Source organism: Diabrotica undecimpunctata, chromosome 7 (assembly GCF_040954645.1).
Source record: "Diabrotica undecimpunctata isolate CICGRU chromosome 7, icDiaUnde3, whole genome shotgun sequence".
In the NCBI taxonomy this organism is placed as follows: domain Eukaryota; kingdom Metazoa; phylum Arthropoda; class Insecta; order Coleoptera; family Chrysomelidae; genus Diabrotica; species Diabrotica undecimpunctata.
The window spans coordinates 10769089-10841177 of record NC_092809.1 but is presented as its reverse complement, the minus strand read 5'-3'; positions in this window follow the sequence as shown (position 1 = coordinate 10841177).

The following is a 72089-nucleotide window of genomic DNA, read 5'->3' as shown; positions in this document are numbered from 1 at the left end:
GCGAAATATTTTTACTTCACGGTTATGATGAATATCGCATGTACTGCGTAATATTGTAACTGATAGAATATTGTTGTGGTACGGTAATAAAGCTATCTCCTTTGATACGATAAGGAATTGTTTTACAAAGCTATTATTAGTATTTTGTTATTAATCTTTATATGCACTTTAATTGCAAGGTAGTAGAATAGTTTTCTATTTTACAAAAAAAATTATTCCTATCCAAATAATTTGAATCGATAAACTTTTAAAAACAGCGTTTATTGCAATAAAATTTTTGTGAATATCTTATTTTCTTTTTACTCCAGTAAACGAAACATTTAAAAATCGACAAATTACTAAGTTTGGGGAGGGGATCTTGCGTCTCGGGACAACCAGTGTGAAGCCAAGACTACAAGCGTTTATAGCCAATGCCAACCGGAGGCATCTAAACATTCCGTATATGTATTTAGCACCTATAAAGGACTTTTCTGTTGGTCCTTTGCGGTACGCGGCCATTTTTCAACCAATAGGCGGCGAGGCAACCAATTTCGATTTCTATATAAACAAACCGTTTTCAAATATACAAATGAAAAATATATTTTTCTATAGATTTTTTCTTGTGGCATTCTGTATTTTTAAGGAGAATGTGGAAAATAAGCCGCATATCTTCGGCTCTATGCAATAGTGGCTTAACTCAAAAATTTACAAAATTTAGTTAACATCACCAGAGGTCTTGAAAAAGCCTTATTTAAGACCTGCAAACTGGCACAATCATAATAGCAACAATGTCCGCTAGACGTCACTAGTGTCCCTATGACATGTTGTCGGTTGAGATAAATTGTTTCTTGCAGTACTGGCCCTTTTTAGTAGTGCAGTGGAAGTCGAACCGTGTCGATATCAAGTTTCTATTTAATACCGGCACTTTTGAATTATGCCACTATAGCAGACAATTTTAGATATTTTCACAGCGAGAATTTTTGAGTTGTCACTCATGCATTCTTTTCTCCCAAAAAAGATCAATTTCAGTATTGTGAAAAACACAAAAATTCGCGCAGTGAAGAAAAAATAGCCCTAGAAGATGCTTATAACCATCATAAGGAGAAAAACTTAAGCGGGAAGCTAAAGAGAATGTAACTAACTTACAAAAACTTCCTTGTTTTGACCTCTAAGGTGCTCTACCTAAGGAGACGTTTCCGCTTTCTGTTATAAATTTAAGCTGTCTATATATCATTTCTCTATGTGAACTTCAGAAAAAGGGATTGGGAAATGTGCACAGCTATGTTTGTCATGAAGGAGAAGGCATTAAAGTTGCCATACAAATTGGTTCGTGCCTGCTGATGTATTTGGAACAAATATCTATAAAAACCGATTTTGACATTTGAAATTCATATTTTACTCAAACAATTGTGGTGGCCAAGGAAAAAACCTAGGCCTAATTTTAATGTATTAGTACGCTGTAACTCAATTTAAAATTTCTTCTGTAACTCATCGCTATTTAGTTGTCGGCCATATTCAAATGAGGGTGACAGCTGCCACTCTTTAATAGAAAGAAATATCACTAAAGCTTTAAAAGGAGGGCCTATTTATTTACCGACTCATTCTTCTTCTTCTTCTGGTTCCTATCCGTTTCGGATGTTGGAAATCATATTGGCAATCATGACCTTGCTCGCTGCGGCTCGAAACAGCTCCGTTGAGGTTTTCTTAAACCATGTTCTTAAATTCCGCAGCCATGATATTCTCCTTCTACCGGGTCCTCGCTTACCTTTGATTTTACCTTGCAATATAGACTGCAGCAGGGAGTAACGGTGCTGATTTCTCATAACGTGTCCCAGATATTGCAATTTTATGCGTTTGATCGTAAACACAATCTCTGGTTCCTTCTTCAATTTTTTCTAGAACTTCCTTGTTCGTGATCCTTGCTGTGCATGATATTCTCAGCATTCTTCTATAAAGCCACATCTCAAATGCTTCAAGTCTTTTAATAGTGGTGTCTGTAAGCGTCCATGCCTCCGCCCCGTACAACAACACAGAGAAAACATAGCATCTCAAATGTCTCATTTTTGTATCTAGGGATATGTTGTGACTTTTGAAGATGGCGCTCATTTTGATAAAGACCGTTCTTGCCTTTCCTATGCGGCACTTTATTTCCTGTACATTGCTCCACTGTTCGTTTATAATAGTTCCCAGGTAGCAATAATGTTTTACTCGCTCTATCTGCGTCCCATTAATGTATAGATGAGCCCCATTTATATTCTCCTTGCTGATAATCATTTGTTTCGTTTTGTGGGTATTAATGTTTAGTCCGTACTGTTGACTGTACTCGTTTATTCTGTCCATTAGCCTCTGAAGTCCCTCTAAACTATCTGCTATCACCATGGTGTCGTCGGCATATCTAACATTGTTTACTCTTTCACTATTTAGAAGGATGCCTTCGTCTATTCCGTAAAGGGCCTCGTTAAAAATTTTCTCTGAGTACATATTAAATATCAACGGCGATAGGATACATCCCTGTCTAACTCCACGTAGTATTTTTATGTGATCTGTTTCTTCTCCGTTAATTTTCATGTATGCGGTCTGATTCCAGTAGAGTTCTGAAATTATTCTGAGGTCTTTGTCATCTAGGTCTGCTTCTTTTAAAATGTTTATCATCTTTTGATGTTGAACTCTGTCAAATGCCGTTTCATAGTCAATCAAGCACGCGTATACGTCGCAGTTAACGTCCCTGCATCTTTGAATCAGTACCTGTACTCCGAAAAGTGCCTCTCTGGTACCCACTGCGTTAATGAAGCCGAACTGTCTGTCCGATATTTGTTCCTCGCACTTCTTATAAATTCTTCCATGGATGACTCTAAGAAACAGTTTCAACATGTGGCTCATTAGGCTGATTGTTCGATATTCTTCGCACTTTTTAGCCCCCTGTTTTTTAGGTATCGCTATGAATTCCGATTCTAGCCATTTATCAGGGATGATTCCTGTATTGTATATTTTATTAAAGACAGCCGTGATTCAATTTATTCCTTCTTCCTCCAAGAGTTTTAAGAATTCAGCTTCGATATTATCAGGCCCTACAGCTTTCCTGCTTTTCATCCGTTTTATTGCTTCTTCTACCTCGGATTTAAGTATGTCCGGACCCGTCATCCTCTCTGAAAATGGATGCCTATAATCCGTTCTTTGATCTTGAAAAAGTGTCTCCAAATATATTCTCCATTTGTCTTTCATCTCTTGGGTGTCAATGATTAATTTTCCATTGGTGTCTATGAGTTTCATTTGTGTTCGCTTTTTAAAAGTACCCGTTATTTCTTTTACCTTTTACCTTTTAAAATTGTCATGCTTGGCTTGTAGTCTTTCTATTTCTTTACATTTCTCTACAGCTTCTTTTTCTTTAGCTTCTCTTATTTTTCTTCTGATGTAACCCTGCATTTTTTTATATTCATCTTTATTTCCTTTACCGACTCATTACGTTATGCTAATCCGAACTGCTCGTTACAAACAACCATTCGAAGTACACGAATTATAATGATTTTTTTGACCTGAAAAAGTTAAATACTAAAACAGTGACAATTTTCAATAAATATATCCAAGGAAATACTTTTCATTTCAATGATATTTGTGAAATTCATGTAAAAAAAAGCTCTGGTACTCACTGCTATTTTAAAACTTCATTTGCATAAGACGAGTAGGGATTAGTTGACACCACCAAGAAAAAAACAAGAAGAGATTTAGAAAGTATGGATATTATAGAACTAGAAAAGGCTTACACTGGTAGCCTGCCAATAACTGAAAAGAAGAAAAAAGACCTTACTAGCCTTTGTGAAGACAATAGTGTTTCACCAATTCACGCTGATTTCTACCGACTTTGAAAGCATTGTTAATCATAACTTTTCCTATTATTATCAATATATACTTTTTTTATTTCATTCTTCTTATAGTTGTTAATAATCACATTTTCTCATTCAAGTAACTTAAAGTATTCTTTATTGAATCTTTAGTTCAGTTGATGGGAATAACAAAAAAGTGCCAGTTTTGTCTTTGCATTAATTAGTCTTGAAAGACAAAATTTTAATGTGCAGTAGTGGCACAACTCAAAATAACGATTGAATTTAAAACTCTGTGTTACAATTCATTAAAGGCTACCTAACGCTTTCCCAAATACATCAAAATTTATTTTTTTCAGAAATCCCAATGCATGTATAAACCACAATCCATTGTAGTAAAACAAACGAGACAAAAAATTATTGGCACACAAATTTTAAACCCCTGTTTTGAAAAATTAACAGTTACCATTACTAATAACCATCACTATCAAGTATATCTTTGAAAACGGTCTTTGGATATAGAGATCGAAATCGAAACGTCAGCAAAAACCTGTAAATAAATATATTGTGGCCTATTTCGAACAAATAATATAATTAACGTTAAAATACAAGTGAGTGTACGCCACTCTTTCCACATACGTCTTTCCACACTTCTCCGCCATCAAACGATGAAATCACTCTTCCAAATAGTGGAATTATAGTATACAGAATTCTAAGATCCTATTCTAATTTTTCTAACAAGTATTGGTGTTCTCTCTCAAATAGTCCTGACTCGAAAATCCGAACGAGAGCTCAGTCTTCTTCCGGAACATGATTTCTCAGGAGATGCCATCATTTTAGTATCTATAATTTCTATTACATTGGAGAAAGTCTTTTCGTTTATATCCCCTGAAAAAATTTCGGACGTTTGATGACTAAATGCTATTTCTATCAGCATAGACAATATTGCCGTTGGGATATTAAATTAACGATAACGATATTACCTTAAGTTCCTAAACAAATTCTGATATAAGTACCACCTAAACAATAACAACAATAATTTGTAAACCTGTTCATTGAAATTAAAAAAAAAAAACATATATCATTCCATAATTTATCGTAACATTCACCAATTTATACTCAACCTCGTAAGTTTTCCAAGGTATTCTTCTTATAGGAAGTATGATCAACAAAATAATTAAAGATAAGTGGCCTGCACTTCACTATATTTTTACTGATGGCTCTAAAATTCAAAATAAAACGGGTTGTGCAATATATCACTGGAATTCTGATTACAAAGAATCATGTCGATTGCCCAATGAAGCTTCAATATATACTGCCAAACTACCAGCTTTATTACTTGCGTTAAAATATATAGCCTCTATTGGTACGAATAATTATATCATTCTGACCGATTGTAGAAGCATTGTGACATAGAAATAAAGAGGTTACATTATGATATTATTTCCGCAGGTAGCTCGATTATAATTTGTTGGGTAAAAGGACACTCTGGAATATTAGGAAATGAAGAAGTCGACACATTAGCTAAATCTGCAGCTTTAACCAAACATAATATAAACAACATACTTCTACAAGTAACAGACAGAGATAATATCAGTAGAAACAATTGCAAACAAAGATGGCAACGTTTATACAACCAAAGTACAACTGTGGAATAAACTTGAGAACTTGCCAACCACCAATTCCCAATGAGAGATGGTTTAAATATGAGGCAAATAGGGTATTTATAAAAACAATAAACAGAATAAGATCAAACCACGCACTCACTCCTGCATACAAACAGCATAGGTATCACTGATAACCCATATTGCTCCTGTGGTAAAGTGGAAGATCTACAGCACCTTATATTGGAGTGTGGACAGTACAGACAAAGTATCAAAATGATGTATGAAAAACTAATTGAGCTAAATTGTCCATTGCCTGTCAATTTGAATACAATTATTTTTCAAATAATAAGCAGATATTAAAATGTATCTACAAATACATAACGTCCTGTAAATTTAAATTATGTGTAGTAGTTTTAGGTATTAAAATTAAAAATTGTAAATATGTAAAAAACTGAAAAAATGTGTATACGAACATATTACTCCCAGTAAATTTAGATTATTAATAGGGTTAGGTAATAAAATCAAAAATTGCAATTACCACAAATAGTCTGGCTAATTGGTTATGCCAAAGCCATTATACAATAAAATAAAAGTAAAAAAATCTTAACATTCTTACTCAAACCCATTTATCTAGAAATAACTGGTTTCTTTTTCATAAAACATAAAAACTAAGTCATTTGTATACGATTTTATTATCTTCCAATATGAAACCAGACCGACCCGTCAACAAATTAAAACAAGTTCTTTGGTAGTTGTTTGACCCACCTATTTACTTCAGCAGTTGTTATTGGTTTGTCGGTGTCAACTATCACACCCACTTATAGGTCCGTCTTATTACAATTATTCTTCTGATTAGTCAATTCTACCCAACACCTATATAACCAGATCCTGAATTTCCAGCCTATTTTAATATTTCGCTATGATTGGTATTTCAGATTTAAAGCAAACATAAACGGCGTCCTATTTGTGATTGAAAATATGGACTTTTAATGAACCTAACTGAATATTTAGAATGATGCGGTGTTGTCGGTTGTATTTTTAATACTATAGTTTGTAGAAAACCCGTAAAATAAATAGCGTGTTGTTTAAAACATGTCTATTATTTCAAAATGATAGTCTCTTCTTCTTGTTTTTTGTTAGACGGATTAGGAATTTGTTAAATGTTCCAGCAATTAACTCGCCACCAACTTTTTGAGAATTGTAATCGTAGTAATAATAATTTTTAGTCATAATAAAGTCGTACAAAAGATACCTAATTCATTCGAGCAGATAAGGAATAGTCTGTTGATGCAATGATACAATGCTATTTGTTATAACTAATACGTTATTCAAAATGCCAAAGAGAATATACCAGACTATATATACCTGGAAGTCACCAGCAGATCAAGAAGAGAGAATAGTAAGAAACCAAATAGACTATGTATTGGTTAGACAAAGATACAGGAACGCAATTATATCCGCAAATACCTATCCAAGTGCCGACATAGGATCAGATCACAACCCAGTAGTGACCAAAATTAGGCTAAAAATGAAAATAATAAAACGTTGAAGAATGTTGAAGAACAACAAATGCAAAAATCGATACAAGTAAATTAAGGAACCCACACATAAGGCAACGCCTGGCAGATGAAATCAACAACGGATTAATGAATGTTAAAGAACAAATTCTACAAAGTACTGAGACGGATAAAAAATAGTTATTAATAAAGACAGAAATAGATAAAAGTCAAAAAAAGATTCTAATACCATCAAGATATAAAAAGAAGCAATGGATGACGGAAGAAATTTTAGATTTAATGGAAGAAAGACGTCAATATAAAAACAAAGATAATCAGGTGTACAAAAAAGTGGATAAACAAATAAAATACAGAATTAAGAAAGCGAAAGAACAATGGTTAAAAGAACAATGCGCAGAAATAGAAGAATACCAGAAAAGACATGATAGTTTTAACACACATAAAAAAATTAAAGATATTAAAAGGGGAAATTAAAATGGCATTAAAAACAGCACAAATGGTAAAGCAGTAGGTCCAGACCAAATCCCTATAGAAACCTTAAAATGCATAAATGATGAAACCTTAGACAATATAGTAGACTTATTTAACTCAGTATACAAAACAGGACACATACCGAAACAATGGTTACTCTCCACCTTTTGTGCTATCCCTAGAAATACAAACGCTAAATATTGCAGTGAATACAGAACAATATTACTAATAAGTCACATTCTCAAATTATTCCTGAAAATAATACATGGTCGTATAAATAAAAAACTGGTTGAAGGAATAGATGATAGTCAGTTTGGGTTCAGAAACCGACTAGAAACCAGAGAAGCGTTATTTGCTTTTAATGTGTTAACTCAAAGATGCATGGATATGAATGTTGATGTGCATGTTTGTTACGTTGATTTTGAAAAAGCATTTGACAAAATAGGACATGAAAAATTAGTCCAAATTCTAAAGACAAAAAACATAGACCATAGGGACTTACGAATAATAACAAACCTCTACTGGAATCAAAGAGCACAAATCGTAATCGATAACGAACCCAGTTTAGAAATTGAAATCAGGAGAGGAGTAAGGCAGGGATGTATTATGTCCCTATTACTATTTAATGTATATAGTGAAGCCATTTTTGAAGACGCACTACTATCTCAAAGTGAAGGAATAATAATTAACGGAAGATCTATTAACAACATAAGATATGCAGATAACACCGTGATTATGGAAAGCTCTGCTGAACAACCCCAATTACTGCTAAACAAAACAAACAGTTTCTGTGAAAAATATGGACTAAAAATGAATATAAAAAATTTTTGAATAAAATCCTTTATAAAAAGGTATATAAAAAACCCAGTTGGGCTATGTTGCATTGACAAAACGTTTTCGGAATAAATATTCCATCATCAGTGTCAAGTTAATACATGGATGTAGCCACTAAATATGTGGGTAAAAACCCTTTAAAAATTATTAAATAAGATTTGATTTACATTATGTCTAATTTACAGTTAAGATGTTAAAGTTACCGTTGGATTGGTAACATGGCGACATATGACTCTACATTAGTTGCGAGTCCTGAGACGGTATGTCTACGAGGACTTTGTCAAAGCAACTCTCGTAGACCTTGTAGAGACGTTACAATAGTCATGGGAGATCTAAATGCAAAAATGGGTAGAGGAAGTCAAGGTGATTTTATTGGAAACTTTGGATTGGGCACCCGTAACGAGAGAGGAGACAGATTGGCTCAATTCTGCCAAGAGACCGATTTTATTGTTGCGAATACTTATTATGATCTGCCGCCCAGGAGAATCTATACATGGAAATCTCCAGCAGACAACCAACATAACGTCATCAGAAACCAAATTGACTACCTTCTCATCTGCAAACGATACCGAAATTCCATAAAATCATATATTCAATACAATATACAGTACAGGAATCTTTCCCAGAGATTGGCTGATGTCAACATTCATAACACTACCAAAAAAACCAAATGCAAAAGAATGCCAAGACCACCGGATAATAAGTTTAATGAGTCATACGCTCAAAATATTTTTAAAAATTATACACTGGAGAATACACAACAAACTTGAGCAGGACATAAATGACACACAATTTGGATTTAGAAATGCACTGAGAACGAGGGAAGCCCTGTTCGCTATGAATGTGCAAAGGTGCATGGATGTTAATCAGCCAGTATATATGTGTTTCTTGGATTACAACAAAGCCTTCGATAAGGTCAGACATCGAATTACTTGAAAAGAAAAACTTATATATGAGAGACATCGGGATCATTAGCGTTATCTATTATAATCAGATCGCTGTGGTAAAAGAGAACAACGTCTTTTCCAATAAAATACAGATTGAGGGGGTCGTCAGGCAGGGCTGTGTCCTGTCTCCTACTCTGTTCAATTTGTATTCAGAGGAAATAATCCAGGAAGCACTAGAAGAACTAACTATGGGAATAAAAGTAAATGGCCGACCAATCAATAATATACGGTTTGGCGACGACACTATTTTATTAGTGGAATGTCTTGAGGATTTACAACAAATGGTTGACAGTGGTAGAAGTCAGTGAAGAAAACGGACTGTCCCTTAACACAAAAAAGACACAATTTATGGTAATTACAAAAGCCCAACAGCGCCAAGAAAACATACACGGAGAACAAATTAAAAATATAAATATCTGGGTACAATAATTAACGACAATAATGAGTACACAGAAGATATTGAGGCAAGAATAGAACAGGCAAGAAATTCTTTCAACAAACTGAAAAAAGTACTCTGCAGCAGGGACATTTCAATTTCTTTAAAGATGAGACTTCTGAGATGCTACGTGTTCTCCGTATTATTTTATGGGTTGGAGGCTTGGACATTAAAGAAAGATGTTTCGGACAGATTAGAAGCCTTCGAGTTATGGGCCTACAGAAGGATATTAAAAATAAGTTGGGTGGATAGAGTCACGAATGTCAAGGTGTTGAGAATAATGGGAAAAGATAAAGAGGTTTTAAATACAATTAAAGTCAGAAAACTGCAATATCTGGGACATGTAATGAGGGGAGAGCGTTATAACTTGTTGCAATCAATAATGCAAGGAACAATACAGGATAGAAGGAGTCGCGGAAGAAGACGCATCTCCTGGTTAATTACTTTGAGAGCTTGGTTTAACTGTACTTCTGCTGACCTCTTTAGAGCAGCGGTATCGAAAGTGCGAATTGCCATGATGGTTGCCAACCTTCTTAGAGGAGATAGCACATGAAGAAGAAGAAGAGAATTTGAAAAGTTTCTTGGACGAAGAAGATTCGAAACTTCACAATACTAGAACTTCTCAGCAAGACTACTGAGATTATAAAAAACATCAAGAAGAGAAAGCTGGAGTACTTCGGACATGCAATGAGAGGTCCCAAATATAGGTTGCTATAAAAGATTATGCAAGAGAAAATAGCAGGCAAACGCAGTCCAGGACGAAACAAAAGCATGCTATTTAGGATGGCAGTGAATAAAATTTATTAAGATAGCTATGACGATAACCAATCTTCTGAAAGAACAAGGTACATGAAGAAGAACCCCTTTGAAATAAATCCACTTTAAAATAAAAAAAAACCCTATATTGGACAGCTTAAAGCTCCACAAAGCCATATACTACACAACCTCGTAAAAGGCAAACAATATACAAATATCTATATGAAAATTGCAGTCGTCAGCTCAATGCGAATCATATTCTCTTTTATTCTATACTTATGATTAAATTCCGCTCTTATGAATTTACAAACAATACAAAATATGCTTAGTTTTTCTATCGAGGTACAGAACTCTTAAAATGATACTAAGTATCCTCGTTTTTTTTTCGGCGTACCTGCGATGTTATAGTTCAATAACAGGTATCTTCTTTTAACCAAGAAATTATTCTACACCTCTGCTTCTTTTAAAATTATACATAACTGATATGATAGTTCTCTTTTTTGGCCTTTACGAATTGCCTTTCAATGTATAGTATAATATAAGGAATTCGAGCTTCATTTTAAATTCCTTAAACCATTTCTACGTTGCTTCTATAAAGAAACATGCTTCTCAAGAACATAAATTTAAATCCGTAAAATAGTTTCGAAACACAATTCAGATAACTGCCTTAATCTGGAGCCTTCTAAAAATTGCAAGACATAGCCAGACGTTGATAAAGATGTTAAAAGAGACATGGGGAATCTAAAATTTGCATTCCACGACATGTCTCCTTAACTAAGCAGAAATCGTTAGCGAATTGGTTTCTTGTACTCATACAGAGTAGATTCGAATAAAAATAAAATTAATTGTCTCTTTTAACATCTTTATCAACGTCTGGCTATGTCTTGCAATTTTTAGAAGGCTCCAGATTAAGGCAGTTATCTGAATTGTGTTTCGAAACTATTTTACGGATTTAATATCATATGTCGCTATTGCGTCCGTTTCGAAGCCATTTTATCGTTGCTTCCCAAAGACAGAAAAGATTAATTTTCACGTTGAGAACGGCTATGAATAACTGTTCTGATGAGCTTTATTAAAGCGAAATACGTATCAACAGATACATAGACGATTTGTACGTGAAATGAAATCGTCTTTTTAATTTTATTAACATTAATTTACTTTGTCTAAATTCTTTACAAAAAATGTTTAAAATATTAAGCAGAACGCACTTGCCTGTTTATATTGGCATTTACTTTCAAACGAGTGGATATTCAACATTAATTATAGGACTGAGATCATTACAGGTGTACATCTCATGTTTTATTGTTATTATTCACATTTTTTATGTATACAATTCTGTTGGTTGATTACCATAAACCAAATAAATACCTTTTATACAATAACAGATATTTCCATAACTCTGTAACTCGATTACCATTTTAATGAACCTAATTTGGACGATTGTAGTTGACTTAATTGACGACATAAATTTTATGCAGTTGATTTGTCATTTGACTGCCCGTTTAGAATTTCGAATGTGATCGTACAAATGGTAATCACACATTTAAATTTATTGTAGAATGTATGAAGATTTATTAACCTATTTTGAACTAATTGATTGAGGTATAATGTGAAAAATTTTTGAAAAAAATTAGGAAGAGTTGTCTCATTACTAGTAGATTGTGGTCAATATGTGGAAAATGATTTTATTACGTAAAAATTTAGATTTACACTTATTTCTTCCTAATTCTGCCAAATGACAGAAATATAATCCATAATAAAAGAATCCAATATAAACAAAAAGAATAACCTGATTTACTTTGCTGGGCAAGCGTGTTGTTCCAACCCACAAGTTGTGAGTGTTTACATCAGTTTATTGATTTTTATTATATAGTGTTAATTTTTTGGGAACATATTTTTGAAGCATTATATTATTCATGTATAAACAAATTTTTGGTGCACTGTAAATATTTTTTCATCGAGTCGAATCAAAACTTTTTGCATTGTATAGTACACCGCCCAATATGGCTTATTTGATATTAATTTTATTTTCAGACTTGATAAAATGATGGTTCTTTTGCGTCCAGTTGGTGCTGAAAGCGACCCAGAAAGTAGTAGTAATGACGAAAAAAAGGTATTATCTCGTAATTTTTTGAAAGAATTCACCGAAGACACAGATGATGTTGAAGAAAATACAACTTCTGAAGAAGATATAAAAGAAGCTGTAGAAATGTTTCTGTTTCAGTCAGTAAATGAAGACTAGCAGGAACTAATCCCTCAGTAGTGCCACAATTTTCTCCAGTAGTTCAAATCAAGCAAGTTCTTTAATAAAACGGAAGGGAAAAAAAGATGAGCCTTTATTTAACTGGACGACTGATGATTTTGAATGTGAGGTAACAACTAAACAAAGTAATGACTTTATAAAACCCCAAAATATAAAAACACCTTTGCAATATTTTAAAACCTTTTTTAGTCCAGATATTGTTGAATTAATCGTAGAACAAACTAACCTGTATTCGACACACAGATTTCACAAATGTGTAGACACAAGTGTAGATGAGATTCACGATTTCTTAGCTATCGAAATTTTAATGGGGATTGTTGACATGCCGGCATACACGGACTATTGGTCTCAAGAGACGCGATATGAACTTATTGCAAATGTAATGTCACTAAAGAGGTATCAAGCAATACGACGCAGCCTACATTTTATCAACAATGAGGGGTTGCATAATGACAGATATTTTAAAATAAGGCCTATTTTAGATCATCATCATCATAAGTGGTTCGACAATCCGTTGTGGATCTTGGCCCTCCTCACAAAGAATTCGCGACTCCTGTCGATTCCTGGCAACTTCCTTCATCTTCTAACCCTTAGAATCAGTAGGTCTTCTTCCACATCATCAATCCATCTCATTCGTGGTCGTCCTCTGCTTCTTGTGCCCTCTGGTTTTGAAAATGTTAATCTCTTCGTGTATTCATGATCTGATATCCGTGATTTTAGATCATGTACGAAGAAACTGTCTCATAATTGAATCAAGAGTCTAGATGTTCAGTGGATGAAATGATGGTCCCATATAAGGGGAAAAAGGCAGGCTCGAGAAGACAATATGTGAAGAACAATCCAAAAAAATAGGGTTTCAAAATGTTTGTTCGTTGTGACGTATCGGGGATAGTGTGTGATTTCTTTCTCTATGAAGGAAACGATACCTTTGGAAACCATCATTTTACAGGTGAAGAAAATAACATGGGATTTGGGGCAAAATTCGTTTTAGCAATATGTTCAACAATCCAAAATAAACCTTTATCGACGGTTTATTTCGATAATTATTATTTTACAAGTTTAGAACTTTTAGGACTTATTACGTATCTTCGAAGTGAATTTCGAATACTTTCTTTGGGAACTGTTGGGAAAGACAGACTACGGGGTTGTCCACTTGAATCTGATAAGAAAATGAAAAAAGATGGGAGAGGTTCTTTTGAACAAAGAGTAGACAATGATAGTCGCATTGTCGTTGTAAAGGGGTACGATGACAAGTCCGTAACCTTATGTAGTTCTTATGTAGCCTCCATTCCAATGGCAACCATACAAAGATTCTCCAAAATGGAAAACAAGAAAATCCACATTTCATGCCCACAATAAAACACTATAACAGTCATATGGGAGGTGTGCATTTGGAAGACATATTTATTGCTCTATATAGAATACGCTTCAAAACACATAGATGGTATATAGGCATTTTTTCTCAAATTATAGATATACCCATTAATAACGCTTGGCTACTATATAAACGTGATGCAAGCGTTCTACACGAAGATAAAAAAACAGTTATTTCCTTTGAAACAATTTAGAATTAAACTTGCCAAAAGTCTACTGCGGGCTGGCAAAGTAAAAAGAGAACGTCCCAGCAATGAGTAGCTACCACTAGGTACCTTCCAAAAAATTAAAAACCCCGTAAAGCCTAGACCCCAAGATGATATCATATTAGATCATCTGGATCATTTTCCAGTATACGATGTAATGGGCAGAATGAGAGAAATTGCAAGAAGGGACAAACTGCCATATTTTGTAACAAGTGTAATATTAAACTATGTTTAGTGCATAACAGGAATTGTTTTAAGCCGGATATACACATGCCTGTTACTAGCACAATGACATAGCAGTACCTAGCAAGCACCAGCTACTGTCCCCAAACTGGCAAGTGTGTACGTTAACTGGCATGCTAGTTCCTGGCATGATAGCTAATCGCAAAGAATTTGATTTTTCTTGCTAGTAGCATGCTGTGAAATGCAAGGCGCATGCGTGAGGAGTGTCACTGGCATGTGTGAATGCGCGATACCGCTAAGGGCATGCCAGTACTAGCAGAGAATTGTCAGATTTGTTGTGTTGGTAATAAAAATGAATCGTTTTATTTTTAAACTTGTTAATTTAAAAAATGTTTCGTTGGGGTGAAGAAAAACCATCAAATTTATTGCTACATATAGAGAATTGAAGTGTCTTTTAAATTCTAAATTATCTCTATATAAAAATAAAATAGTCCGTGACAATGCTTACATAAAAATTCAATCGGAAATAGGTATTAGTAATAGTAGTAGGAAATAGTAATAAGATATTACTATAAAGGAGATAAAGGCCAACATAAAAAATTGCTTCAATGTTTTCTCGCCTACCAATCCAATTTCTCACCCAAATTTTTCTCTTTTTTGAGTTCCGCTTCGGATTCATTATTAAATTTCTAACAAAATCTGTGGTCATCAGCAATATTTGCTTGTTAAATTCATTCCGAATGCCTTCCATGGTTCCCCTTTTATTTTGTTTTTTTTTGTTCTAAAAAATACATCTAAATTCAAATTCATGAAGGCGCTAGTGAAAAGCCCGAGAGAACCTTTTTTTGAGAAAACGACTTGAAAATTATAGAATTAGCTTAGATATAAGAAAATCGATAAGAAGATTACGAGCACTCTAAGGACCATTAAAATTTCCATCCGAAGAAAAATTAGAGATTCAAAAATATTGTTATTTATGTCCATCTAAACTTCATAGAAAAATATTTTACTTATGCTATGAATGTAAAAAGCCTATATGCTGATTATTCAGTCAGAAAACATGCACAAAATGTGCGTCAAAATAATCGTAACGAAATTTTTTTTTTGTATTAGAAAGAGATGTCGCATCCACCAAAAGGTTATTAACGACGGAACAAAATATAAATAACAAAGTTACACACCTACAGATTATACAAAATGTTTATGGATCTGATATAGTTCACTATATTCTCACAGGAACAGTTTTGACCTACAGTCGGTTCACAATTTGTTGATAGCTCACTACAAGTTTAACCCTAATTAGAAAACTGAAATACAGAGAGGATAGGTAATACGATATAATAGTAAAAACCAACCTAAAACTGACGGTTTAAGACGTTTTCGATTAACCCACCTTATATCTGAAGGAATACAATACCTTATAATCCTATTACGGGGGTATTTTGAATGGTTAGAGATGAACGACCAGTGTCGTAGAGTATATGATTGAAACATTTATTTGAACTAAATAAATATATTTTTTAAATTGTTCTTATGTAAATTGTATTTTTTAATAAAACTTATTTATTTTATTCAAAAATAAAAAGTTTCTTGCCATTTGTAAAAGATACATTTATTTAATTAAGGAAAAAGGCGCCAAATGTCGCCTGGAAAAATTTCCAATGTGTTTTAAATGTATCCATTATTTTCGAATCCGGAGAAAACTAATAAATATTTTTGAAAAATTTAAACGCAGAATGACAGATTACATTATTACTCAGGGCAGAAAGTCCCTGAAAACTTCCACAATGTTTATTTTAATATGTTATGTAACAGGGGTGAAAATAAAAGAGAAAATATAGTATAATTTTTAATTGAAAATATTGCATGCAAAAGAAACTTTTTATTTATTCTAAAACATATTTCATTCTGCCTTTAAATTTTTCAAAAATGCTTTTTAGTTTTCTCAGGATTTGAAAAAAAAAATGGATACATTTAAAACACATTGAACATTTTGACAGGCGACACTTTGCGCCTTTCCCCTTTAATACCTAACGATTACAACTACTATTACTTACCTTATATAATTACGATTAGAAAACTATTCAAATTCAAAATAAATAGGATCAACTTCGGAATCTGAGTCGTCTTGAGGGTTAATAATTAGGTTAATAATCTCTACGGTCGCATCAATTATGTTATCAAGATCCCACATTTTTTGTTCTTCTTCTATTACATGCCTTACTGCATCTTTCCAGTTTTGTTCTGTAATATGTTGTAAAGACTCGTATAACAATTCACGTACAGCTTGTATTTTATATAACATATTTTTTCTAGCCACATAACTTTTCATTTGTGCCCAAATTGGATTTATTTCGCAGTGGTAGGGTGGAAGTCTAAGGACTGTAATGTTTCGCCTTTCCGCCATTTTGTTAACTACGTATTCCTTGAACTTAGATTTGTGTTGCCGTGCAATTTTTAGAAGTTCTGCTTTTACCATTTCATCTTCGTAAGGCAGATACTTATTCCGCAGCCAGTCAAGAATATCCTGTTTCTTCCACGCAGTCGTTGGAAGTCTTTCTACTAGTCGTGAATGGGTGCATTATCTAATACTATAATTGAATTTGGTGGTATGTGTTCAATCATATGCTCAAAATACTCTTCGAAAACATCAGCTGTCATCTCCTCGTGATAGTCTTTTGTGCTTTTGGACTGAAATTCCAACAAACCATGCTTAACAAATCCTTTTTCACTGCCAATGTGAGAAATTATTAATCTACTGCCCTTACCAGAAGGTGGGGAGATACCAGTAGACCAACCTTCCATAAAGGCTTGCCTGGAGCTTAATATATTTTTATCTGACCAAATTTTTTTTAGAGTATGACCTGAGTTTACCCACGTTTCATCCTGGTAGAAGATGGGCCTTTCTTCAGCCCGGAATTTTCGTATGGATCTTAGATAATTTCTTCTCCAACATAATATTATCTCCTCCCGGTCAATTAAAAGTGATTTTCGGTCTGATTTCTCCCACCGGAAATTTAATTCTTTTAAAACTTGCCACAATTTAGTTCGTCCGATATGAGGCAAATCCGGGTCGTCTCTAACTTCTTGTAAAATTTTATTTAGGTTTGGTATTTCTTTTTTGAAAAAAAATCCATGAATTTTCCTTCGAATACCATTTTTGGCAAATTCATCAATTTTAATAGGCTTTTTCCCCCTCTTTAAGTGTTCGTTTGTGTTTGGGTTAGCTATACCGTGTTTTTTTCTTTCTGATAGGAACCTATATATAGTTGACTCTCCTACGCCAGTCATGTTGGCACAACTTTCAACTATGTTGCGAACAGTGTTTGTGGGATTCTGAGAAACCAGAGCATCGTGAATATTCAGGACAATAGTCTTCTCTCTTGGTGAATAGACAGACTTACTGACTGTACGCAACAGTACCGGTGTAAAACTTGATGATGTTGATGATGAAGCCATCACAAACAATCCAACAAAACGAGCACGAGCGAAAGGTACGTATATGTTCTAGGTATGTGGAATAAAAAATCACTCACGCACGGCATATAATTCGCAAAAGAAATATTCGAGACGCTAATTACTGCCGTAGACGCGGACACACCGACGAGCCGTAAATTACATGCGATCAAAAACGTACTAAACAAAAAAATTGTTTTCGTTCGTAATAACTTCGCCCTTTTAAGTTAAGTTTCGAATATAAACTGAACAAACGAGGCACGTGGCCAAAGCATACCCATTATATTATTAAAAATCTGGGGAATTCCATAATAATTATCTTGCAACGAATAATATCTTCGGATATGAATTCCAGGTTTTCTAGTAAAGTGATTAAACGCGAAGATTAGTATTGAAATATCCAAAGAGATAAGGTATTCCCATTTACAAAATTGTTAATGGTTAAATTCTTATTTTTATTAATATACGATAATTACATAACATTAGCCGTAAAAGTTTTAATTGTTTTTTTGCTAAATATATTAGTATTAAAATATTATTAATATTATATATATAAAAGTATTAAAAAATATTATATTATTATTTAATGAATAAACACCTCAGGAACGCCTATGGTTTACGACCGTTTTATGAGTTTGAGGCACATTTCGTGCTCTCAACAATTTATGAACGGAGAATAGAGCCTGTGGTAGAGCGTTTGGGATCTTGTAGCGCTGTCTTTCTTGGTCATATTTACTACAAATTGTTAAAAAGTGTTCGACTGTTAATCGGACGTTACACTGATCACAAATAGGTGGATTTTTCTTTGTGAAACGGTAGGAGTGCGTTAATCTGGTATGTCCTAGACGTAAACGCGCAACCGCAATTTGTTCTCGTCTATTGCGCGACGATGGAAACCACTGAGACACATTATTTTTGATTTTATTTAAATGGGAATTAGTTTGAGACCTCTCATTTCGCCACAAATACAACACTTTATTTTTAAAATGAGCTTTTAAGTCACTGGAAACACACTTGCCTATCTATAATAACGAAAATTAATGTTGTTTAAAATTAGTGTAGTTCACCTGTTGTCAGACTTTTGTTAATGAATAAATTTGTTTATTTTTTGCACAAAAATTAATGATTAGTATTCCCTTAAACTGTATATATATTCTAAACTTCGCAAAAAATACTTTTTTTTAAATGATAAAATTGTGAAGGCTTGTTATAATAAGGAGAAACTTTCATATAGTTGTAACTTATTTAAGGTAAATGTACTAGTAGTTGACATTATAAGAAGAAGAAAAAACCATTATTTAGCCTCAAACCGATGTTGTTGAACTTAACTAAAAAATATATGTATATTCAGGTAATCTAATCCTTCCTGAATATTTAACAAATAAATTTTTGGACAATTATGCTTTCTAAATAATTTTTATAAAAATTACAAAAATTGTTGCAAAAGTGCCAATTGTTTGCCATTCTTTTGACCTAACCACAGAAGGAACTTTTTTCACTCTTATAACTCACCTATTTCATACTGTTTTTCGGCTGGCTTATCAGGTTTCTTCTCTACGTAAATGTCTTCAACATTAGGGCTGTCTTCAACATTTGGTATGTCCTCAATATAAGTGGCATCTTCAATCTTCGTGGCATCGTCTTCTTCTAAAAGACTGTTTTTTATGCAAGTGTTTTTGTAAAAGTGAAAGAGAGATAAATCTTCATTGTCATTGTTCCATTCTAGGCTTGTTTTGAAAAGAGCTAGTTTTTCTTTATCAATATGTTTCTCTATAAAGTTATAGTTTTATTTCCTGTAATAATTGCTGCGTTTTCTTTGAAATTTCTATTTTCTCATTGTGAACCATAATCGCACCAAAACCCCAGAGAACTAAGCCACATTTTCAGAAACCCTTTTTTAATATTGATGGTACTAACCTTTCTTCTAGAACTTTTTTCAAAAGAGGACAGAAGTGAATTTTCCTTAAAACTGGGGAAGCCTGATTCTCAATCCGCCACTGGTGTACTGCATCTTTCCAACCCCCTTTCAATGAACGAAATACAGCAACATCTATTGGCTGAAGTAAATATGTTGCATTTGGATGAAGGGCTACCAATATAATGTTCAGCGCAAAATCTACTAGTGTGTAATGTTAAATGGGATGAATGCCCATCAAAGAATATAATTACAGGGCGAGAGATTTTGTTTAGTGTCAACCACTCACCAAAAATATTTGTAATAAACTCGTCAAAGGTAGCTCCTATCATCCATCCACTTTCTGATCTACCAATACCCCATTCTTTAGGAACACTACGTGCCAGTTCTTATGGTTCTCTCATATTTAAATATGACCATTGGTGGTGCTAGTTTACCAGCAGTATTACCTGTTATAAGTACTGTTAGGCATTCTTTCTCATCGGCATTAATTTGTTGGTAAACAGTTTTGTCACCCTTTCTTGCCAATACTTTGTTTCCTTTGGGGTCAAGGAAAAATGCAGTTTAATGTGCATTAAATACTAGATTTGGGTCATTAAGAACCTCCTCATAGTTGTTCTGTCTAAAATAATTATACACTTCACTGAACCATTTTTGAATGGCTTCTTTTGTTACCGCTGACCTTGTGGATGTTAGATTTTGAGCAACTCTGTTACTTATTTGGTGATTTTTTTTAAGAATCCAGTAAACCAGGTTCGTCCTGGCTTGTCATCTTTAAAGAGATTCTGTTTACTCAGTTCCTTCATAAGCACCTGAAACAAGAAGAAACCAAATAATTTTTTCTTTGAAATAATATTAAAACTTTTAGTTCCTGAACACTGATCATAAGCTCCTGTTGTTGTATAGAAAAACCGGCTCTGGATACATCAATAATCCACTTCACTAAAATCTTCTCCTGATCTTCCTTTAGATATGGTTCTGGGCCCATTTTTCTTTTGCGTGGAGTTTTGCCTTTTGACTTGTATAACAAAGTCACTCTGGGTATACGATACTTCTTTGCTGTTGCTGAAACTGGCTTTCCACGTAGTACATCCTCAATAGCTTTCTCCATAGCTTCTTCTGTATATCTGAACATTTGTCCTTTTATAGGAGGCATATTTTTAACTGAAAATTTAAATTTTGCTTTAGTAGTTGACATCCAAAGTGTTTCAATAGTTGACATAGTGTCAACTACTAGATAGAGTGGATACATTTACGTGATATTTAAAATATAAGTGTACACATTATATACAATGAAAATCACAATAAAATATTAAGTTTTTACAGTCTCAGTATAAATGGTTAGTAGTTGACACCTATGTCAACTACTAGTATTTTTGTGTATTTGTGTGTTAGTAATTGACACCTAGCCTAATTTTTGTTTTGAGAATAAAACAAACATAAAACATTAGCAAGGTGTTACCTTAATATTCATATAATATAGTGATATAGTTCGTCCCAAACCCTTCTTTCAGTGCGTCATAGTTGATCGAATTCTCTCTAACACATTAAGCTAGAAGTGACAGAAAAAAAACGTGAGTCTGTGATTATTATACATAGAACTTAGAAAATTATGTATCGTTCACGGGTATTTGCATATTAAAGCGAATTCTACTTACGGATGTATAATTGGTTGGAGTTTAGAATACGCTAAATAGATATTCAATCAATGATGCGCATAAATATAATTTGACGCAGATTAGTGACAGTACTTTGACAATGTCAACTGATAAAATGATAATTGTCATTCCAGGTTAGTAGTTTCAGACATTTTACAGTGAAAATTTAATTTTGTATTTATTGTCATAAAAATATTTTAAATATGCCGAGATATACCGAGAATGAACAATGACTAATATTAAAATTATTAAATTATTTTCAATTAGAAAAAGAGACTGGGACAACTTTATTACTCGTTTCTGCCGTTCGTGAAGTAAGTTTTATAATTATTAATTAATAAAAATTTTTATACAGGACGAGACCTTTAATATGTAAATTTAAAAAAAAATTTGAAATATTAAAGTTTTTACTCCACATTTAAAAAAAATAACCTTTTCACATTTAGCCGATTACGATCCTGCAACTGTCAGATTTAACTAAAATGTCATGCAAAAATTCTCGACTTTCTTAAAATGATATATGACGTCAAAATTAGTGACGCACTGAAAGAAGGGTTTGGGACGAACTGTATATCTAAAACTACAGTCATTCATAATTTAATCAATAAATATAATTTTTTTTTAACTTACCTTCTTAATACTTTTGTTTAGAAAACTTGTTGCCACTTGAAGTTCACACAACACTCTGACAAAAATTTGGTGGGAATTTTCTGTTTCAAGGTTAAATAATTCTACAGTTACAGAGAAGATGTATAGATAACACTAGTTAACTATGATGATAATAATTACATTAAAAATAATTAGAAAAGCTTATTAGGTATTTATGCTTAAAATGGAAAATGTCAACTACTGGTACAGTGTCAAGTACTGGTGCATTTACCTTAAGTGGAATTATTTTTTAAATACCTAAATCTTCTTTTTTTATTTTTTAAAAAGGAGTCCGTGGGACTCCACATCACGCTCAATGTAACTGAAATTGCACCTCATTGGTTACAGGTTAAAAAAAATTATCCAAAATAAAAATGATGTGTTCGAGTAAGTACAGCGCCTTTGAGAATTAGATCTGTAAATTAATTTAAACATTGTCAAAAAATAAAAATTAAGCACTCGCATTAACATTTAAAAAAATTCTGTCATAAATATATGCACAAAAAAATCAAATACATAAATATATGTATAAATATTCATAAGAATGTACATATAAAAAATATCCGATTAGTTAACACGCATAATTATTTATCAGGTATTTCCCGTTTCGCGACAGATTCATAGAAATAATCTTCGAATATTTACCTAAAACGATCATTGATGTTGTTATAATCAGTTAGATTATGTATGCTAAACAACACGCGCTGGGTAAGACTCTAATAATAACTTTAACGCGGCAATATTATGTGAAGTTAAAATTTAAACCATAAAATTTGAACAGCTGGTCTTTTCAAAATGTTTGATCTATTACATGGAAGGACATAAATTTTATGTCGTCTCTTTAAAATATAATTTTATGGCTTTGTACAAAAATATTGTTATTTTAGTCGCAACTTAAAAACAATATAGATGTTCCTCTCCTACCAAGTGATAGGTTTAGTGCCAATAAGCTCCCTTTTTAAAAATTTTATATCTGTTTTGTCCTTTTAATTGTGTTTTATTTGTCCCTAATGGTCCTTAATTGTTTTTAGTTTTATAATTTTAACATTTGACATCACAATTTTCTGCCAAAACAGAAATCAAATGCTTTTTATGAAAAATTTGATAATTGCAAGTCAAAGAAATTGCACACCCACAAAATAATACAGCTAATTTCATTCATTGTCATATAACTGTCCTCTTACTGTAAAAAATTTCAATGAATTAACACACATTTCTAAAATATATCTCTGGAATAAATATAAATAACTTTAATAATTTAAATAATATAAAACATCACTTTCATTTAACAAACACATATACCTTACTCGTATTTCATTTGTTAACATCACTTCATTATTAAGTTGTAATAAGTTTCGGTTATAAAGAACGTCAAAAATCATAAAAAAAGTCCATCTTTGTACTAGTTAGTGCACGTTTAAGCTTCTGTAAACCAGAAGAAGTAATAAACCGTTGAAATGTTTGGTTAGTGTCAACAACTTTGTGCTCAGAGTCAATAAATATAAATTGAGTTGGATGGTCAGAAAAACAAGGTTAACGTACACTCACTCCGTAGATGTTTTCAGAAAAATTTTTCATAATGTCGATGCAAATACTGGACTAAGATGTGATTCTAGTATAATCGGTTATAGTTACTTTTAGACCAAAAGATATTAATAGATTCTCAACATCAAAAGAAGAGTCAGATTCAATTTTAAAATTTATACTAAAATCCCCAAGTATGATCAGTTTATCTGCATCACTAAACATACATAAGGTACATACATAAGGTACAAAAGATACATAAATTGCACAAAACTCTGAACTTTGCTCTACATTATATTCATTTAGATTAAGAGAAGAATACATAAGATTTTCCTTTATATAAATTGCAACTCCACCTTGTTTCTTTTTTTAGTTAAAGTTTAAGTTAAATATCCTAACTGCAGCTTCTTTCGGGCAAATATTAGGTCTGTAGACTTCGTCAATTTTATCGAAAGGGAAAGCAACTACATTTCCATAGTATTAATTGAAGAATAATCACTTAAATTTATACTTTACCCTAATGTAGATCTTCTATAAAAGGTCTGGTGACACCAATATACCTAAAACAAACATAATATTTCGTTATTTATTTGAAGAAATTATTTAGTATTGTTATTGTTGAAGTAAATAAAAATTGTACTTTGGCCCATAAGGACCCAGACTAAAACTGTTGCGTCCCTACAAGATTTTCATGCCTGACCGAACAACCTGTAGCGGACAGGAAGGGGCGTCTGAACCGTGTCGTTAGCGATATCCATCGAATAGTCAGGGTGATTAACCTAAATGTTGAAAAAGACAAAAAGGATTGTTATGGTTTTTACAGGGTTAGTTTTATAGGTAAGGTATAAAGGTATAGATAGTGAGACTCGATTACAAACAATTCAACGGGAACACACTAAAATAAGGATTGAATTAATAGCAAAAACGAAGGTTTTTGCTATTAATTCAATATCATTCATATCTTCTGTGTGAAAATACCGAAGGAATTTCCATATTTTTATTTTGAACATTTTTAGACTTGTTAATTAAGCTTTATCTAAAAATTCGTAGATGATACCGTGATCCGGCTTTGGAAGGAAAGATAGTCGAAGTAAGTATGCAATTTTAAAGAAGTTAAAGAAAGTATAGAATAGACAAGAAGTAAAGAAGAATATAATAGAGCACTGACTAAGTTAGCTCGAGAGATAAACGACATAAGAAAAGTGGGATTCGAAAGCCAGAACAAAGGTATAAAATTACAGATTTCTTCCTGAAATAATTTAAGTGTGAAAGAATGAGAACTGATCAATAGAAAAGGTGAAATAAAACCAGATAGAGTCCTGAACAAACCAAAATGAGCTCTAGTTTAAGTTTTAGAAAATTTAATTAGCATTAATTTAATTTTTAGAAATTAACAAATCTGTGAGTTAACTTAATTAAATTTCCTATTAATCAATTAATGTTTTTTTTTTCTTAAAATAACTACCCTGTGAAGTTAAACTGATAATTTTTCGACTGTTCTAACAACCATTCAAATTTCGTCATTTTGTGTCATGTGGAACAATTTCACCCAATCATGTCAACATTAGACTGATAATTGCATTCAGTGCAATTTTCAATCCCTATGACAAAACGATCGAGTTTGACAACTTCATTCAAATAAATTTGAAAATGTCACGTTTCGGCAATGAGAATGTTCAAAGTATAAATGCGCTAATCAAAGAAAAAATTCCCAGAAATACGACCTACAGTCACAAATATATTTGGGGAATATTCATGGAATTTTCTTTCTAAACAGTAGAAAAATTATCCGCCGAATATCCCTCGGACATTGATGAATGCCTCATAATTTCATGACAAATTTCTCAAGCTCGTTGCTTGGTAACAGCACTCAGCCTTCGGCTTCGTGCTGTTACTAAGGAACGAGCTTTCGATTGTCATGAAATTATCTCGTCTGTTATCAATGTCCTAGGGATATTACTACTGAAAAGAGATATGTAAGGCAAAACAAATCTTAATAAACTATTTATTACAACTAGTTACATAAATGGGAATTTACAATGTTACAATGAGATACATCTTGTTAAATAAAAAAAATAAAGATCAATTTAGATTTTATACTTAAAACATAGAACAAAATAGCAAGTTTATTTTAGTACTAATTAGACAAAGGTTAATCAAATCCAAAGAAAAAATACCTATACACAAAAATCCTGCAGTTGACCGCGTTTCGACTAGCAGCGATAAAAATCCTGGATAAAATCTTCACACAAGACTTGTAAAGACATTAGTGTTTGGAATCACACACCCTGGTGAAAATTCATGCAGACAGATGGGACGTGGTACCAAAAACTCACGTTCACGTCAGTTGACTTTCATAACCATAAACCATTTATGGTGAGAAGAATGTGGAAGAAATTGGAAGTATCCAAAAAGTAAGCCATTTTACTTATATGAAGAAAAGACGAAAATTTACCATAACAAAAAACCCTTAACAGGTTCTGAAAAAATAGTTCCGTGGAAGAATCAAGTGATCTATAAATCAAAGAATGTATAGATTAAGATTCTTGTTATAAACCAATGAAAACTAGAAAAAAAGGATTCATTCAACATAAAGTCATAATTTGTTATAGGAGAGAAGTCATTATTTGCAGAAAGAATTAAGGTGCTACCATGAGCTGAACTTGGACGATCATCTTCTTCTTCTTTGTCAACCATTTTCCATCCACTCCTGAATGTAGGTCTCTCCCAATTGCTTCCATCTTTCTCTATCTTGCGCCAATCTAATCCACTGTTTGCCTGCCACTGTTCTTATGTCATCTACCCATATTTTTTGAGGTCTTCCCGTTGTCCTTGGTCTCCATTCTAGAATTCTCTGTGTCCACCTGTTGTCATTATATCGGGCTACGTGACCTGCCCAGCGCCATTTCATCTTTGCAATTTCTTCCACAATATCCCTAATCTTCGTTCTACGTCTTATCTCGGTGTTTCTAATCTTGTCTCTTAGTGATATTCCAAGCATGATTCGTTCCATTGCTCTTTTCGTTGTTTATAATTTTTTAGCAGATTTTTTGGTAAGGGCTACTGTCTCCAAGCCGTAAGTACAAACTGGTAGTATGCATGTGTTATACACCTTTTTCTTTAAGTTTACAGGAATGGAGGTGTTTTTCAATAATTTCAGCATCTTGATTTGGTTTTCCTAGTTTGGACGACCATACCTAGCAATTATTGTATATGTTTCTACAAAAAAGGCTCGTAGACTTCAAGCCAGTGCTCGGTAACCGCAACTATCGGGGGAAATCCTAATTTCTGTAGAAACAAAAATAATTGATCTGTTTTATATCTTATAGAACGAATATTAATTAGAACCATACTAAAGTTGTCATCACTAAAACAATTTGAGGTTTCTATTCCCACAGAATACGCCATATTATGTAAAAATTTCGTTTTGGAAAGGCAACGGAATAGTTTCTGTGACTTTCCCTCGATTTTTGCAGGTGAATAATTCTTTCCGAAGTGACTATTGTAAAGATCTCAGTGCGAGGGTAAAATACATGTTATTATGCCTTATTCCGTCACAATGAGAATTCGACAAAGAAAGTATTATTTTAAATTACACAAAATTTGCAACTCAATAACCATAAAAACTTCCCCAAATTACCCGGTAACTTGTACTCCCCGATCAACAGTTGTCCGCACTATGGCCGAGTTTACATAGTGCGACACGCGATATCTCATGACCCACGAAAATACCATAAAAATAAATTGTATATTCAACAAGCGACTCCCTTTTGTCGTACGTGTTTCGCTTTTTATAACTAAACATAATAAAAGGAATAGAGACCTTTTTTCTAGTATTTTATAGGAAACAATTCTTGTGAAAGAATGGACAATACGAAGAGAGTGGTAGAGTTCAAACGTTTATTGGTATTTCATTACGAGTGTATTATTATTTTTTTTGTATAGAAAATTAAAACCACATAATTATTATTAATACATGTATAAAAGTGCCACCACGTATAAAAAAAAATCAGTCCCCAGGGCCAACATTTTTTTTTCGTAAATATTGTTTTTTATAACGTCTATGAACATGTATAAGCAACCTTTGTTGGAAAAAATATGTCTCCTTGATAATATGAATTTTTTTGTTGGTGAATAACGGGTATCCACCACGGCCAAAACATAAATATTTATTGTGGACCATGGTGGACAAGCGGTGTCCACCAATGATTTCAGACTATTCGAGTGTGTGACAACACCGTTATCACGTGCCAAAGAGCTGTTTGGCCTAGGGAATGCATTTCATTAGTTTTCAGTTAAAAGTGAAGTGTGGCTTAAGTCACTAACTTCCTAATGTCCTAATCAGCTTAAGATGGAATACTGGTAGTTCTGTTATGACATTGTGAAGTCACACTCAACTTCTAATACGGTGATTGGCTTGGGTCACTAATTGCCTTATATGGTCACGAGTAGTTCGGTGATGACACATAAACACAGCGGAACGGGTGATAATAATTTGGTGTGATTGAATTATGACCATTGTGAACGAGTTTGATTTAATTTAATAAAATAGCTATAATATTTACGTAAATACGTGTTTTAACTATTTTAATAGACGATACTATTTTAATAGATGATATTACATGATAATACACCCTGATGAGACTGATGTATAACATCAAGCAATTTACTCTTCAATTCTTCAGGAGTAATTAACCTTTTTTATAAAATAATACATTCTTTAATAAATATATATCATGTCTATCAGACCAGAATTTTTTCACAGAAGGTACAGAGCTTTTATGCTCAGGCCACCTATTTAAAACATAATATTTAACTTTTTGTAAAGATGGCTCAGTATCAATTGCATTTTGTACTCTTTTTTCATTTTCTTTTAATGTTGCTACAATTTCAAATTATTTTCATCATCTATAAAATTAGTATTTCTGGTTTTATTCAAAGGATCTCTACTTAAATTGTCAGGAACTCTCAGATTCTTACCAGGAACATATTTGAGTGAAACTTTAAATCTCATTAATTGCATTGCCAGTCTTTGGATCCTAGATGACATTTCACTAAAGGTTTTTTTAACAAACCTTAAAGAGGTCTGTGATCTGTCTCTATTTCAAAATCTATACCATAAAGATAGAATGAAAATCTTTTACATCCATACACTATACCAAGAAGCTCCTTTTTAATGTGGTTATATCTCCTTTGGGTTGGAGTTCATGACACTGATGCAAATTCAATTGGAAACCCATTTTGCGAGACCATGGCCCCCAAACCATATGGGCTGGCATCAACAGAGAGCAGAGAGCAACAACAATTTATCAAAACATGCCTGTTCATTATGTTCCCAATGCCACTCATTTTTACTAGAAAGTAAACATCTTAGAGGACAAGTGTGTTCTGACAGGTTTGGTATAAATTTTGAAAGATATACATACTATGGTTCTCAAAAAACGTTGTAATTCTTTTCGATTACTTGGTGGTGTCATTTTTGTAATAGTTTCTGTTTTATCATGATCAGGTGAAGTGCCAATATTAGTAATCTGATGACCTAAAAATTTTAATTTTGTTTGACAAAATTTAAATTTCTTTTGCTTTTGCTTCCAAAATTTCCACGCGTGTGAAATATTATTTCCTTGGAAACTAAACGGTTCTAAGCCTTTACTAGTATCTGTCATCTTGATTTGAGCACAGTATAGTTCCTTTACTTACATATATTTTTTATAGGTTTTTTCACATGCACTGTGGTACATAATATAACATAAAGCTACTTACGATAGGTTTTATTAAGCTTTATAGCTTTGTCTAGATACATTTTTTAAATTAGAGTAATATACGAGTATTTTCACAAAACCAATTTTATAAATAGAACTCAGTATTTTCAACTGAACACAATATTCATTTATATCCATTCATTGAGACTTTTTTATTATGTTCATTCGTCACTCTCGAGTTGTACCGTTTTTATACACGTTAAATATTTTAGAGCGTTGCCAGCCACCAATAAATCAAGTTCTATTAGTAAAACAATTTATTCCAAAGCCTACTATCGTTAATTTAGAACGGCCGCAGAGGAAACGGGCACATTTTACTGTACGAGTATATTTATTGCGTGCATACATATAAAATACAAAAGCTACTTACTGTCAAAGCTCGTACCATGACATGATGTGTCACAAATTATATCAGTATAGGTTAACTGCAAACGCAGGGTTTCCTTTGTCTTTTTTGAGCGATTCATTAGGAGGCTTACGAGGGGTGAAACATGCATTATAAACCTTAAAAACACAAAATGAAAACCAGGAGTGTTAAACTTTTGGTAGGTATAATAGCCCGTCTATGACGATATCAGGAATAATATTAAAATATATTAAGATCAATTATTTAAACTCAGAACAACCATCAGTAAATCCAATAAAATTAATAACACCCAAAGAACTTAAAGAAGAAATCTTAAGACTAAATATCAAAAAGTCACCAGGAATTGACCTAATAACACCAAAAATGCTAAAAGAATTACCAAAAAAGGGTATAATAATCCATACATATATATTTAACGCAATATTAAGATGTAATTATTGGTCTAACAATCTAAAAATTGCAGAAATACTTTTATTTCCAAAATCAGGAAAGGATCCAAGTGAAGTCTCATCTTATCGACCTATCAGTTTGTTATCAACAATTTCCAAATTACTAGGAAAACTTTTAATAAAAAGAATAGATCCAGACTTTACAGGCGCAGATTGGATACCAAATTATCAGTTTGGATTTCGACGAGAACACTCAACTATCCAGCAATGCCACCGAAAACTTTTAATAAAAAGAATAGATCCAGACTTTACAGGCGCAGATTGGATACCAAATTATCAGTTTGGATTTCGACGAGAACACTCAACTATCCAGCAATGCCACCGAATAACCCATAAAATCAATTGCGCATTAGAAGAAAAGGAATATTGCCAAATGGTATCACTAGATGTACGTCAAGCTTTTGATAAGGTTTGGCATAAAGGACTTCTTTATAAAATTAAACAAATATTACCAACATTCTTTCGAATACTTACATCATACTTGGAAAACCGACAGTTTTGAACAAAATTAAATAGAGAAATGCATCCCATTAAGGCGGGAATTCCACAGGGCAGCGTCCTGGGACCTTTATTATATATATTATATACGTCTGATCTACCAACTTCACATAACGTAACAATTGGCACATTTGCAGATGACACAGTAGCACTTACAAGTCACAAACACATTAACATAGCTACACAACAACTCCAAGACTATTTGTATGAGCTTGAAAACTGGCTAAAACAATGGAAAATAAAAATAAATAAAAACAAGTCAACCCACGTAACTTTCACTTTACGACGAGAAACACCACCACCAATATATATCAACAATGAGGAAATACCAGGGACTATAACAACCAAATACCTAGGACTACACCTGGACCAAACCCTGTGTTGGAAAGAACACATCACCAAAAAAAGAAAACAAATGCAACTAAGCAACTAAAACTCAAGCTGTCAATAAATAATAAAATTCTAATTTATAAAACAGTTATCAAACCAATATGGACATATGGCATAGAGCTGTGGGGCTGTAGTAGTAAATCTAATATTGCTATTATAAAAAGATGCCATTCAAAAATCTTAAGAGCAATTGTTGATGCACCCTGGTACGTAACCAACCAAAGAATCTATGAGGATCTCAATATCTCAACAGTGAAAGAAGTATACCAGCAAAAGAAATTACAAGCAAAGAAAATACATTAAAAAAGTTAACACACACTCCAATCCATTAATTTCCGCAATACCTCAACATCGAGTTATCAGAAGACTAAAGCGACGTTGGCCAACAGACCAGTAACATGGATCTGTGATTATATCACTGGAGGGGACCACATTACGCCAGAACCAAGGGACAGGACCTAAACTCATCACATTAACTTATAGAATACATTGTTTTATTCTGATTGTTAATTTATTAGTTATAAAAAAAAATAAAAAAAAATAAAAAATATAAAAAAAAAGAAAAAAAAATTAAGATCAGTTGAGAAACTAAAACCCGTAGAATTAAATCTATAAAAACTAATTAAAACCATCACCGAATAACTTTTTAAAGCAAAAATTCCTAGATGTGTTATACATTATAGATTTCCAAGTAGTCGATTGGTCTAGTAGAACTTTTTACAATTAGAAATGTAAAACCTTCTGTATATACTCTTTATATGTATATTTATATATCATCATCATCATTCTCAAAAAACGGCTTCGGCCAATAAAAAAATTATAAAAATTACCAACAAAAAACCGGCGAAAGGCAACAAAAAAATTAACAAAACCATGTAAAACCCGGGCACGTTGGGCCAAACCTTTGAGCACAAAGTCTAGGCGTAGCCGAGAGTGGAGAATTGAAGCCTAAGCAACCAACCAATTTTAGTTTCGCGGACAAGTCACAAGAGGATAACAGAACTAAAGCGACTAATGCTAGCCTGAATTTTAATCGGATACGGTAATACGTTGGAGTTCTATTATCCAGGTCTCCCACATAAAGAGCATTCTGCTGATAGTTGTGCCCCTATCAGAGAGCTCGAGGGGAAGAGATAGTCTGGAGCATTGGAGCATCTGTTTAACTCGAGTAAATACACCTAGCTCAAGTGAATTGTTACACCCGAACGTAATTCTAAGGAAAGTAAGGATTGAACATGTCTCACACGCTGGGTTTAATTAAATTTATTACATCATTCTCAGCGTATTCTCAGCGATTTGCTCACATCATTCTCAGCCTATTCTACCGATCATCAACTGATCATCTACTTGCACCATCAATGGTGCAGCCTCCCTTACATAGTTGTTCTTCATTTCTGCCCACTATCGTCTAATATTCATTTTTCTGTGCCATGTTGTATCGGCTCTTTTCTTTATGTCGTAGTTCCATCTTAAATTTGGACGTACTGCAAATCTAAGATTAGTGAGGTATTCTCCATCAATTTCCTTTGTTCAGTTCATTCTGCTGAATATATACTCCAGAGTTGCAGTGAAGAGCTTTGATAATATTGCGTTTCCTTTGCGGACACCTCTGGTAGTGGGAAATTCTGAAGTGTTTTCATACATTTTTAACTAAGCTTTTGCTTGTCTTTATATATTTGCTAAAGTCTCTATATACTATTTATCGATACCTTAGTGGGTCAAAGCTTCTCTTACTACCTTGAAATATACATAATCAAAAGCCTTCTCGAAATCTATAAAAGCTGATGCTAGCGGTATTTCATATTCTTTAGCTCTACTCATTAGTTCCCGAATGGATATGAATCAGGATACTGAATCCACTTCTTAAGCCAGCTTGCTTTCTTGTCTGTGCAGCATCTAATGCTTTTGTTAATCTGTTGTTGATGATCTTTGTGAACATCTTGTATCTGATTGGTAGTAGTAGATTGGTGTCTTTCATGTTAGGGGTAGTAAGGCGTACCTTATCGCGCTGCCTTAGTGCGGGTTGGTAAGGGTTCGCTGGTGTATTTCGATTATAAGACGCCGAAACTCGCCTTTCATCCACCTCCTACTATGTCACGTACTCCCATAATACGACTTATATCTTCGTGAAGGTAGGAGGTAGAATTAGTTGGCAGAGCTGGCTGAGTCTTTAAATCGTCACTATCAGTTAGGCACTTACCGGACATTTTAATTTTAGGTGACATATTTCTTACCTGGAAGCTCTAATTTTGATGTAGTGATCGCAAACCTCCAATAATGGAGTGCACCAGAAAAAGAAGAAGGAAGCTCTTAAAAGATCTGCTGCAGGTAATTATTGCGTTAGGGTGCTATTGCTCTGAAGTAGCATATAATAGGTTCGTCCGTTTTCTCTGTATTTTTAAAGAATCTACGTGTTAATCTGTTCACTTTAGCACTTTTACAGGGACAATATTTGAGTGAGTAGTGTCCAGTGAAACCAACCATGATATTCGTTAGTTCGGTCACCTGAAACTGAAAGAGTATATTTATCGCGTAGCGGGTGGGGGGATGCAATAGCCTTTTTTCACAGTAGTTTAAGTTCCTTTACACATTACACGGGTTTTTGGTACAGCTCAGATTGGTTCTGATCCGATAAAAGCACGATTTGCTCTTCTTCCGTTAAATGTCCTACATATGGCGACCTCTATATCAATCCTTAAACTGCTGTAGAAATTATTATTGTCGCCAGTAAAATTAACCCTAGTTGTAAAATAGTAAAACAACGTTCATATTGTATAATGAATAGTTTGGATGCAGCTCAATTGAACTATTTAGGTGCGTAACCAACGAAATTATAATGTCAGAATGATCCAATCTCCGATAGAAGTGGAACTTGAAGATGAAGAAGAATTGTAATATAAATATTCTGCAAAATAATGCTACTCACTAGTAGAATCCTAACGTATTTTGTTAATCAACTCATGTAACAAAGTTTTTATTTATTTGATGTTCCAGTTAACTGTAACGACCATAAAAAGAGTCGTTTTAATAAAGCAATTTTATTTTCACGCTATAATTACCAATTTCTTGGTAGAAAAAGTCGTAAAATTCGTTGACTTAACCTTCATGTGTGTCTTTGAGACGAAACAATTCTTGTTTTAGAACTAATAATACGGTGTGACCACCGGGACCAATTACGGCAGGCTTTTAAACTGTTGCGTTATTAGACGCCTACTACAATTATAATTATACAAACTGACTGTTTCCGGCGTTCATGACAAGCTATATGAGCTCTCGTTGTATGATTTATATTTTTATTTAACGAAAAACATTTAAAAAGCAGTTTTTTAAACCAAAAATTTAATACGAAGTTACTAGATTGTCGACGAGTTAAGTTAGTAGAAAATACTAGTTGGTTAAAAGGAAACCAATATGATTATTACCTTCATTTCCAGTTAGCACACTTTTTTTTATTTATTGCTTTCTCCAAAAAGTCTTTGCCGCCAGCGATGTAATGCTTTGCAATCATGCATCAAGACATGGATGACTGTTTGAGACTCTCTGCTATAGAGCGTGCTGCTTAAGTCTTCTTATCCACCATTATAAGCAGATGTAAGGGAAGATGGGGGAATATCGAGCGCAGGGTAATATCAATCACTCTCAAAGTCTCAAATTTCATCTAAATCTAATTGACGTCGCAGAGCAAAAAAAATTAGACACCTAAGAGGAAACAGGGACCTGTCCCATTAAAGAAGCTGTATAATGGACCTCTGCCAATTAAGATTGCTAAGTCGCATGATTTATTGCACCTAACTCAATTCCTGACAAACCCTGAAGCGCATTCCTTTTATCAAGGACTAGTTTCTAGCAAGGACTAGCAAAATAGATCAGAGTCCAGATCGATAATTAAAAATTTGAAGATTTCAAGCACATATAATTAGCAAACTATTTTTTCTTTCATTTGATTAATAAAAATCTTATAGTAATAAACTGATAATTAAAAATGTTGTATTTAATTTTCCTGAACCGAAATAAACGACTTTCAAATTCAATTAGTACAAAATGAACAAAATTTGACTGATCCTTGTTTCTCGTGGCCCTTCAATTTTAAAAGCAAAACAGACTCAAATGGTTTTCTAACAAATTCTTCATTTAATAAACTATCAAACAGTCCATTTAATAAACTGTCAAGCGGTCGATATTATACTGTCAGTAATAATTAACTCGGTTTAATATAATAAATTAAACATTAGTTTATACTAATATAGTACGCTAAATAAATAAATTTGTCCATTTAGGAACTTATTTCGTTAAAATACTTCTGTACCTACCTCTTACTATTAAAATGAAATATTTCATTAAGTTATCTCTCTCAATTCTAAGAATTTGCTAGCTACTAACTAACGGTTCATTTTTAGCATGGTACGCCTATGTAAATTTCACCAATTTAACTAATAACGTATACAGTAACAAATGAGGATGACATTCAAACCTCGAAATTCATTTAATAAAGTGTGATTGTCAATGTCCTAATCCACTGACATTACACCATAAACTTTCTAATAGAAAACAATCCATCGCTTCATCGCAAATATCACCAGTAATTTTCGGTTCTGGTTCTATGTATTTGGCAACCATGCAACATCTTCGTGACTTACTAGCCTACGATAAATCTCATCAGTCATCACCTAAAGGCCAAAGACGAGATTCACTTTCGTTTTCTTCAGACGTTGGTTTTGATTTTAATAGGATTCGAGGGACTAGTGATGGGAGATATTGGTTATTTTCGAGAATCAGTAGTCCGGTTCCGAATCGCCGCAGAAACTTATTCACCAGATCATCCTATCGCGGAATTTTTAAATGAAATTGATCCGCTGAAGTCCGGCAACATTGCCTCAAATTAATATATAACTACAAATTAGTTTTACTTTTTTAAAAGTAAAACAATTTAAATTTACTTTCAAATCATATATTAATCTATTCGATCTTCGTTTATCGATCTCTATTATGTTTGAAAAAACGTTTTGATTTTTAGTTATATTTTTTATTTTGTTTTTTGCAAATCTTAAGTGACCGTCTTGTGTTTTTTGGAAGGAATCTCCCAGTCTCATGTTGCTTTATAGAAAGCCTGTGATAATTCAGAACTGATTCCTTTCGTGCCATGTGCTTAACCGGATAAACTATCCCATGATGTGTTAACTGGATCCACCATTTGATTACTGACACAAATTACCTACTGTTATATAATAAGTTATATTATTTTATTATATTATACTGCTATTATTTTAATGTCTCCCCCAAAAAACTGAGGTTAGTTCTTACATCGGTCAAACTGGTCGAACTTTTGACAAACGTATAGCAGAACATATAACGCAGTTCACCTTCTAGAACATAATCATTCTTTTAAGGACGAATTTCAAATTCTTCAGATCCAAAATAAAGGCCTTAAGATATCGTTATTAAAATCTATGGAAATTAAAAAATTAAAAAATACAGACATAATTCTGAATGACCAATTTGAGACAACAGTTCTTCCCTCCTCAACTTATTCAGTTTAAGACTATAAAATGTTTATAGAAAAAATAGATCAGACAGATAATTGAGAATAGATTAGATAGATAGCACAGTTTATAATAAATTTTCTTGGAAGTGTTGAAAACAAAAGTTTTCAGTGTTTTTGCATGCGCAAAGTCACAGCCACCTAAGTAAGCTTTAGGTGGCTATGGCAAAGTGAAACTAAACCAAGATTTTCGGGGGGATTCACATATCGGTCTTGATTTTTTAAGGTCCCATGTAGTCTTCCCATTTTTTGTAAATTCTGTTGTGAATTATTTTCAGAGATAACTTTAACATAAGGGACAAAAACCAATTCCGTAGTTTAATGTGGGTACTCAATTCTCAGGAAAAGAGATCCATAACTACGGTAAAATCAGAACTTTTAGTCTTCTTAAGATGTGGAACATTAATAGAAGACTCAAACCGATAAAATAATTTGAACTTGTTAAATCACCGAACAATAAGTAATCTAATATCTTAGTTTTATCTACATTTTAGTATATTAAGACAGATCAAAATTAATGGTTAGATCTGTAAAGCAGTTTTAATTAAATAGTAACATATCTGCCTTTTGTTACCAAACTTGAAAGACCGTATATTATCTTCTAAAGAAACGATGTAGCAAATTTCAATAATTATTATCGTACAGACATACATACTAAAAAATATTGTCGGGGAATATCAAACCGGTTTCCGACAAGGAAGATCTACCTACATCTGATCAGCTGTTTACAATGAAACAATTTCTAAACAAATTATGGGAATTTGGCGACATTGTTTTTCACAACATATTCATAGATTTCAAACAGCCCTACTACTCAATAGACAAATGCTACATCAAATATTGCATAGCTTCAACATCCCCCACAAATACATCCGACTAGTAAAAGCAACAATGGACTCGTCAACTGCCGGAGTTAAATTATTTTCTCTAATGTGATGTTGAATAGAATACAGGATAGGGAATCTCCCTGTCGTAGGCCCGTTCTCACATGAATTGTATCTGTTAGTTCGTTTTGAATTCGAATTTTGCTTTGCACTTTAAGTGTTTCTTTTATGATATCAATAAGTTGAGTTGGAATATTAAACTCTTTCAGTGCATGAATCAGAAATTCTCGATGGATGCTATCATAGGCACTCTCAAAGTCAATGAAAAGATGATGTGTGTCTATATTAAATTCACTAGTCTTTTCCAAGATTTGCCTCAAGACGAAGATCTGATCTATTGTGGACTTCTGCCTGCGGAAACCACATTGATATCCCCCCACTATTTGTTCCGCATATGGTCTCAATCTCATCTGAGCAAAATGAGCTCACTGCGAACTTTTCAATAGTAAAAGGATTAAAGCAAGGAGACGGGTTGGCACTGACACTATTCAACCTCTCGAACATGTAATAAGACAGCTGATTTTTTTTAAGCCCTTTTCTCTATTCGGTTTAGCCGAATATAGGCCTCTCCTAATTCTCGTCATTCATCTCTGACGTTTCCACATTGGTCCTGCAGTTCTTTTAATATCGTCGCTCCAGCGCTTTTGCGGTCTTCCTCGTGGTCTTTTGGCTCCATATAGTCGCCAATTTCCGATTTCTTTATTCCATCGGCCATCCTTAAGACGTTCATTATGTCCAGCCAATTTCCATTTCAGTTTAGATGCCTTTTCGACAGCATCTTTTACTTTTGTTCTATTACGAATGTCTTTATTGGTTTTCTGGTCTTTGAGTGAGATACCTGGCATCTGTCGTTCCATAGCTCTCTGAGATTTTCTGATCTTCTCCATGTTTATTTTAGTGAATGTCCATAAGCTCCATATGTAAGTACAGGTAGGATACAGGAATTAAACACTTTGATTCGCAGTCTTTAAGGTATAGTTTTATTTTTAAGTACGTATGAGAGTCTCCGAATGCTGCCCGTCCCATTTTTACACGTCTGCTTATTTCGATAGTCTGATTTTCTTTGTTTACCTTGACATTTTGACCCAGATATGTATATTCATCTACGTATTCTATCTCTGTCCCTTTGAAGTTTTTTAATAGGTTTGTCATCTTTGTTTGACATCATTTAGTTTTGCTGAAATTCATTTTCAGTCCTTTTTCTAGGGATTCTGTGTGTAGCTCCTCAATCATCGTATTCAGTGCATTCCACGTGTCGGCTTTTAGTACTAGATCATCTGCATATCTAAGATGGTTCAAGTATCTTCCGTTAATAGGGATTCCCTTATTTTCTCAGTCTATTGACGTAAAGATATCTTCTAGGGCAGCTGTAAATAATTTTGGAGATATTGTGTCCTTGTCTTACGCCTCGGTTGATTTTTATTGGCCTCGTTTCGATTCCATTACCCAACGTCACTACCAAGACAGCTGAATATAGGAAGAGGTAATCTCCTAACAAATAATTCAGTACAGATTACCGCCAATGCCGATGACATTAGCATTATGTTTCACAGAAAAGAAGAGGCAGCAGAAGTATATTCACATATTTACAATTAAAAACAGGAGCAGAAGAGACCAGGATAAAAATAAATATTTAAAAGACAAAAAAGCTAACATAGGAAAGAGCTAAGGGAAACAGTTGAATTAGAAGATTAGAAGATGATATTGAACGTGTAGAAAGTTTCACGTATCTGGTAGTTTCATTAAACACGGATGGAACAGAAGGACCAGAAATTCAAAGAAGAATAGTAAAGGGAAACAAAATTTACTTTTCACTCCTCCATGTGTTCCGCTCCAAAAACACACTGGAGATTGAAACTCAGGGACTAGAAAACTATTATCTAACCGATAGTATGTTATGGATGCGAGACATGGGTGACAACAGAAGACACAAAACGAAAGCTGGAAGTCTTCAAAAGAAAAGTCCTAAGGAAGATATTTGCACCTATTAACATAAAAGGAGTATGGAGATACAGGTACAACTATGAACTCTACCAACAGTTCAAAGAGGCACCAATCTCAGAATTCATTAAACTTCAGAGACTCCGATGGGCTGGCCATGTAGTGAGAATAGAGTCCGAAAGAAGATAGTAAAATGCAGTGCGCAAGATCAAAAGAAAGACCACGGAAAAGTGGGAGGATGAAGTGGCAGCGAACGCAGCAAAATTTGCTAGACGTGAGAACCTGGAGAAGATGGGTGCGGGACCGGCAAGGTTGGAGGCACAGTTTGGAGAAGACAAAGGCTCGATTTGGTCTGTAGAGCCATTGGAGAGAGAGAGAGAGAGAGAGAGAGAGAGAGAGAGACATACAGTCTAACATTAAGTCTAGTTAAAAATAACATTTTGTACAAACAGTTGTATAATCTTATTTTGATTTTAATGGAAAGTCAAAACGTAAAAAGAAATATAAAATATAATTTTAATTTAATTGTGGCTTAATTTTATATAAATATAATATTTAACTTAGATATGCCACAAGAACACAGTTTCAGAACCCCTGAGTGCTTTAATTACTACCTATATGAAATTTTTGTTATACGAAAAGATGATCAACTCCTGTGAAAACAACTCTACCCCCTTGGCAAAAGCGTTCTCCCCATTCTCAGTTTTTAGCTTCTAATAAGATTAAGATTCGTGACTGGTCTTAAATAATTTTGAGGTTCGGATCAGTCAATTCTTTAAAAATTACTTAGGCGATTCAAAACTGATTCTCCCATCACTATTCTCAACCGCCGTCTTGTTACAGTGGCTACTGTAGTCTATGTTCCATCATTTTATCGCAGCAACGAATCGAACTAAAGGAACAGGAAGTTGGTGATAACTGGCAATTTAAGATGTTAAGAAGGACACTTGATCGCCTTGATTCTCGAGTATAGTTCTTTAGTTAGAATGATTTTAAAGAATTTGGTTTTTTATTTATCGTATGGCATACAATAAGAACACATAATTAAAAATCAATATAAAACTTTACGTGGTGTATTACAAACGAACATCTAATGTATTATTAATATAATGTAAAACATTTTCGGACGCATTTAGGAACTCATCGAAAACTGCAGGGAATCGCCTTCGGGGGCATTTTTCAATAATGTGACGGACGGTCTGTCGTTGCGCAACACAGTCACACTCAAGAGTAAGGGCTTTTCCCCATCTGTATAAGCTGTCAGTACATCTACCGCTACTAGTTTTTATTCTGTTTAGCGTTGTCCATGTATTGCGGGTCAGTTCAAAGCCTGGCGGTTTCTGATCGATACAAGCCATTTGGTGTGCTTCCTGTGGTGAGTCGCTCTCTCATTGTCTTCTCCAGGCGCTGGTGAGGTTGAAATGTTCCTGATGTAAGGAGTTGGCTCTTAGCAATGGAGGATATCTGGAGCGCAGTCTGTTTATTTCAATATCAAGCTTATCATGGTGGATGGGTAGCTGATGGTTAGCCTCGATTTTTTTGATATTCTCTGAGAAGAGAATGACTTCAGAATGGGAAGCCAATAGTTCGGTGTGGGTCTAATTGTACCGGAGATCATTCGCATTGTCTGGTTTAATCGGGTGTCAATAATCTTCGTGTGTTTGCTATTGAGCCATACCGGGGGAACATATTGAGCCACCGAGTATACAACTTAGAGAGCAGATGATCTGAGTACGGAGGCTGAGGACCCCCATGTAATGCCACATAGCTTTTGGACGATATTATTTCTATGACACAGATAACTTTAGGTTCCTGCGTTGAGGCCGTCTAGGCCTGCATTTGGTCTTTTAAGGCCTGGTTTGTTTTTATTCTAGTGTAGTAGCCATAATATAGAATTTATTTTGTAATTTGTAGATTATTCCAAAAGGTATTTTAAAACAATTGAAACGTCGCAAAAAAAATTCAAAAACTATATAAATCATAATTTTTGCATTCAAAATCAATGTCAAAATATTATTGTTGCGAATTAAGTATACAATTCTATGAATTTTAAGTATATATACTTTCATGAGAGCATATTTCGTGGGACACATCTGGTAACTTAAATGCTACGCTTCTAAAACGATGCTAAATTAGATAGACAGCAGGAATTTGTGCGGTGTATCTCGTCATTAATTATTATTATGTCGAGGTTAGATAATATTCTTACGTTGTTATTAAGGTCATCTGAGAGTTTTTTAGTTTCGTCGATACAACTGGAAAAAATTAAGCGTGTGTTCGTGACTAACCAAAGTAGGTAATTTGCAAGTGAATATTGTTGTGATTATGTAACTTAAAATTCGACAACTTTTACAGTTATTAGCAATCATCAAAAATCTCTTTTATTACAAAAAAATCTGACGATGACTTGTTAAAATTTTGTGAGAATTATTTTGATTTAATAGTAACCATCTTTATTACCGTCTGCTTTTAAAAATTTATAAAAGTAGTTTAATCAAATAAAAGGCAGATATCGAGCACAGTTTATAATTAAATCTTGCCCAAGTACTTTCCCCTCCTAGAGCATCTTCAGGGGCATTTCGTCAATTTTTGCCTATCCAACAAACATTTTTGTCGAATTCTACAAAATTGAACGTAATTTGATCGTGTATTTGCATTATTTGACCAAATCGGTGCGATTTGACGGCAGGACAGATAAACAAGTCAGTCTGCAGCAGTACGACAGAGTTGATTGGGTCGTAAATTTGATCGTGTTTATTGTGATGACAAAATCGTACGACTGCAAGAAAATTATTTTATCGTTTTTAAGATATTTCTTTGACGTTTATAAAGAACAAGAGTGTCTTTGGAAAATAAAATCGACATCAAATCAAGATAAAACCGCTAAAAAAAAATCTGTGAATATGTTGATTGCTAAATTTCAAGAAGTGAAAGCGGATACTAATGAAGAGTTGGTAAAAAAAATAATAATTTTCGAAACATGTTACAAAAGAGTAGTGTTGCCCAAATGCAAGAACAAGACGAGACTTAGACAGTCTTGGTCTTGCGGCAATGCACCTGGTCTTGGTCTTGGTATTGCACTTCCGGTATTGGTCTTGGTCTTGCAGCAAGAGTCTTGCAAGTCTTGCAGTTACCCATTAGCTTATTGCTATTTATTAAATGTTACTTTAGATCTTAGAGCAACGTAACAGAGTAAGTACATTTTAAGCTTGAATTAACATAGCCATAATAAAGGTCGAAGAAGAACGTCATGGCTTATAAACCTGAGAGATTGGTTTAACATATCCTCTGCATCTCTTTTCCGAGCTGCCGTCAACAAAATTACTATAGCCAATTTGATAGCCAACGCTCGACAATCGAGCTCGGCACATGAAGAAGAAGAAGAAGAATAATAAAGACCAACCAAATTAATAAATGTCTAAACAACTGACATCGGGTGGGGTTTGAAGCCACGATCTAAGCGATCTGTGCCTATGCTCTAACTAACTCATCTATCTACCATACCCCACGGAAGTCAATCTGTTTCTTAATAAACGTTTGCATTTACTATGCTTACATGTGCTAAAACGTGGTTAAAACACAAAAAAAAACAAATTAATGACATCAGCATGCCTGTACTTTAAAGAATATTATCTGCCTAGAAAGGGATTGATGGACATGATGGGCAAAAAATCCACATACATGTATCAAGGGCACAGATTTTTTAGGTGATCAGATAACAAACTATAATCCACTTAGTAAAGCAAAATAAATGTTTTTAACAATCTTATTTCTACTTTTATATAAAAAACTAACTTATAGTTAAATAAAAAATAAAGAATAAAGAAAAAATAAAGAATAGGTAAAAAAGCAATGATAATCAAAAGAAGTTGTTTTAAATTAGGGAGATACCTACTTAATAAATACATTAATTTACCAAACTAAAGTAGTAGGTAAGATAATATATGTAATTGGTAATAAGGTAATAAGTATATTTTTTACATCTCCGCTTTTTCTAGCGGTTATTAAAAAGCTAAAAAATATCTCCACCGAATTTTGGTTTTTCAGGAAGAAATATTTGTAATTCCTTTTTGTGAAAAGATATTAGATGCTTCTTTAAACCTGACGTGTTTCTGTTGTTCATTCTCATTTCAACCTTTCTATGTAGGAACAATTTACACAAAGCAATTTGGGATGCATGAATTATTTCGAAAAACTCATCAAATTTGCTTTTAGGTCTTTTAGATCTATAACTCCAACGCTCATTACTCCGACTAGAACTATTTGAATCTTTGTCCCTCATGTCAGATTGTAAACTTGTCACTCCGGGAGCAACAAGGATTAGATGAAAAACAATTATTACATAATTAGACTCAAAGGAAAGCTCAATTGGGAATGAAGTTAAGTGATGTCGAAAAAGTAGCAACTACTATACTACTATAATTTATGTTTGTTACTATCCAATACCCTAAGTATCTAATAACAAACCGAGAATTAGATATCTTTACTTCGGTATTTTGTTTACATGGTAGGCGACATTATCTGTTATTAATTTGTCTCGTTACTTTTGACTGTTTCAGCAAATTTTCTTTAACCGAATGATCTCATCGCACATTCAGCAGAAACAATTTATAGCCTTAGGCCGATAAGATTTGTTTATTTAGATTACTCCTGACTAAATTATAATGGGAAAAAAATTGAATTATTAAGTGGGTGTCCGTAACAATTATATTTTTTATTAGCTAGGATGACATATTTAAAAAAATATCGATACGATATTACTGTCGGCGTCGCAATGCAAGAAGATTATTTTTATGGTTAGAGAGCGGCTATTCTCAAAATATGGACAATTAATTTCAGAGCAAAGAAGTCTGCTGGAAAATGTACAAAATATTTTATTTTTGCATTGTAATTATGGCCTCTGAGCACGTGTCAAATGTGTTTTTTTAATGAATATTTTAATTCGGTATGTATGTTTATGGTATTGTTTATAATTCCCATAAGTCCAGTTTTTAAAATTTTATTACATATTTTTTTGCATCTCATAGAGTCTTTAAGCATATACCCGAACTACTATACTCGCTAAAACCACACTCAGTCCTAACTGCAAGACGCAAGTGTCTCACAGGCTTAGTCTTGTTCTTGCTTAAATCTTGCACGGTCAGTCTTGGTTTTGCTAAAATTAGGCGGTCTTGGTCTTGGTCTTGCAAAAACGCAAGAACAATACCAAGACTGCAAGACCAAGACCGATTTTGGGCAACACTACAAAAGAGAATCCAAATTATCTGGATATAATCGCAACTGTTTTAATAAATGTAAGTGACAGTATGTATGTCTTTTCAGCAACCAATCTTTGCACCACAACCTACGTTTCTTGTATTTTTTTTTCGTTTTGACATGTTTCTGGTTTAAAAGTAAAATTTATACTGCATAATCAGTACGTGTGTGTTCCCATTCGATTTTCAACATTATTGTACTGCAATTGCATTCGACAAAATCGTACTGGGCCGTTGGAACTTGAGTGGCGGGCTTAAAGGTTTCTTCACAACAACAGAGCCCAGGAAAATAAGCGTTTTTTCTTATAGATCATAACATTAGTTCTTTAGTAATTCGATCTACTTGTTTCTTAATGTCCCATTAATTGCCACAGGCACGTTGAAATTCATGTCTGAAGAACTTAAGAATTGAATATTTTCACGATTTGCAGATTTGACTTAGTTATATTTAAAGGGAAATTATGCAACAAAGTAACTGATATCCTTAATCATAATTATCTTTATACAATTATGGGATTGGATTGCCTAATTATTATCTCTAAACTGTTACATTTAGTCATACCAATATTAATTTCTCATAACATTTTTTAGTTTTTCTTACGTATCTTTTTAGACCTATCTTACAGTCTCTATATACTCACCAGGAACTCCTTTTTTGTTTAGTGCTTACTACAGAACCTCTTGGGATATATTTTCTTACGTATCTTTTTAGACCTATCTTACAGTCTTTACATACTCACCAGGAACTCCTGTTTTGTTTAGTTCTTACTACAGAACCTCTTGGGATATCCTATCATATGCTTTCTCAAGATCAATAACTATCGTATGAACGCTTTTTTTGTCTATTTCTATTTTATTTTTTCTTCTGCTTCTTCCTTCTTGTATGTAGGCTTTAAAGCCTGTTTCTTCTTCAATATTAGCCTTCTAAATTGTTAAAACTATCGCACCATCTTTTTCTTGGTCTGCCAATACTTCTTCGTCCATTTGGTGACTTATCTCGTGCTATTCGTACTATCCTATCCTCTGCCATTCTTCTAATATTTTCGTTCCAGTCCTATTTCCGTTTTGTCACCCATCCATTTATGTCTTCTATATTGCTTGCTCTTCTTATGTTTTCTCTTCTCTCCCTATCTAACAGACTATTCGTCAAAGTATTTTGATCTCTGTTGTTTCTAGTAGTCGTCTTGTTTTAGATGTGCCATCCTTGCTTCCTGCTTTATTATTTTCCCATCAATTTCGATTTTACATCATAGTGGGTATTTATGCTGATGTTATCATATTGTATTTCTTGGCTGTTGTATTGAGGATATGTGTTAATTGTTGGAGCTCGTCTTCTGTCTCGGCAATTAATGCGGCGTCGTCTACATAACATAATATTTGGATTTCTTTGTTCCTCAGTCTGTAACCATGACCTTTACTTACTGATTGTATTATTTCATCCATTATTATAATAAAGAGAAGTGGGCTTAACAAGTCACCCTGTGTAACTCCGCTTTTTGTATTGGTATACACTGTATTACTTTGTATAGTATTGATTGGTATGTTTCTTTTGTACAGTAGGTGTAAGATGTCTTCGACTGGGATGCGATCGAAAGCCTTTGTCAGGTCTATAAAACATAGATATGCCCTATTTTATATTTATTTATCTAATTTTATTTTATTATTTATGTATAAACTTTTCTATTCTATTATTTTTTTGCTTTGTATTCTTTATTAGCTGCTTTATACTGTAAATTGCATATACAGTCCATCTATATTACTTACCGTTGCACGTCATTATCATTGACAGAGATCGAAGTTGACATAGTGGCCAAAGTATAAAAAAATCCTGAATCCATTTTAAATCAAATAGGTAACATAATTATTGCAAAAGTGGATTATACAACAAAACAAATTAATATTTAATGTAAATAAATAGAAACAAAACAAGAGTTAAAAAATAATTTGTTAAAAACAATTTGAGCCGCTTTTATGCGTCGTATAAAGATGTAAAATGGAATACTTAAACAAAAACAACACTTTTTTCATTACTTATTAACATTAGTCAACACCGAAACTGTCAAATAAGTGTTACCAACTTATGCCAAAATATCACCTTCGTTCGATTAGAGTTACAGTGTGTTCCGAACAAATGTTCTTCATAAAAACGCTTTATAATGCATTTATACAAATTAAATGAAACATATTATTGTGTATTTCTTTAAGTTAACATTAATAGAAATCTTTAAATATTATTTCTACGCGTATATAATAAAATATATCTAGTGGCTGTAATGCCAGTGTACTCGGCAAAGTGGTATCATGTGACCTCACGGGCTATGACGCGGATGACGTGCAACGGTATGTAAATTAGATGGAGTATTCATCTATTTACATCTGATTTACACCTTGAAGTAAATTATGCTTTATTGGGCTAAACCCACACCGACAGATATTTAAATTATCATTCCAATCACAAAACAAATATCAAAAGGGAAATCATTTTGTGTGTGTTAAATGTCTGCGGACACTAAATCTATTCGCCAGACAGGGAAATCATGAAATCACTAATATCATAAAGAAAAAACTGAATTTGAGAAAAGAACAACCTGCTAATTCCACAAAAGAACAACAATACCATCTGTAAAGGGATTGTCAGAAAAAATAAAAAGGATAGGAAATCAAAACATGACAACGACATTTAAACAACCGACACACTGAGATCTATTCTTTCCAAAACCCGAATTTTGTTTTGTTTCTTGTTTTGACAAATTTATTTTGCCAAATTGGGTATATCTTAATTAGAAATAACAAGACTTTAAAATCTGCAATAATATACAGTTTGTCCCATTTAAATTTAAAAAGTTAGGGTATTTCCGGTGAAACCGAAACAAAAATATGACTTCAGGTGCGTTGATCCCAACCTTGTATATAATTTGGAAATATCTTATACATAAAAGACTTCTAAAAATAAAAAAAGAAGGAACATAGACTACTTTCTCCTACAAAAATTAAATTTAAATATTGATTGCATTGAAAAGTGTACCTTTTAAACAATTTTATATAATTTTAGATTATACGTTTTTATAATTATTAATTACAAAACAAGTAACAACATACAATGTACCAATTGACGTGCTGCTTTCCAATAATAATTTTATTATTATAGTGTTACCCATACTTTCAAAAAAAAAATCATAACGAGGCCGATAAATATATAGCAACAATATATTACGATACAGCGCCAGCGTGTTAAAACGTTGATGTACATACCTAGTCGATTATATAGTTTTTACTTATGTTTTAGTCCACTGAAATGTTACATGTTTTTAGGCCTTAGCGTGCGTTTTTCAGAGGGACGCAATTTTATTTTTTTTTTTTTATGTGTTGGGGGGTAAATATAAGCTTAAGTTCAAGTTTGTAGGACCGCCATTCTTGTCACCCCGGCCGCCATCTTGAGAAAATGAGTCCAAATCTGTATATCGTAAACTAGCCACCATGCAGAAAATTCGATCCGAAAGTATCATAAAGTATATAAGTAGCAAATTAAATTGTCTACAACTTTATTCCCAATATTTTTATCGTAAAATGGAAAATACAAAAGTTATAAAAATAAAAATAACTAAAAATTTTGAAACACATTTTCTTTTGCGCTCTATAACTTTTTTTCTAGTCATATTACAATAAATTGATATCAAAGCAATATTATAGAGGGTTTTTCAACGAATAATTTTCATTATTTCATTAATTTCTCTGGGTTTTTATCTTAATTTATCTAACCATTAGGCTTAGTTTTTTATTTGTATAAGTTATCATTTTCTTAACATTCATACGTTAATATTAATTTATTATCGACCCTTCTCCCCACCATTTATGAGATAGAGTCTTGAGGAGCATTTTTTCTCCCCAGTAGTCCTAATTCATGGACAATTTCGAGACGAGATAATTTATATATGAGCGTAATTATATATTTAAAAAGTTGTTTTTCAGGAATCTTCAAACAATGAAATAAAATTATAAGATATGGGGAAGCCTAATGACCAAAGAACAAATTACTGGAACCATATTTTTTATATAAAAAAGATCTAACCCATACAGTATTGTTCTGAAGCTATTTTCTTGTGGCATTTTAAATTAATTACTATTTAAATGGGAATTAACCCATACAGGAAACACATAAATGAAGCAGGTCCCTTCATTTAGCAATAACATATGCCACCAAGATGGGCCTTGTAGCTCTTTTCCTTGCCGAGATATAGCTATGGCTATGCTAGCTTTAGTGTAAAGTTCCATTGTTTCTCGGAAACGGCTACAGTAATAATTTTTTTCTTTAAGTAACAAATTAGAAATAAATTATAGTCTTGGTCTAAATTTGGCCTGATAGATATGATATGATGATAGATGGATATGCTAACTTTAACGACATGTCTTTTTGACCTTTCAGCTTATAATCGGCAATCGAAACCTCAAGTGGAATTGGGGTCAATAATAGTCAACTCAATAAACTATCGACATAAACGAAAAACGAAATGAGTGTTGATGTCACATCCAACTTTATTCTAAGAAATAATTACTTATTCAATTCAAAAAATGTCTCGTCTATTCGATCAAATAAATAAAAACGAAATTATCTTTACTCGGTGTTTCCCATCAAAACATATGTGTAAGTGTTATTAAACACAGCGCATTGTTTCCTTATTTATAGTGATATAAATAAATATTAAATTCCACAACATTCGATACCTATATGACTTAAAACCTGCAGATGGTACTCTTATCAGCAGTGTAAATAAATTGAAGGCTGCTATATAGTTTACTGGAACACCAGCTGGCTTTGAAAAGCTAGTGATGAAATCTTGTGTATTAGAAAAACTATCGTCGTGTTTTTCTGACATGTATATGGATGATACTGGTGATATTTTATAGGTTCTTTCACACTAAATGCAAAGCTTGTTATTACAGACAATATCGAATAAGCAAAAATATTTTTTTTATTTACTCTCTCTTAAGAGGTTAGAAATACACGAAAGATGTAAAAAAAAAGAAAAATAACAATTGTTCACAAAAATTTTGGCGCCACCATTTTTAAACATTTGTATCAAACAAAAAGCAGAAATGGGATAATCATACTACAAACTACATTGTCGCGGTAGAAAAAAAATTGAGTTGGACAGAAAAATTTTGTACGCATTACTATTAATTCTTTCTTTTTTGAGAAAAAAGCGCCAACCCTTGAATATATTAGGACAAATACACTTAAATGATGCCTTATCAAGATAATTTCTCTTTTTAGCCGCCTCCCCTAACAAAAAGAAAAGTAGTGTCAAATGTTTCACGAATGTATGACCCTTTACGATTATTGTCACCCGTTATAGTACACTCTAAACGTTTCTTACAACGTCTCTGGTCATTATCCTTAGACTGGGACAGTGAAATACTGGATGACCTATTGATCTTAGTTTGGAAATAATTATTGGATAATGGAACACAGTCACGTCTCGCCTCGTAGCATCGAAAACTAGAATAGCTCCACTAAAAAATAAACTAACCAGTCCTCCGTTAGAATTGTCTGGTATCTTATTAGGTGTCACTCTTACTAAAAAAGTACTTGAGGTCCTTTCAAAAAACGTCACAATATCTGAAGTTCACATATTTTCAGACAACCTCATCGCTTTAACGTGGATTTTAACAACTAAATTGACATGGAATCCATTTGTACTTCATCGTGTCAATCAAATCAAAGAATTAAGTAAATCCTTTTTATTTCATCATGTAAGTTCCTCTTTAAACGTAGCAGATTTGCCCTCTAGAGCCTCAGATATCACTCAGTCAAAGTTAAAAAAATTGTGGACCGAAGGTCCCCGCTTCTTAATTTCCAGTGCAATAGACTACTCTCAATTCGGAATAAAAGAATGAACGGCAGATTTGCTGGAACTCAGACACAATCAGGTCACTCTACGCACAACCTCTGACATATCTCAAGCTAAGGATACCCTTGAAACCATTTTTAATAAATTTTTGTCATTCTCAAAAATTCAGAGAACTCTGGCATATGTTTTCTCTCAAATCTAAGAAAAAGACATACTAATTCACCTTAGAATTCGGACCAATGCAGGTTTGTAAAATAAGCTCCTCCAACACTGTGATTCTTAAGTACATACAATCACAGGCAATTCCTATAGAATTTCATGAGTTAAAACATCAAAAAATAATCTCTGATAAAACTATCAGGGCACTAAACCCCTTCCTTTCTGAAAAAACTGGACTTCTTCATGTAGGTGGTAGATAAGAATTTGCCCCTATTTCTTTCGAACAGAAACATCCTCTGCTACTACCATCTAATCATTAAGTTGTCCAATTAATGATAAAGCAAATACATGTTAAATAGGAACATGCAGGTGCCTTGAACACATTGTCAAATTTTCTTTCGAAATATTGGCCTATCTTTGGACTAAGACAAACATACAGGACTGTGTGAATTTTTTCCGTTCACAAGTCAACACAACTTATGGCAGATCTCCATCCTAATCGTGTTCTCTCAACAAGACCCTTCCAAAAGTTCTCAGTAGATTACGGAGGTTTTTTCATGATGCGATCCTCTCATCTTAGAAAGGCCCCGTTATACAAAGCATACATAGCCTTCTTCATATATGTATGACCACCAAATGTGTACATATCGAATTTGTCACCGGTTTTACAGCTGATGCTTTTATTCTGACTTTTAAAAGATTTATCGCAAGGTGGAGTGCTCCCGAGATATATGGTCAGACAATGCTACTAATTTCTATGGTCGCAATCAGTTTCTTGAGTTAAACAAACTCTTCGAGTTCAAAGTAAGAACTTCTCGCAAGAGGATCACTAATTTTTACTCTGAAAACTCTATTCGTTTTAAATTTGGAGTGCCTCATAACCCTTCTTTATTTGGGTTGCATGAGGTAGGAATTAAAGGTGCCATCTTTATCGTCTTGTAGGAAATCTTCGTTTTACCTTTGAAGTTTTTTGTACAATAATTTGTCAAATCGAAGCCATTTTAAACTTAATACCTATCACTCAGCTCTCAAATGACCCAAATGATCTCTCAGTTTAAACGCCCGGACACTTCCTTGTAAGAAAAAGTCTCACAAGTCCATCAGAAACAGATATACCACAGAACCGGCTTTCCCTCTTTCAGCATATCTCGAAAATTCATCAAACTTTGTGGAAAAGGTAGTCGGTGGAATATTTGCATATGACCCAAGGTAGGAGTAGGTGGAACATCGCTACTGATCCTTTATAGGTAGGTAATGTTGTACTAATCAAAGATGAAGAGACTCCCCAACTCCTTTGGCCTCTGGTAAAATTCATCGAATTGCTCCAAGGCAACGATTCTTTTGCTCAAACAGGTGTATCCACACCTAATGGTGAATACCTTAGGGCAATGAAGAAAGTAGCTAGGTTACCCTTTAACCAATAGTGGCGCTTTCAGTCAAATATATAGTTTCTTTAGACTTTAGTTTAGTTTCTCTAGATTTTAAATAGTTCTTAGTTCGATTTTTACAACAATGTCACTAATGTATACCGGTTTACCCTCATTCTCGAAGTTACTATTTGATGCCCTTTCCCAGTGACCTAACCCGTCCCAAGTATGTTCAATTTTTCACAAGCTAAAAAACAAGTTATGGCTGTATTACATCCTATCATTCTTCACCTCAATTATAAAATTACCCTAGTCCAACCCTTGATAATATGTCCTACTCCAACTTCAACCCCACCTCATTAGAAATACAGACAGTTTGAAAATAGCAAACGGAAAAGACTCTCTCTTCCCTGTTGACTATCGTTAGCAACAGACGTACGCTCTCTTGCATGTTGACTATCGCTAGCAACAGACGTATACACTATACTGTTGACTGCCGCTAGCAACAGACATTCTCTCTCTCTCTCTCGCTTATAGTTATGCAAAAAATACCGCGAACCCTTTTTTAAATTGTATACAGACGCAAGTGTGCTCTACAAATACCGCGAGGGTGTGTAGAGCACACTTGCGTCATATCCTAATTTATTTGAACCAGTCCTATGTAATACAGTGCTCATACACATATGTACACCCTTTTTGTACAGTTTTCGTTTAACTTAAACCGATGATTATTTTAAAAATCTTTGTAATCTAATCTAAAGGCTCAATTAAATGCGATCTGAATTGGCTCTTGAATTTTGTTATCCTCTGATCTTTCAAACTGCATAACTGCCCCGGGACTTTGCCGTATATCCGATGATTTAAGCATTATTCTCAAAATAACCCGACTTTTTACCATCTGCTACTATAAGTTTGCATTTTGAAACATCTTCAAATGTACATTGGTTAATATTTATAATCTTACCTTTTTCTAATCTATTAATAACCACGGTGTCATTATTTCTTTGTTATATAAGTAACGACACACCTGATCAAGGTTACAACTGATTAAAAAACTTTCCAAATTCGGTATTTACATAGAAACTCCTCGTATAGTTTTTATTCAGCGTGAATAATCCGCCTCGATTTGAATAATTCATCCTCTGATTTTATTAACTAGGAAACAAACGGAGATTGGATGATAAAAATGTTTATTGCCAATAGTTGAGTTGCAGCTTAATTGAAACTATAAAAATTCATATCTAATCGACATTGGACGTGACTGTTCGTTGAAAAAATTGAATGTATTTTTCGAAAGATTTAAATGATTTATAAAAAAGTCTATTGGTTATGAATACAGCCTGAAGCAAAATAAAAAATGGAATGCATATTTGCATGTTTTTTTTTAACTCAGTCACAAACCAATCATTTTTGCATAACACGAATATAAAATTTCGCATGTCGTTTGCAGTATATTAATCTGTCTTGCAATATAAAAGTCAATTTTTAGTATAAAAATAATGGGTAAATCAAATCCAGATTTCATATTTAAATTCTTTTTTCAATTATAAAATTTATATATAAATAATTAGAAAAAACAGAGGCAGATAGAATGGATACAGTCCATTCTGAAGTTTCCACAAGACAGTAATCAGAAATAAACAAACCATTAGGGTCAGACACATAAACAAGTTGTACCATCTTAGCATAGCCCATAGTTCGGTCGTCAGAGATTTGATCTCTAAAAACGAGACGAACAAGCTGAATTTTGCTAAGAATATTAATTTTGGAACCGTAAAAAAGACGAATCCTACCCACGGTTTCACCCTAAGAACACCTCTCGTAAGGGAAAAACCGAAAAAATTGATTTGCCAAGAATATGTAAAACAGTAGAAAAAATGTTTCAAATAAAAAATGTAGCTGAGACAATTTTAAACAAAAATGTTAGCACTTTTGGTATAAAATGAACCGTTCATTTACACAAATATCGCGTCAAATGAGAACCATCCACTTTTACACAAGAATATCAACATCTCTATAATAAATCTAATACCAAAGGTTGCAGATAGCGCTCTATACTCTCTATGTTCTTCTTCTTCATGTGCCTTGTCCGTTCCGAACGTTGGCAATCAACATGGCTATTCTGACTTTGTTTACGGCAGATCTGAATAGTTCAGCAGATGACAATCCGAACCATTGCCGCAAGTTTTGGCGGCAATAGCCACGAGTGTCTTCTCCTCCCTGGACCTCTTCTGCTGTCTATTTTCCCTTGAACGATCAGTTGTAGTACTCTATATTTATTATGTCTCATAACGTGACCCAAGTATTCCCTTTCTTTTCTTTATACTTATTCCTACCTCTCTCTCTTTACCTATCTGGCGTAGTACCTCTTCGTTGGTCACGTGCTCAGTCCAGGATATACGTAATATACGTCGGTAAGCCCACATTTCGAAGGCCTCTACTTTTTTCATCAATGTTGCGGTCATTGTCCACGCCTCCATTCCATATAACAAAACCGGGAATACATAACATTTCAGAAGTCGAATTTTGAGAGGTAGGGTGAGGCTTTTAGAGGTGAAAATTTGCTTCATGCTAGTGAACGATGCTCTTGCCTTTTCTACTCTTATACGTATTTCCTTCGCTTGATCCCAATTTGAGTTAACTGTTGTTCCCAAGTAGATGTACGAATCCACGTGTTCAATTCTTTCATTGTCTAATATCAGTTGCTGTGGTGGTTGTTGGGTTTTGCTTACTAACATCCATTTGGTTTTTGTGATATTTAGTCTAAGTCCGTATTGTGCACTTGTTTTTTGTAACTGTGCACTCTCTATGTAAGATCCCTATTTGCTCTACTTCAATACCACAAAGAAGCTTATCCTAATGGATACTCTCGCAATACAGCTTCTTCTTCTTGTAGTTCCTTCTCCTACCGGAGGTTGGCTATCATCACAGCTATCCGTACCTTATTGGCGGCTGCTCTGAAAAGATGAGCTGCAACTATACCACCCTCTTAGGTTTCTTAGCCAGGAAATTCTTCGTCTTCCTATGGATCTTTTACCCTTGATTTTACCGTGCATTATGAGCCTTAATATCTTATATTTCGCACCTCTGGTAATGTGGAATAATTCTTCCAGCTTTCTTGTTTTAATGTTCTTTATGACCTCGCAATCCTTTTGTAGCCTTCTTAACACTTCTGCATTGGTAACTCGTTGGGTGCATGGTATTTTCAAAATCCTTCTATAACACCACATCTTAAATGATTCCAACTTTTTTATATTATCTACTTTTAGTGTCCAGCTTTCCATTCCATACAACAAAGTCGAGAACACGTAGCATCTTAAGGCACTTATCCTCAGATCTAGAGGAAGGTCACGATTAACAAACATTGTTTTCATTTTTATAAATGCTTGTCTTACAATTTCAATGCGTGTCCACCTTGGTCATTGTTTTCATTTACCCAGGTTCCCAGATATATGTAGTTATTTACTCTTTTTACTTGTTTTCCCTCGATATCTAGCCTTCTTACTTTATGTTGCTTACAAATAATCATGCACTTGGTTTTCTTAACGTTCATTAGATAAAAGTAGGGTTTAAGTTTAGCTAAAAAATAGGTAATTTTGGTTGAAAATATATTACCTGAATATAATGATTTTTTATTTTATTCTATAGAATTACCCATGTATTTCACGCCTCAAAATATGCACGCCACTGTTTTACAATGTTATAAGTAATCTAATTGTATCTACTGGTGTGCTTGCTCAACGTATCATAAATGCGCGGTCTTGGTTCTTTATATTTGGTGACTACCGAAACCTAATCATAACACGGTAATCTTATCCATTTATTAATGAACTAATAAAAAAAGATTATTTAACTATATTTCAGAAACTAAACAAATGCTTGAGAATATCTAACTATGCAACCAGCTACATTACTAATCAACACAGAGTTAATTTGTAGACAATTACCAGAAGTAACAATGAGTTTCTAAAGTGCTGAATGAAGTTCCTGCATATTTTCTTATAAGGTAGTCATGAACGTGTGAAAGAATGTGTAATTATAAAGCATCAAGTATTTAATGATACTAGAAAAAGTGTAATTAGATTTAAAAAAAACGTTAATTTATTAAAGACGTCGCTATTATTGTTGTTATGACGATTTGAAGGTAAAAGTGGAATAGACGCACGTGATTTCAGGTAAATTACAAACGATCCATGTTGGTACATGTAAATCGTGCTGAAAGAATATGTATTGTTTTGCATTGTTAAAATAGTAAAAAAAGTAAAGGTGGAGAGCATTCATAATTTCAAAAGCAGAAGTATCGAGAGTCAACCAAAGAATAAAAAATAATAAAACTCCTGGTCCTAATCAAATACATAAAGAAATCCTCTAAATTCAGTTGTCTTGAAAGTGAGGAGTCATTGCAAGACGAAATTGTCTGTTCTTATCAAGAGGATCTTCTGCCATAGAGGAACGAATGATAGTGTTCTACTGTTTTGATGATCGCCAATAACTCCTTTCTGGTGAAGTAGTTTCTTTCTGCTTATCCCAGAGTTTTACTGAAGTATCCTATGACGTGTTCCTCACCCTCGTGCACTTGGGAAAGCATCGCCCCAATGCGTTTTTAAGAAGCATCCATAGCAAGCACGATATGTCAATATTCGAATTGTGCATTTTTCGTCCTAAATTTTATTCGCCCTAAATATTGTTCTGAAGCTATTTTCTTGTGGTATGTTAAAGTAAAACGAAGTTAAATGTGTCGATAGCAATTAAATTCTTCGTATATATAAAGTAAAACATTAGAGTTTGTATTTTGAGAACGATTTACGAAGTGGAAATTGAAACGTCAATAAACGTACTTTAACCTTTAATTGTGGCTTATTCCCATTTACTTTTACTTAATCAGTAGACCCATTTGTACCTTTCGATGTTGGGCCGTTTAAAATACAATTCATTACATTACACTATTTGACAGTCTTCTGAGGTGTCCTAGCTCTTAACAAACTTTCTCCATTCCTTCCTATTGGATGCCATCTGTGTTGCTTCCTGCCAAGTCTTACCCTTACTCTGTAGTGTCTGCGAGATGTCACTGTTCCATTCTTTAATGGGTCTTCCTCTTCTATTCTTCCCTATTGGTTTGGCGTCCCACACTCTTTTAACTTGTCTATTATTGTCCATCCGGGTTAGATGTCCGAACCATGCCAATTTTTTCTCTTTGATTGACTCGAGTATCGGTTTGATTTTGAGTCTTTCTCTTATTTCTTCATTTCTGATTCTATCAGTTCTTTTTACTCCTATCGTTCTTCTGAGGTATTTCATCTCTGCTGCCTGAATTCTGCTCTGATGTCTTTTGTTTAATATCCAATTTTCTGCTCCATATGTCACTGTAGGTCTATATATTGTTTTGTATATTGTCATCTTGGTCTTTGTTGATATTTCTTTGTTATTAAGGAATCCTCTATTTAGTGCTTGGAATAGTTTTCCTGTGTTTTCCATTCTGTTGTTAAGATCATCCTCGATGTCTCCTTTGTTGTTGATTACTGTTCCTAAGTATTTGTATGAATTTGTCTGTATTATTTTTTGTTGGTCTATCATTACTTCTATTTGATATTTTCATTATTTGAGTCTTCTCTTTGTTTACGTTTAAGTTGTATTTGCTTGCTTCTAGGTTCCATTTCTCTAAGTTGTATTTCAGTTTTTCTGCAGTTTCCGCAATTAATACTATGTCGTCTGCAAATATACACATCTCAGCATTTATCATTTGTATTCTGTTCCAACCGATGCAGTATTTCTTGAATGTTTTCTTACATTCTTTCACTATCTCATCTATTACATTTATGAATAGTACTGGGCTGAGACTTCCCCCTTGTCTAACTCCTTGGGTTGTTTCAAATGGTTCTGACTGTATATTTAACATTCTTACTGTATTTGTTGTTTTCATGTATATACTCTTTGTTGCTTCTATCAGTTCTTCACTTACTTGTTTCTTCTTTAGGCTTTCCCATATATCTTTTCTTTTGACTGAGTCGAATGCTTTTTCCATGTCTATAAAGCTCAGATGTATTTTTTTATTTTTCTTTAAGGCTTTCTCTATTACTTGTTGCATGGTGAATATATGGTCTTGTGTGTTGTGTCCTTTCCTGAATCCACTTTGTACATCCTCTAATTTATGTTCTATTTCTTTTCTAATTTTCCTTTCTATTATGGTTTCGTATACTTTTGCTGCTACACATAGTAGTGATATACCTCTATAGTTCCTACAGTCTCTTGTGTTTCCTTTCTTGTATATAGGTATAATTACTGCATTTGTCCATTCTCTGGGTATTACTTTTCTCTTCCATGTTAGGTTATATATGTATAACAATTTTTCTTTTGCTTTTACTCCTATATATTTCATCATTTCTGGTGCTACTTCATCGCTTCCTGGTGCTTTTCCAATCTTTATCTTTCTTATTGCTTCTTCCAGTTCTTCTTTTTCTATAGTTTCTGGATTTTCCGTGTTTCTCATGGATACTCTCCTGTTGTGGCTTTCCTTCTCCATTGTATTCGCTTGATTTCCATTCAGTATCAGCTGAAAATGTTCCCTCCATCTTTCCATTATTGTCTTATCGTCGTTTATTATTGTTCCTTCCTTGTTCATTATTTGTTTCAGTTTCGTGTCTTTGTTGCTTCTTAGGTTTTTCAGTGTTCTGTAAAATAATTTTACGTTTTCTGTGCTGTTTTCTTCCATTTTTTCCCCGAATTTTTCCCAACTTTTCTTTTTCTCTTTCTTAACTATCTCTTTAACTTTTGTTCTTTGTCTCTTATAATTTTCATATTTTTGTTGTGTTTTGTCTTGGATGTATTCTTTCCATAATTTCTTCTTTTCTTTTATTTCTCTATTCACTTCATCGTTCCACCAAGATGTTCGTTTTCCTCTGTTGTTATTTCTTGTGGTTCCACATATTGATTTAGCTGTTTTTATCATCGCATTTTTAAATTTTCCCCATTCTTCTTCTATTGTTTCTGTTATTTCATGTTCATTATCCATCTCTTTCTCTAGTCCTTCTGAGTATCTTATTCTCGTTGTTTCTTCCCTTAGTTTATAAATTTTTATTATTTATTTGTGTTTTCTGTTTATGTTCTCATTTCTTTTTATTTCTTTTCTTTTGCTTTTGAATGTGGTTTCTAGTAGATAGTGGTCACTACCAATTTCATAACTTCTTTTTACCCTTACGTCTCTTATCCAGTTCTTCTCTGTTTTTTGCACTATAGTATAGTCTATAATTGATTGTTCGTCTCTTGATTGACTTCTCTTGTGATCTTGTGTATCCTTTTATGTTGGAAGTGTGTGTTCATAATCACCAGGTTATTGTCTAGACAGAATTCGAGTAGTAATTTTCCATTTTTGTTTAGTTTGTCCTCCCAATAAGGTCCGATGACATTGTTCCATTTTTCTATTTCTTTCCCCACTCTACTGTTCATGTCTCCTGTGATCACAATTTTCTCTGTACAATCATTTATCACTTCTTGTAATTTGTCCCAGAATTCATTCTTTTCGTTTTTTGTTGCGTCTTCATCTGGTCCATAACATATGATTAGGTTTGTATTGGTTTCCTCTGTATCCATATCTATGTCTACTCTTAGTATACGTTCGTTGTAATATATCCAATTTTTTATTTTGTTGATACTCTCCTTCTTTATCATGCACGCTATTCCCATTTAAATGGTAATTAAATTGTTAATAATTTAAAATGTCTACCAAAAAAAGTCCTCCTTATTTCTTTCAGTATGGGCGCTGATAGCAGGGTGCAAGGGATGTTTCTATACAGAAAGAACGTACATAGCTACACATGTATATTTTATATACTTCATTTGTCTGGCAAATATTAAGTGAAACTATAAATCACAAATCACGCGTCGTAAGTGTTTAAAAATAGCCGAAATCACGTGTCTATCATGCATTCTCGGAAATCTTGAATTCGATCAGTGGCAGCGCGTAAGAAAATATATTTCCTTACGCTATATTAGTATATAGCGTATATATCCTTACTATATATAGTATATTTCTGCTTATAATAATAAAAATAATACATTAGATCTAGTCTATAAAATAAGTTTTCATTTACATTAATCATGTGTAGACTGAGCGGATGTGCAAAAGTCGACTATATTTCAGGACGATATTTACTTACTTAGTTTGTCAGTAGTGGTGAAGCCACCTAATTCTTCACTACTCCAATTTAATTTAACGCCGCCTCTGTAGTTTGCATATAAAATATTATCTGTTATTAGTTTCAAAGTCGAGACCATCGTCAGCACATTTGACACCTCTCTAGCCCGCACACCCCTTCGTCCCTTTGTCCTCTCCAGCCCGCACTTAGTCTAGTCGCATATATACTCTAGTCGCATTGCGTCATTTGAGTGGTTAAGTCGATCAAGACGTTGTTCTCTCTCCTTGTCTCTCTCTTTCTCTCACTCGTGCTACACAATATACTTACAAGTGCATAGTCAAAGTTAGTTTAGTGTTGTAAGTTGTAAAGTAAATACAAAAAAGGGATTGTGGAACTATAACAAACCGCTAATAAAAGTGTTGTGTATAATTTTCATCCCCACAAGAGGCAAAATAAACGAATCAGCTACCAAACAAATCCTGTAACAAAACCTCGACAGGTCACAACGAGGGTTTGGTGTGCTACGGGAAATTGTTGGAAATAACCCAAACGCAGATGCCTGTTTGGTTTGTGTGTACATCATTTCTTTTAAAAACATGCCAAAACGTGTTTATTTAGAAGAAGTTATACATCGATTCAAGTATAACATGAATCATTATTACAAATACAATATTCCCTACAATTAATTCTACGTATTTCTTTACGGCAGCAAACAGAACGAAACGCATTTATCGAGATTAGAAGTTTATGTCTAAAAATAATTTAATTCTCTTGAGTGTCAAATAACCGACAAGTCCATTTATTAACGGAATTAATCAATGTCCTGACATTATGTCGAAATGTGTTTAAACAGCAAAATAAAGGCACAACAGATGAACTAACAGCTGAATCAGCAGATTGCCGCAATTACAGAACGAAGCAAATACTTTCATTTTATAAGCGTCAATAAAAAACTAAAAATTCCGTCAAAGGAAGAACTAGAATACAGAGGAAACTTTTAACTTGCATGTTATGAAACAGAAATGATAAACAGCCCAACAAAATGAAAAATTTTGGTGCTTGAGAAATATCGAATTTTAAATGTTTTTGATGCTCTGATTTTAAAAGTGACTTCTTTTTCATAGTAGTTTTTTTTTAATCGATGGTATAATTTCAACTTCGCTGGAAAAGATACACAAAGACATCTGGATATCACCAGATAGGCTTGCAGTAAATATGATAGATCATTTTATTGTAGACTGAGACACCAATCCAATATAATTAACGTTCGCACCAGAAAATGAGTAAATGTGGGTTCTGATCACTATTGGATCGAAAGTTGGGTAAGGGCCAGAATTTTAAACGTTTAAAAAAGGAAATAGGTTCTAAACATGAACAATACAATGTAGTAGGACTTAAAAATACAAACAAAAATAGAGAATATAAACATCAAACTAAAAAACAGACTAAATCATGAAAACATAAATGAAGAGTGGGGAGGGTACAGAAACATCATGAAAGAAGCAGCTGAAGAATTACTAGGCATGGTAAACAAAGAAGAATAAGAGCGAATGACCATTTTGACGAAGAGTATCAGATTATAATAGAGAAAAAACAGATCATATTTAATGACGCAACAGGGGTGCAGAACCTGACAAGCAGAGGAGGAATATAAATAACTATGCAAGGAAGAAATGAAAATCCACCGCAGAAAGAAGAGAAAAACTATGAACAATTAACTTCAAGAACTACAAAATCTAAGCAAGCCAATAGAGAAGAGAACATTTTACAAGAAACCGAACAAAAGCAAAAAGAAATTCAAACAAAAGAAGTCAAGAGATACGGATGGTAATCTATTGACAAAACAGCAAGAAAATCTAAGCAGATGGAATTCCTGAATGAGACCGAAAATGTTTTAGATTATATTGATATATTAGATGTTCGTTGGTAATACTCTATGTAACGTTTTTTATAAAAATGTTGTCTTTTAATTATGTGTTCTTAATATGCCATACGCTTAATAAAAAATAAATTCTCCGCTACTGATGCGCTTCTTCGTAAAACTCATAAGGACAGCTAAATTATACGATAACTTACAATATCACGCGTATGACTCTTTTCATAATTTCTTTATAGAAGTACTTATGTGTAGATGCAGATGTACCCCCTGAAAATAATCCGGGCGGTGCCCATGATTATAAGCAACTGATAATGTCTGTGAGTCCATTTAATATTCCTACAAAATTGCATAATATGCTGATCTTGTGGGTTAATTTTAAGATTTGGCATTTTTAATTGCGATTAGCTAGGGTGTCACTTTATCAATTTTTCGCTGATTGTCAATAGATATTTAATTTTTAATTTACACAAGAATTATATTACGCCATAAAAACTTGAAAGCTCATAAAAACGCCAATCAAAACGGACGTAAGCAACGTTTTATTAGTGTAATAATTAATAGTCAAATTCAATTTCTTTAAGAATTATGATCGTTTATATGTTTACAATATACTGGACGTGTTTACGTATTTAGCAATGTGTTTATCTAAGTCCTGCGTGTTAAAATATAAAATAAAGAGGGCTTACAGAAAAATGAAGAGGAAGAAAAAATATTTAAGGAATGTATTTGATCATAAGCCACAAGATTTCTGATAGACATTATTTTTTAAGTTAATTGAACTTTATCCAATTTTAAGGTTGACCTTTTCGCACATAGTTGCTGTATTGTCGGGATAGTGGAGAATGTAGGGAGTTGATATATTATATATATAACGATATTATTATTATATATAAATTCATCGGTTCATATGATGAACACTAAACTTACACTAAATTCTTGAAATGGTCCATTTCCTTTAATACACAATCGCATTTTCCTTTTGCTCTTAAATACATTCATTAACATATTTGGAGTAACAGTTCCTTCCAAGCTCATTACAAGTACTTATTTTCTTATTTTAGAAGGTTATAGGTAGAGTATGGTATTATAACACCAAATTTTATATATAAATTCCCATATAGGCAAGTCCATTGCTGTTAAGGCAGTTCAATTACATTGTTATGATTTACGAGGGGTTTTTCACAGGACCATTTCCTATTTTACCTATTGACTTTTCGGCGAAGTTGCGAGTTAAACTTGAACACTGCCCGAATAATGTGCTTTAGCACCATCTAGATGCAGTAACATATTTCATCTAATCATTATCCATACTCGAGCGTCCACTTGTAAGCATCGTCCTACACCTGTTTTAAATCCCACGTATCATACTCGCTGTCATCTCTCATCTAGTTTTTATTGATACGTCGTCAGTCCATCGTTCTGGTGTTCGCCCGACTCTTGGTTTGTGTCCAAGTGGTCTTCATTTCAATAGAATTTTTGTCCGTCGACCATCTGCATTCTCGCTATGTGTCCTATTCATTTCCATTTTATTCTGGCTATTTGTTCAATGAAGTTAGTCACTTTAATCCTTTTCTTTATATCCTCAGTTTTATTTCTCTGTGTCATTCTCAGTTTATTGACTGAAGCTTTTGTTAGGATAAGTGTTTCTGCTCTGTAATTTAGAACTGGTAGAATCCACTGATCGGACTTTTTTCTTTTTAGATGGGTAGATTGCCCTTAAATGTTGCTCGTAGTTCTCCACATGCCGACAGTTCAAGACATATCCGTTTATTTCTCTCCCATTCTCTCTATTATCTCTCTATTACTTGATCTTCCATTTCTGTGTTGAGCTTTTCGTAGATATATAATGTGATGCCTAGATATTTATACATAAATATTTAGGCATCACATTTTAAGTTGTTTTTCGCCCATTTGGTATCTTTTTTAGTTATTATTTTTTTATTATTTCATCTATAATTAAAATAAACAATAGAGGACTCAGGGAATCTCCCTGTGTTATCCTGTTACCAGCTTCAATTGGGTCAGTTGATTCTTCTTTTACTTTTGTTCTGTTGTTCTGGTAAATACTTTTGACAGTTTTGAATATTCCTAAAGGTATCTGTTGCTCACAATAAGTGGATAACGTCCTTTAATTTGATCCTGTCAAATGATTTCTTAAGATCCACGAAACAGAAATGTGCCCGTTTGTTTCATTTTAATGATTTCTCTTGCACTTTCCTCATTATAGATATAGCGTCGGTGCGTGATCTTCCCTCTGTGATTCTCCGAGTCCGACTTGTCTCCTTTTTTGAAGAGAGGTATTATAATGCTTGATCTTCATTCTTGGGGTTATCTGTTTTGTTATATTATTTTTTGGATTAGCTTTATTACTTAGTTGTTTGGTTAGATCTGGTCCTATGTACTTTAGGAGTGCATTCGGTATTCTATCCTCTCCTCGTGATTTCATATTTTTTTATTTCCTTAATGTTTTCGTTACCTCTTCCTCCTCAATATGTATTTCTTCGTTTGTCGTCACTTCTGGTATTGGTAGCTCCTTATTGTCACCTTTAGCAAAGAGAATGGAAAGTAGCCTATCCATGATTCCTTCTGAATGTGTTTCGTTTTTATCAGTTTGGTCATATCTTTTCTTTGTCCTCTGATCAATCTTTATATTTCTGTTTGTTTTCTTTGAAGTCATGTTCAATCTCATTTGCTCTAACAGTGTTTCCTTTTTATTGGACTAAAGTGCTCGTTTCATTTCGATTCGTCTATCTTGTGGTTGTATGCCGGTTGTGTTCTGTATTGTAAAAATGCTTTGTTCTTTTCTTCTCATTGTGTGTAAACTTCCTCTCAAAACCATGGAGTTTTCTTTTTTGATTGATTGCTTGATTTTATTTCTTCGACTGATTTTTGTTTGTATTGATGCTGCTGGGTGTGAAGTATTTCATGATGATTCTTATTTTACATATTACTAGTATACTAGGCATTTTACGTGGATTATTTTTGATGGATATATATCTCTAATTGGTTATAACATAACATAATCTATCATAGATCTTTAAATTGAATATATATTTGTGTTGGTCTTTCTGGTCAAAAAATGTGTTGCTTATTCTAAGTTTGTTATTCGTACAGAAGTTTGTCATCAGTTCTTCATTTTTGTTTTTAACATTCTTGTTCTGTTTTTCATCTTTTAATTTTCCATTGATGTTAATGTATTGATTGGGAACTAAATTTGGCATCATTGTAGTCTTGCAAAAAAACGTACCTATTGGTTTTCTTACTATAGGAATATATTAACAGAAAAACTTGTCAAATACCTAGCTATTACGATGTACTAAGAAAAACTTATTTTCCGAGAGCATTACTGTAACTTGACATTTTCAATTTAAGTAATATTCATTCATTTATTCAATGAATTAAATGGAATTCATTTTCTAGGACATTTTAAATTTCATATGTTTATAGATCTTTAAAATAGGTTTTTCGCGTTTAAGTTACTACTCCTAGTTCTAGTTATTGTGTTAAAGGTCATAAAGATATGACATAATATCTTTCATATCTATGTTTATTCAAATCGCACATGTTTTTACTTTAAGCTTTTCGTTTCCCACGTTTTTAGTGTCAAATTGTATTTTACTCAGTGCAATTTAAATGAAGGTCTCGAAAAACTTTCTCACAGCTTCTTTAAAACAATTAGTTAACTTAATGTTCTCAATAATTGGATAAAACTTCCAGTGCAATTCATATGTACAATTACTAATGTAACGAAAATTGCAATTTTATTATTAGCACTTGAACTAATAACTTTTGACCAATAATTTTTAATAATTTCTCGTATGAGTAGCAATTTCGTTAAGCAATATGCTGATTCCTTACTTAGTTGGTTTTGTTAGAAAGGTTAATAGGTAGTTTTGTATTGGTGCGAATACGAACAAGCTGAGTTTTGCTGAGAATGTAAATTTTGACACTCCTACCCCCGGCTTCCCCCTAAAAACCACCCTCGTTGGGAAGATACGGAAAACATTGATTTACCAAAAATCTGTACGCGGTAGAAAAAAATGTTTCAAAGAAGAAATGCATATGAGATAATTTCAAACTAAAATGTTTATTAGCATTTTTTCTGTATCAACCATTTTCTCAGAAACAACGCTTAAAGTGACTGGAGATTTTGAATGGCAGTCCAATTGAGTCCAATTTTTAAATAAAATTTTTATCAACTCTGCGGTAAAAATTCGTTATCTTTTGATCAGAGTGTCCTATCGGCAAAAATCGAAATAAGTTTTAATGGCAAAGAATGCAGCTTTCAGTCGGTTTCTATAAAGCTGTTAAATAAATAAACGTTGCGCATAAGAAAAAGGAGAAATGTCAGAAATTTTAATTTTTTGTTTTAATAATTCATTAGATAGATTATATTCTGTACTTCACTGTACGTAAATAACACTGGTTAAAATTGGGTTGTGTCATGAGATAACACGAATAATAAAATATCTATACAGGAGAAAAAACGGGAATGTCAGGATGTTACCGATTAAGAAGGGGAAATGTCAGTTGTGAATCACGCAGAAACAAGTTAAGATACTTTTATTGTTACTCATTGTTTTTGTGTGTTGCTTTGAGGTGTAATATTTGAGGTTAGTTTCTTCAAGTTACTGATACAAAATCATTTTACTATGCCAAGTGATGAAGAAAGAAGTGATATGGATGTAAGTAATTCGACAAATGTAAATTTCAGTAAGAAAAGAAAATCATTTGGCCGCATGACTGATGTAAGTAAAAAACTTAGATTACAAAGCCATGTTCCAGGGCCTGACTGTCACTGTAAAATATTGCTATGCTTTCAAAATAGTTCTGAAGGCTGTAGGAACAGTCATCATTCAATGTTCGCTTATCCACTGCTGGACATAGATCTCCCTCATAATTTTCCATCTATTTCGATCTTGTGCCTATTGCATCCAATTCCTATGACAACGTTTTAGATCGTCAGTCCAACGTATTGGTGGACGACCTCTGCTTCGGTAGGCATCATCTCTTGGTCTCCATTCCAGTATCCGCTTTGTCCATCTATTACATAGCACGCTCCATCGCCCTTTAACACACACGGATCTTTTCTCCGTGTCTCCTTGTTCTCCTTGTCATGGTCAACGTTTCCGCACTGTAAGTTAACACTGGCAAAACACACTGATTAAACGTTTTTCTTTTAAGGCATATTGGTATATCAGACGATTTGAAAATATGGTTCAGCTTGCCGAAGGCTGCCCAAGTCAGTCTTATACGACGGAGAAGCTCAACGGTTTGGTTCTCTTTTCCTATGCGAATCTCATGACCTAGGTATTTATAGGCCATTACCTGGTCTATGTATCTTGTTCTCACGCATATATCTTCGCTGACTACAAGATTTGTCATCATCTGGGTTTTAGATATATTTATTTTCAATCCCCCTTCTAGCGAGGAAAGGTAGAGCTGATTTAAAAGTTCTTTGGCCTCATCTACAGTAGGAACAGTATTTTGAAGCAATTTAATTTAATTTGTTCTGTTGATGAACGAAACTCATATTTATGTGGTCTAATTACCACACAACAAATTCAAAACCGACGTTCACGTCAAATGGAAGATAGCGCTAAATATAAAGATGCTGTATCGTATATAGTTATAGAGTAAGGTTTATAAAAGAAGTTCAGGTTTGCTTTAAAACTTTTATAGCCATCCATGGTATAACCAAGAAAAAGATGGAGGTCATTTAAAAACCTTTAAAAGAATTTGACATGTTTTCAACAGATCAAAGAGGAAAGCATTCTTCAAGACCTAGAAAACTCTTCAAAGAACAAAGAGAAGCAGTAACGAACCACATTAGTTCGTTTAAAGGCAAAAAAGGCCATTGCAACTTGGCAAAATCTTCCAAAATATACTTACCAGAGGAGCTATTAAAAAAACGTACAAAATGTATATTGAAAAAAATCTAATCTTGATAATCCAATTGAATCTACAACTTGATAATCCAATTGATATACCAGTAGCTAAAAATAATGATTATGTGCGGGCAATAGGTGTAGGAAACATTAAAGTTTTAAGTCAAGTAAGAACTAGAGGTTAAGATGTATAGGTTATGGTGGTAACGCACATGGTAGAAATGTGTAATGTCTAAGTAGTATGTATGTACCTATTGATATTGAGTATAAAATAAAGCTAAGGAACAAAGAGTTTGAACAGTTTTAATCTACAATCCGACATGATCATCCTATAGTTGTTCAAAATCGACAATCATGATTAAATAACAATAATTAAAGACACAAATAATAATTAAAATCCACAAACATATCTGATAGATGCCAATCATATGAAAGAAGTATTTGTTTTGAACTGCTTACAGCAGAATTAATGATTTTTACCCAAATAAAATAAATGTTCATTATTTTACATGTCTAATTTTTATATAATAATAAAAAAAATCAATCCTAACTTTGACATAATTGTTACAGTCCCCAACGAATAAACATGTTATAAACCTAACATTAATTCAGTCATTACATTGTTGGTTATCTGCATATTGTCAATGAATTCGTTGATATTATGTAGGTGGAGATTTTGCCATTTAAACTGCATTTAATTATGAAAACAACAGTAGTTTTAACGTTTTAAATACCTGTTAAAGGATGGTAACTCGTAAGAAATAACGCTTCCAAAGGAAACTGAAACTGGTAATCCAAAATAACACAAAAGCTCACAACACCACAAAGCACTGTACAAACCGAAAAGTCCGAAAGAATCAAAGAAAAACAATCGAATTTCTCGTCACCGGAGCCGCAATTTTCAAATAGACAACTATAATACGATTTAGTACGTAAAGCACTGGCTTTTTCAGAGAAGCGCCATTCAAACTTAGTCTGTTTAGCTGAGTGCGCGGGAGGCGAGACGGCTCGAAATCTGCCGAAACGCGACGAACACAAAAAAATGTTGACGATGAAATTCTACTTCTACCTGTTGGAGGATTGTTAAACGGCGATATGGGGTCTGGGGTCCTCCTTTGTGGCGGTAGACACTCGCGGATCGACACACATCCAAAAAGTTTGACTCGCGAAAATGGACAGTGGCATCATGCACCGTTGCCATATTTATGTAACTACCGATGTTTTAAATTTTTTTATGCGCCATAAATTAAATTATTTCGACTGGACTGAAGAAGATAAGCAATCGTTAAAAAGTGTATTGATTAGACATACTTAATATCAATTTAATTTTATAGTGTAGTTATTATTACCAATCTGGACCCTGAAATTCCTTCTATATTAAAATTTTTAACACCATTGTGGCTAGTGATGATTTCAAAATTAAAAGATTTACTCCAGAAGACATTGAAAAACCAATTACTATTTAAATGGGAATAAGCCACAATTAAAGGTTAAAATACGTTTATTGACGTTTCAATTTCCACTTCGGAAATTGTTCTCAAAATACAAACATTAGTAAATTAATTAAGTTTTGTTTTTTGTTACTTAGTGAAAAATTCTTCTAATAATTTAATTTTATCTGACTCATCTATATTGACAATTCAAACATACATTATGCATTTTAAAGTAGACGACTTTAAAATGATATTGCCAATATTGTTGAGTTGCGTTCCTGGGACGACTTTACTTATAAGATAGTTCATTCGATTACATGAAATCAACTTTAACTTGAGAATATCCGTCAGAAAAGATCATACCATGTAATTCGTCTTTAAAAAGACAAATACATGCCATGATGACAGTAAAGTTCTCCTGTTAGTGATTCCATAGTAAATTATGAGGGAAAAACCAGGAAAAAAACCTCATAATACTATTCCGACATAGTAAGTATTTGATCGTGCATTTAGTTTACCTTCAATAAACACCAAATTCCGATTTTATATGTTTGTTATTTAAAAAAACATAAATGATGTATTCTCTATAATATGTTACTGACTTACTAATACTGGTAATTTCCTTTTAATAACTTCCTCTTTCAATATAGGTAACCAGATTTATTATTTATAATAATAAATATCCAGTAATTATGGAAGATTTTGAAACAAATATTATTTCTAAACAAAATTTAAAACCCTCAGTATGGTGGAGATATGTAGATGATGTATTCTCAATATGGCCTCATGGATCATAGTTGTTGGACACATTCCTAAATGATATAAACGATAAAGAAGAGGTAATAACATTTACCATGGACAAGGAATATAATAACACATTACCTTTTCTGGATGTTTTAATCTCTAAGAACGATACTGGATACGAAACTCAGGTGTATAGAAAACCAACACACACCAACAGATATTTAAATTTCAAATCAAATCACAATATTAATATTAAAAAGGGAATAATTAAATCCTTATACGATAGAGCCAAAATTACTTGTTCTAACGAAAATTCGTTCTTGGAGGAAAAACATTTGTTAACATCTGTTTTATTAAAAAATTATTATCCTTTATCGTTTATAAATAAGAAATTTTCAACAATCGATCGAATAGAACAAAACAACTTAGAACGAGATCCTACAGCATATACAAGGAATAATATGAGGAAAATAACAATACCATACATAAAAGGATTATCGGAAAAGCTTAAAAGGATAGGAAATAAATTCAACATTTCAACAACATTCAAAACAACAAACACGTTGAGATCTATTTTGTCCAAAACCAAACCTAACAATGAACAAGAAAGGACAAGGAATTGCATTTATAAAATACTTTGTGAATGCGATCAGTTTTATTTAGGTGAAACATCAAGGCCATTAAATGTTAGAATAAGTGAACATCAATCCTATATTAAAAATAGAGAATTTGATAGATCTCAAATATGCAAACACGCATGGGATAATGAACATCGGGTTCAATGGAATGATTCAAATATAGTCCTAAAAGAAACGGATGGTAAAAAGAGAAAAATCAAAGAAGCGGCTCTAATTATGCTAAATGGAACCAATTGTGTCGCGAATTCCTCGGCAGAATGTAGTAGGATCTGGTTACCCATATTGAAAGAGGAAGTTATTAAAAGGAAAATACCAGTATTGGTAAGTCAGTAACATATAGAGAATACATCATTTATGTTTTTTTAACTAACAAACATATAAAATCGGAATTTGGTGTTTATTGAAGGTAAACTAAATGCACGATCAAATACTTACTATGTCGGAATAGTATTATGAGGTTTTTTTCCTGGTTTTTCCCTCATAATTTACTATGGAATCACTAACAGGAGAACTTTACTGTCATCATGGCATGTATTTGTCTTTTTAAAGACGAATTACATGTTATGATCTTTTCTGACGGATATTCTCAAGTTAAAGTTGATTTCATGTAATCGAATGAACTATCTTACGCAACTCAACAATATTGGCAATATCATTTTAAACTCGTCTACTTTAAAATGTATAATGTATGTCTGAATTGTCAATATAGATGAGTCAGATAAAATTAAATTATTAGAAGAATTTTTCACTAAGTAACAAAAAACAAAATTTGTTTAATTTACTAATGTTTGTATATTGAGAACGATTTCCGAAGTGGAAATTGAAACGTCAATAAACGTATTTTAACCTTTAATTGTGGCTTATTCCCATTTAAATAGTAATTAATTTAAAATGCCACAAGAAAAGAGCTTCAGAACAATATTGAAAAACCAGACGTGACACTTTAAATTTGTTGCGGGAAAAACTATTTAATGAATAAATAATATATTATTATTGAATGGCGGAACCAAAATATATTCATAACTTACAGAACAGGCAGTGAATGCTATTAAAGTCTATTTGTTTGCAACTGGCAGTCATTACAAATTAATATTTTCAAATAGAGGTTAAGGGTTATCGTCAAGGCCATAATAAACCATTTAGTCTAGGACCCAGGAAGGGTTATTAACAATTTAAGCTAGGTTATATTCGTAGTTCTAGTTGAAACTAGAATGGAACAATAAGGGTATCAACGTCGACGGATCATACTTAAACCACTTGCGATTCGCAGATGACATAGTTTTAATAGCCGATAATATCCAAGAACTAAATGATATATTACAA